General features: G+C 31.7%; 2 protein-coding genes across 2 annotated transcripts; one reads left to right on the forward strand and one right to left on the reverse strand.

The window, feature by feature from the left end:
- Positions 1–17882: 17882 nt before the first annotated feature.
- LOC134714800 (uncharacterized) lies at positions 17883–21821 on the forward strand. Its single transcript, XM_063576379.1, has 4 exons — positions 17883–17903; positions 18562–18588; positions 19295–19392; positions 21151–21821. The coding sequence occupies exons 2-4, from the start codon at positions 18580–18582 to the stop codon at positions 21476–21478; spliced, it is 435 nt and encodes a 144-aa protein (XP_063432449.1). The 5' UTR covers positions 17883–17903; positions 18562–18579; the 3' UTR covers positions 21479–21821.
- A 13280-nt stretch (positions 21822–35101) lies between these two features.
- On the reverse strand, positions 35102–54022 carry LOC134713775 (G-protein coupled receptor daf-37-like). The gene is made up of 2 exons (XM_063575062.1): positions 53839–54022; positions 35102–36375 (listed from the first exon to the last, which is right to left on the reverse strand). Exon 2 carries the CDS (start codon positions 36373–36375, stop codon positions 35332–35334), a length of 1044 nt encoding a protein of 347 aa, XP_063431132.1. The 5' UTR covers positions 53839–54022; the 3' UTR covers positions 35102–35331.
- Positions 54023–72089: the final 18067 nt, after the last annotated feature.

The raw sequence follows: 72089 nt of genomic DNA on the forward strand, positions 1-72089 counted from the left end.
TCGGAAGACTTATGTCAGGTACTCAAGAAGTTGCCGCAAGGGTAGTAAGTAAACATGTTCATTCTTCCCTAGTCTCACCCATCATGTTGCTTATTGGTTGTAAAATGGTTGATCACTATGTAAAAGGGAGTTCGCTTCTCAGTTTCAAAATAATAAGCTGTTTAAAACACTAGTTTATATTGAAAGGGGATTGCTAAAGGAATCAAATGAGCAAAACAAATATATAAGTCAATATGCTTGATATTAGCCATTGAAATTTTGGCGGGAAAATGTTCTCTCTTGGCTTTTCATAGCTTTATCATCAGATTTTTCAACTCTCTCAGGTCCAATGTAGTCATTTTTTTTAACCCCGCCTAAAAAGTGGGGTTAACTGTTTTATCTCTGTCCGTCTATCCATCAGTCCGTCCGTCTTATACATATTTGTTTTGTCGCATTTTTCTCAGGAATTACATTACAAGAATTTCTGAGATTTGGTTTCAGGATTTATATAAATGAGCTGTAATGTGTAAAGCGTTTTCAGATTCATCACTTAACAACTTCCTGCTTACGGAACATTTAAATCGTTGTACAAATCACATCACAGTTGAAATATTTTCGTCAAATTGATCTCAGTAAAGACATAACACTGATTTCTGTAATTTTGTCAGCTATGTGATGCGTTTTCAGATTCATTGCTCAACAAATTCCTGTTGACCGTCAAGTATTTGGGCGGGGATATCATCAGTGGACAGTAGCTCAAGTTTCACTTTTTCTGTAACTGTTCTTCCTGGTTCCTAAACATCATTGACCTTTATATTATCGGCTGTAAACGTTTCGGATGTAGGTAAATACAGAAAAGCGCTTAGGACGAATGGAAATTACAATGCGTTCTTTTCACGGTTTTTCACTTTCTCAACGGATTCATAAGTGTATGCTAAAGAATCATTAATCTGCAGATGTTATTATTGCTTCAATCATTTCACACTGTTCTTTAACGTATTACAGACATTTGTTTTTGTTGTTCTGTTGTATACTGCAATCGGTAAACGTTGTGTTTCTTGTATTTGTATTCAATTTTAGATTGTTACGAATAAAGCCTACAGTTTTCCTGTTTCCATCGTATGCAAACGGTAATGTTAATACTGTGTACGTAACAGTTATTTTAAGTATCTTCGTCGCGGACTGTGCGCGTTTAAGCCATGACGATCTCCATAAAAATAAAGAGAGCAATTAAAAAAAGTAAATAAAAAAGGGAAGAAAACTAAAGACTAAGCAACACGAACCCCACCAAAAACTGGGGTTATCTCAAGTGCTCTGGAAGGGTAAGCAGATCATGCTCCACATGTGGCACCCGTCGTGTTGCCTATGTTATTACAAATCCGGTAAATAGTCTTATTCGGTTGGTCACATTCGTGAAAAGGGAAAGGTATTTTAGGTCCGACATAAGGAACGTATCCCATAAACATTCAAGTGGCAGAGTTGGATTGCACGTTAACAATAATAGATGTACGTTGTTGAAAGATATATAACTTATTTGTACTCGCCACAACACTAGAGGTTAACTCAGAGAAAATTGTATATTGTTTCTAAAGCTCGTATACATTATACAACGTTAAGTAAAAACTATTAATAGTTTTAGGGCTTATTATGTTTTTTTTAAATTTAAATGCATTCAGATCAATGATGTTGGAGATAAATTCGACAGAATATTCTAATGTTTAATCATTTTACGCCAAGACAACAAAAAAGATAATTGCTAGAATGTTTCGATGCAGAAATTCATCTTTAAAATGTGATTCACGCGTAGCACTGTACTAACAACCACGATAGAAGTATGTCTATGTTTTAGTTGGTGATTGATTTTAAGGAATCCGGAGATAATCTTGATTTTACTTCCTGCTCGGTTTTATACGTTTCTGATCTGAATAAAAATGTTTCCGTAATCTTGTGTCTGCTTCAATTTTTTTTTTATTTTTTGGGTCTGTTATTCTATTCTCTTTCCGGTGTGCTATTAGCTAAAAGTCATCTTGTAAAATTTTATTTCTAGAATAAAATAGTTCTACAACTTATTTTTAATTTTTGATATCATTCATGATAGAACGTGCTTCTATTTAAAACATCCCAATAATGCAAAGTAAAACAAATTAAGAATTTGCTATAACTCGTAATTTCATGCATAGCAAAAAAAAATTAGAATTGAATGCTTCTTTTTTGTAAATTTATAGGATCATAAAAGCGTCAATTGTATGTAGCGTCAAAATGGTTTCGGTCAATACTTTTACATCATAGAAAATTACAAAAGAACATACAGTTGTTTACTGAATAAAGGCAAAACTAATTTACCAATGTGCATAAGTCATAAATCGATTCAGAAAAAAACCTAATCCGGGTTACAAACCGAAACAGAGGGAAGCACATCAACTTTAAGATATGCACAATGTGTAGCTAGTCTCACCGAATTCGAATCTTTACCACGGGAATTTCGGTGAACGATTTAAATGTAATTCTAAATTCTTATTGTAAACAAAGTTGAAAGACGTCCTAGTACAAATGTCAACTACTACGATCTTAATTGTTATTTTTATTAAAAAACCACCACCATATTACTTCTTTACAGACTCTTTTTAATTTAAATTGATTAATAATCAGCATCCAAACATATTTGACTAAATGCGACGAAGATGTTTTAGCTTTTATTGAATTGACATGCAATGTGTGCCAATTTATAGAAGGACCTATTCATACTGAACATAGCTATATTACTCATTTTAAAATTTAATTACAGACATCTAAATGACAGCATTGTTTTTATTAATATACGTTGTCTGAACAATATGTGATTCCTGTTATAAGTCGTCCCTAGTCTATAAATGAAGTAAATAATTTGAGCAGAAACAAACAAAGACATCAAATTATCAAAATAACGAAACACAATAAGATATCATGAAATATTTCAACAAATAATGATGATTAATAATAAATGTAGTCACAGGTCCAGACCATTTAAACTCAAAAGAGAAAAAGCCTAGACAAATCAAAATCACACCGAAAAAAAGACAATTAGATGATAGAACCGAAACGTATTCTATTATCATAATCGACTTCAAAGCTATGGCGTGACATGCCGGTTGTAACAATTTGTTTACGGGTAAAGCCAAACTTCGAAAACTAATTCTTGTATCTTTGTATCTATGAAAGAATGAGGAAACTTTAACATTTAACTTTAACGGTTATTCTGACAATTGTTGGTTGTTTAACAACAAATGGCTACATTCAAACGTGTGATTTATTTTACTAAATATTATTGAAGACAGGACTTTACTGAGTTTGGCCATTAATAAATACAACAGTAATATACCACTGTTTAAAAAAGAGAAATTATTTGAGGGAAAACAACTCAGGGTCACAAACTAAAATAGAGGGATGCACATCACCTTTAAGAGGAAAACAACAGGAACACTGAAGGGCAACAAAATCAAACATCAATATACATAGAAACGAACTATAAGGTAACAACTGCCACATTCCATTTTGATTTATTTAGTTTTTCATGACATATTTTTTTTTATAAAAGCCAAATAATACAACATCATTATTGTAATTACCTATAATAGATACGTGAATAACTTTAAGCATTCCCTTAGTTAAACATCTACTTGTAAAGATATGCAAATGCTTTTACACATATTTGTTTTCCCTTGCCATGGTGCCCTCATGTGAGAAATTCGTATGGTACTGTATGATCTTTTTTAAGTACAGATACAGCAAGGCTTCTCTATAAATAACTTAATATTAAGCTAATATCCTCGCAGTTATTTATTATTCATATTAAAGGAAGAGTATTTCTATCTACTTTGATTATGATTAAACATCGTTAACCTGGATTTCGTTTACGTTCAGTTGTACAAGCCTGTCATTAATTAAATCTTGAATGGAAAGAAATAAGTACATATAATATGAAGTCTTACTTAATGCAACATAACACCTGCGGCATTATTCTAAAATAAAACCCAAATGAATGCTTTTCTTTTATCTATTATTAAGCTTTCTCCAGAAGGTAGCAATATGGTCTTATTTTGTTTGTACTTAATGCCGTTGGAATCGGGAAAAAAATCTCTATGAAATTTATTGATCATAATTTTTTGTTTCCATTTATAAAGAATCAAGTTCACTTGCACATCAATTGTGTTTTACTATAATATAAAGAGATATCTTAACGAATATTTTGATGAAAGCAATTGTAGTCGTCTGAACTATCGAAGACGTCAGACCAGTCCTTACAGTCATACCAATTTGGAAGACAATTATCATACTGAGACTGAGGAATCAATCAATCAAAGTACTGGATTTTGTGTTTTAAGCGCACATTTTATATTCCCGAGTACTAAATAAAGTTTCATGAACTTAAGCACAGATGCAGCCGACAGAGTATACTTCTACAGGCTGTTGTAAATATGGTTCTCCGAAATCATATTTTAAAAAAGGTAATGCCATAGTTAGGAACAAATCAAATCCGACTACAATCGCAGATGAATGGAGAGACTATGTTGATCAGATATGACTGTAAAAGATGTAGACATGTATCGATAAGACAATGCTAATGTCAATCAATTTGTAATAACAGTTTTGTTAGTATGCTCAAATTTAAAGATTATTGACTGAAAAAATGTCATAAAATATCTGAGAGTGAAGTTTACGAATTTCGCAAGCTGTTTTGCTTTTGGATTGATACTGGTTCCAAGCTCACATTAATAAAGGAACAAGTCAGACACAAGGGCATATAATTTGACTTGTTATTGAAATATCGACTAATGGAGTGTCAATCCACCAGACCCAATTTTTTCTTATTAATGAATCATTTTTGAATTAAAGACGTACTGAGTACAAAGATAAATGCAAGTATTAGTTTGTAAAAGTCAAAACTTTGATATTGATGCAAAAAAATCTTGAAAAAAATCAATATTTTTGAACGCCTTCTAAATAATACGAAATAGATGGTAATGTATTGTCCGTTTTCTTATATCATCTCTTAAATTTTGTGGTTACTTTTATTGACATACGTATTTCTGGAACTACACATAATTGTTTTATCAGTCTATGTATCGCTAATGATACACAAATTTGAGTGAACCTTGGAAGTCGGTATATTTGTTGCTTCTTTTTCAAAAGTACTATTTCAAATAGTACTTTTGAGAAAGAAGCATAAAAAATAAACGAACTGCAATGTAAATAAAATGGGAGAAGTTCATTAAAACTGACACATCCGAAGGCCCACCTTTATCAACCAAAGGACGATAGGAAAAAAACTGTTATATTTCTTACTCGGTACAACCATTTTCCGAGGAAAATGGTATGTTACACCTAATTTTGTAGCTATCACTTGCATATCAGCTGTTTATTGTTCCGTTAATTGTATGAAAAACTAAAAGACAAACATAATAAGATGACATGAATATAGTTGGAATCCAGCAGGCATAGATATGAGCAAGTACACTTTTGAGTTAAATTCAGACTTAGATATGTAACTGCAACAGTTCATCGTTTGGGAAATTGCAATGTTTGATTACAGAATCGCTGTTTGAGATGATAATTGTTTTCCGTTGTTAAAGAACAAAATGCTTCATATCAGTTGTATCTAAGAAGATTGTACTTTTAAAAGTATATTATGTTAACAAGACCTTCGATGGTACATAGAACAATACATGAGATGCTTCAGAATAATTAGATTAATGTCATGATTAAAGTCTTACGGAAATAGATCAGTTTTAATAGATGAAAAAAAAACAACAACAACAAATAAACAGAACAGACCGACATAGAAAAGTAGTCGTACAACTCTGATTATTACAAAAACAAAAAAAAATATATTAATTTACTTTTCAGAGACCGTCGTCTAATCTGTACAATTACCAATGGTGATGACTGTTGCTGTTTACAGAAATTTCAGCACTTTTTATCATGGCGGCCATTTTTATTTGTTGTGAAAGCCTGAGTAATCAAAAACAAAACCAACGAACTTCTACCGGAATGCTGGCAATATTAGAGTCAACCGTAATTTGCCACGAACTATATTTCATATCACAATATAAAGGTCGACGACTGGATATATTAAGTATCTTTCTTGTCTTTTGATTGAGAATATCTACCGATTGTTTTCTGACTTCCTATAGTGTGATTTTTTTTTCTGACTCCTTTTTTTCTACTACAAACAGTTATTTTTATTTGAATGCGTTAGGTGCTGGTTAGTTGATGATTGGTTGAGATTGTTTAGTGTTATCAGAACTTGAATTTCACATAGCTCTCGTATTCAAATAAACAAAATAGGCTTATTTTGCAGTTATAAGAATAAATCGGTTGCCGAGTGACCTTAATAGTTCTAATTCTGCATAACTATCCTGTCAACACAATAGTTGTGAGAATTAAATCCGCATGTAGGGAGAAAGTTCGTCTTTAATCTAAATATACTTGTATTGTCAGTCTTCATATCGAAGGTTCGTAGTTTTCGCCGGACACTTGGGCTCCCTTAACAAAGCTGACTGCATTGCTATAGCCATTGTTTCTGAAAGTGGCATTAGTCAACAACAATCAAATAATCAATCTGTAGTGAGGATTGATAGCTAGATTAAACTTTAGTAAATTACAGATAGGAATATATAATTGTAAACCTTTATATTAAAAATATTGGATATAAATATTTCTATACCTGATTGTTATTCATCTACATTAATGTTCCTGTAAGAAAACCCATTTGAATCAAAACCTTGTTTTAAAATAAACCGAACTCAAATGAAAACTTAAAAAAAAGTGAAGTATACAATGACTGACAAAACCGGATAATCGACTTCATAAATAAACAAAACGAAGGAAGAACAACTGTCATATTTTTAATTTGGTACATAAATTGTCCGAGGAAAATGGTGGGTTGAAGCTGATTTTACAGCAAGCGTCCTCTCCTACTTGTATGATAGCTGTTTATATTTCTGTGACATAAACAAAAATATGTGTGCAACTCGAACAAAATTGATTGGCTTACGTAACAAAAATTGAGAACCAGCAGCCAAAAATGTGTAGATATGCAAAATAGAGTTAAGCAATTGTACTTTTATGTTAAATACAGATGCAGTCTCCAACAGCTCAACGTCATCCTTTCGGAAATTGCAAGGTTGAGCACAGAATAGCTGTTGGAGTTAATAATTGTTTTCTGTTATTAATAATGGAAATGTTTCAAATATGTGTTTATATTCTCCATAAAGGCCATTGCACTTTTTGAAATATTTTGTGTTGTTACGCCAGTATATCATTTTTAATATATACCAAATAACAAATACACAGAGAAGATCAACTAGGACATGAAGTCGTATAACTCTGATTGATATATATATATATATAAAATGTTAATTTTAAGACAATGTCAGACACAGAGGAAAGACGGTGCTTCCGAAATTATTTTTACATTTTTTTTCTGACATTGTCAATGGCAAGAAGAGAAGACCTCGTTTTGTGTGTTGCGTTTTTTCCTTCCACAATAATCTGATCAGTATGACTCTGTGTCCTATAGGTACCATGCATAGTCGCATTTGTCATCCTTGCTTATAATTATTCACATGAATATCTCTGGAGTTCATGTAATTTTTTAATTCTTTTAATCTTGAATGATATTTTTTTAATGTGATCGAGATATGACCAAATTGACAAGTTTATTTTATCATTCAACGTCATGAAGGTAAATAGAAACCTTAATGCGATCCTTACAGGTAACGTGCAACTGCCTCAAGAAAAAAAATGTAAAAATATTAAGTTTGTTTTATCTAAAAGTAAGAAATTGAATTATATTAAATCTGAAGTGATCTTCAAGATTAAAATTAAATCAGTGTTTGATCCAGAGAGGGGGCGTGTATAATGTATCTTTTTTTCCGTTTCATTACATCTTCAGATATTTCAGACTATAGCAGTTGTTTTCATAGATGTATTTGCTCTTGTGACTGTTAACTAAACAATGTTGTAAAAAAACCTTATCAACGTTACCAGACCTACAAGTCTGTACGCCAATATGTCTACATAAGATTCATCAGTGGCGATCAAAATGTTTAATTTATAGGTTAGGTTAGAACTTTCTCAAACAAGCAAAATCCTTTTAACTGTTTTCACTATCCTTTGAATCCGTCACCCGCTCACAAATAAACTTCTACAGGAGTAATCTAAAAGCCATCATTGGTCCGAAATTTCTGTATCATATCGTCAAAAAGCTAGCAGAGTCGTCTTTGAAAATGATAAGTGATCATAAGAAACGTCCTTAAATGACAAGAAAGGAGTTTCAAACTGGTACGAGTATTAAAACTGTATGAATTGTCTTGATCCGATTTGATATCTAATGACTTTGGTCTGAGTTGGACTATATTCATCATCTCACATATTCCCGGTCTACATAGTTTGTTACCTTCTAATTTATTTATTGCAATATGAGTATTTTGTTGCAGAATAAATATGAAATTTCAGTCCTGATATCTACGATTAGTTTATTTGTACTGATTGATGAGAACATAATTGAGGATTTCCGATACTACGTTGGGAAACCTCCGTACATACGTGTAAGTTTTCGGTCAAATATATAACAAAATTATTGAAATGTCATTGCATAGTGACCATAGAATTTATCTCAGGGAAACCTTTTGTAAAATATAAATCCTGACAATACATTTTCCTACTTATACAAATAGAAATCTCTGACGACTATGTCTACAAGGTTACTGTCCGTTAATGTGTAAGAACACTATATTATAGCGACAATGTTATGTGTAAACATGAACACCGTCTGCGACCTCCAGATGTATTGGTCAGATATCAGACATTAAATCCCATCTGAGAAAATGATGACCAAATCAAATTATGGTTGATAATTGACTGTTATTTTTCATAACAGTTATCTTAGATAAATATCACACCAATGTCCAGTAATGTTTTTGACAAATTGTTGTAGAACTTTATAAATCAAGTTACTTTCGCAGTAAAAAAGAGACGTCTGGAAATCTTCCTTACTTTCTCGTAAATCTGAAAAGAGGAAGGATCACCATACAATTAGGAAATAAAAATGACTTAACTGTCAATGCGTCAGAAAAAAACTTCGTAAATGCCAAAACAAAGCAATAGCTTCTGAAATTATGCGGTCATTTTTAGACGTTCTAGACGACGAGTAGCAAAACCATTTCACATAAATCTCACATGGGTAAATTGTCAAACATTATAATGATGTATTGTCTTGTCATTTAAAGTCAGTACAATTATTTATAATCCCAGTTAGAAATAAATGTTCCTAATCCCAACCATTGGAATCAGTTGTTCTTAATAACACAATCACAATTCATTTGAACTTTTTAAGCTTTTAAAGAAATAAATGTATCTTCCTTGTGCATATCTCTTATTCATTACCCGTATAAGCCTAAACTTACGGCTTCTTTTGGTTTTATATTTCAATGCTGGCATTAGTTTTGAACTTTTAGAAACGTTGGTTTCAATTATTCCCGAGGAGACATTAATTGTCGAAATGCGCATCTGGTGCAATAAAACTGAGACCTTTAATTTTATTGACAACTAATTGATGTCTGTTTTTATTTACGTCATACTAGTCAAAGAGATAATAAGAGACAAAAAGTTTTGACTTCATACTTTATCCTTGCATATGCAGTACTGTGTAGAACCGAACCATGATATATAAATAATCTATAAAACAAAATTAAAAAAAATTAATACGATTTGTTTTCTTCTAAATGACTGCATTTGATAAATAAAGCAAAACATTTTACCCGTTTACGTAAATATTTTTCTTATCTGTCACGTGGACACACCACCATCTAGATAAAACTATGTTACAAGAGTAACTTTCTTGGGACAATGCCATTAAGGTAATTTACCAAACAATCATCACATTTCTACTTATGATGCATATTGAACTGTGTGCATGTTGTTTTTCTTAGATATAAATAATGTCTCCAGGGAAATCTAGTTGTCAATTTCAGGAGAGTTCTTCTGTGGTCATTGTCATGGCCTGCCAATCAAATTAAATAAGTCGTTGTTCAAATACACTTTACACTGTATACTAGCTGACAATAACATGCATGAACGTATATAGAGATTAGCATAATACTTCGTAAATGTGCTTCTGAGCATCCAGTAAGTAAAGAGGAAACGGTTAACTTCGTTTTCATAACACGGGTATACATACGTATGTGTGTGAGACAGAAATAGCTGAAACTACGACTTATACGAAGGTGGGAGGATAAACTAGCCATAAAACCAAGTTTGGTTCACCATTTTCTACATCGGGAAATTGTCGTTCTAACGCAATCCTTTAGCTCAACGTCGCAATGTCAAAATGGGGCTTTCAGTAATAGGAAATAAACTCATCATAGATACCAGGACTAAATTTAGTATGCAGGAGGCTTATACCTCATGTTTTTGTACACAGTCAGGAATATGACATCTTTTCTCATTCGTTTGATGTTTTTAAAATTCTTATTTTGCCATTTGATAAGGAACTTTACGATTTGAATTTTCCTTGTAGTTCTATATTATTATTATTTTACCTTTTAAGGAACAGAGAAAAAAAGATATCTTCTTACTCTACTATATCAATCTGGTGTGTGTGTAACTAAGTATACATACAGGGCACTAGGTTACCCGTTCAAAATGTCAATTGTAAAGTTTATGTCAAGAAGATGTATGGTAAAGAGTAGATTGGGAATACAATTCTCCAGTTCTAACAGTCTCAAATAATAAACTGTCATTTAAGAGTCTACATCTAACCATTCATTTTCTTACCTAATGTATAAAGGGGAAAATTCTCTGTCGTTTATTTTATCGTTATTTTATATTTCCCATTTATATCTAAGAATTGAATGCTTCTTTTTGTATTAACTTCATTGGGGTGTAGAATTACGTATTGTGATGAAACATACATCTAATGTAATTATTTAGATATAATAACATTAGATGTATGTTTCACTATGGCCGTGTTCACACCAAACGCCGTGTACAGTAAACATGTTTACAATTGGTTTTGTGTAATGTAAACTAGTTTCACATTAAATTTGTTCACATCGATACACCTTGTTTAGCTACCTGTACTTAAGATTTGTTCACACTTGTAAACTATATGTCATTTAAATGTTCATTACGTAGAACCGAATACAAATGTTCGAACAACTTTTCTAGCAGTTAGGGAACGACCATTTGACTCTAAAAAAGAAGTGGGGTCGATGTTTCCATAATTTGAATCCTAAGTTTCCCCATACATTATAGTGTTAAATATTGAATTGGAACCATCGAAAAAAAATCTAACTAAAACTTTCGCGCAAAAAAACATCTGAACCCCTCCTTAGGAATAAATATTACAGTAGATGATCCTAACGGAATAAATAGTATAGAATATTGTATGATCTAGAATATGTTAAATCAGTTAAAGAAAAATAAAACAAGTACTAAATAAAGATCAATATGCAACTTTAGTATACAATAGAGAGGGTGATACAAACAATTTTTTTCTCAGGGTCAAAAACAAATTATTTTTTCTCTCCAAAAACTGGAAACAAATTTTTTTTCTCCAAAAGAAACAATTATTATCCCCCACCCCTCCCCCGAAAATCAAATGGTTGCTACCTAATGCATAAATGAGTGAATCCTTGTTTGAGTATAAAAAACAGTGGCAAATATTTCTGTCAGTGTGTATGTCCAATCGATTCGGGAAGACTTTTATAAATGAATTATGAGTTCAGCAATGATGATGGGGGTTAATAAGGCTACGTAGTGTTTTTATAACAAATAAATATATGAAGTTTTGACAAATATTTCTGTAAAGAACTGTTTTAATAAGTGTGATAAGTATCAATTCTATTAAAAAAATGTTTCTTTTTTAAATATACATTGGGAAATTAAAGTTCTGAATGCCTAGTTTTGTGTACACTTAACCTACACAAGGCCTACGTCGACTATTGACTGCATGTAGACAAAACCTGATTTAAACTACATGTAAACATTGAGTTTTATCAATTGGAACGTTATTATGTTTAGTTTATGTGTGAGTTAGGCCGTGTTCACACCAAACTCCGTGTAGAGTAAACATGTTTACAATTAGTTTAGTGTAGTGTACACTGGTTTCACATAACATTTGTTCACATCTATACACCTTGTTCAGCTACCTGTACATAAGATTTGTTCCCACTTGTTAACTATATGTCATTTAAATGTTCATTACGTAGAACTGAATTCAAAGTTTTTGGACAATTTTTCTAGCGGTAAGGGAACAACCATTTGTCTTCAAAAGGGGATGGGGTGGAAATGGAAATATTTCGTTCCCCAATTTGATAAAAAAAAGGGGGTTCATACAAATGATATTTTTTTTTATTCTGAATCAAGAGTTTCCCCATACATTATAGTGTTAAATATTGAAAAAAAAAGTATTTGATCACCAGCATCGAAAAAAAAGGAATAAAAACGTACGCGCGAAAAAAAATCTGACTCAGATAAAAAAAAAAAAAAAACCCTCCCACTTTTTTAAGTTAAGTGGTTGCTACTTAATGAAAGCCATTTTTATTATTTTTAGTAGTTTGAATATACTAGAGATGTCTCGATTACGCATTAGAAAACGTTAGCTGCAGCAGCGTGCTTACAGCCGAAAAAAAAGGATTGAGATATTAGGGATCACTACATTTTTATCTTTTCTGTTTGTTTCAAATGATATTTCTTCTCCAAGTAGTATTTGGTAAAGGAATAGGGTAACGTTTTTAAAAAAAATTATTTTAAGTGTTATTTAACGGATCTGAGATACTAGACAAACATATCATTTACCTCACACTTTTTGAAGTCATGCATTTATGCGTGAATCGTTGTTTGAGTAAAGACCAGTGGCGAATATTTCTGTGTACGTCAAGTCGATTCGGGAAGACCTTTTCAAATGAATTAGGCAGCAACTATTTACTTCACTTTTTGGGGAGGGGAAAGGGGAGCGAGGGGGGGGTGGGGGGGTAGGGTGGATTTTTTTCAGGACAAATTTTGGTGAAAAGTCGAAATAAATTTTAGCATATATAGTGGCAGCTGAGGGTGAAACAAACCAAAAAAAAAAATTTCAGGGCCAAAAACTGGAAACAAAATCCGTAGCTCACCACCCCACCCCTTGCCTTTATGTTTTATACTCAACTATAATAGCCCCCCCCCCCCCCCCCCCCCCGAAAATCAATTGGTTGCTGCCTTATGGGTTTGGCAATGATGCTGCTTTGAGTCTTGATAAAGAACGTTATTTATTTTGTAAAAATGTAAAATTTAGACAATAATTTCTGTAAAGAACTAAATACTAATAATTATAAAAAATATCAATTTTACTCAAAAATAGTTTCCTCTTATAATATATACACGGTAAAACTAATGTCCTAAATGCCTAGTTTTGTGTACACTTAACCTACACAAGGCCTACATTACCTATCGACTGTGTGTAGATAAAACATGATTTAAACTACATTTAAACATTGAGTTTTATCAATGGGAACGCAATTGTGTTTAGTTTACGTATGAGTTACACTAACACAACACCGAATTTAGGTCAATGTGAACACGGCCTTACACTAACACAACACCGAGTTTAGGTCAATGTGAACACGGCCATATATAATACGTTATTTTTATTGACTAACTGTACATCATGTGTTATTCCTTAAACACTTGCATTACTAAATAAAACTGTTCATTCATGATAACACGAGGTCCCATATAAGTGTACAGGTGAATTAAATTAAAAAAATGATAAAATTCGTGTTTTCATGATCCTAGTTAAAAAATGTAATTGTAAGTATTGTATGTTTCTTTTTGTAAATTCATATGGTTGTAAAAAGAGTAGTGAATGTGCGCATATATTTAGAACGAAGCGCTTCTGCGCTTCATACAAAATGAACTTCGGCCAACGCTTTTACACCCCAATGAAGTTACAAACAGAAGCATTTCATTCTTAAGAGCAACAAGACAGTTAATCACATCTGAAAATTGAAAAAAATATGAAAAACATAATCTTAAATCAAAGTTCAATATTTACATACATGTGGTTAAATTTCTGCAAATGATACGACTCGACGCTAGTTGAAGCTGTAAAGCCCTATTGCATCATAAAATATGACGACATTTCAATGGCATTTTTGAATCGCAACTCGAAGTTTTCAATACACTTCACGTCATTTTTAACTCACACTCGATAGCCCTCAATCAAGATAATGTCGTCATCGAATTCATACAAAATTTCGTACTACTATTAAACATTGTATACATATCGTGCATATTGTTTATACTAAGGGGTTTCTTACAACAAATAATAGAAAAAAGATATATATTCGTACTAACAATATTTCTCGAGATTTGTACAGGTCTTCGGTAAAAATGTGATTTAAAATAACAATGATGATGTCAGAACCAAAGAAAAAAGAATTCGAATAATTGAAAATAGCTGAAATAAATGCCAAATACAAATTCAATGATACAATAATGGTCTCTTGTATTTATGACAACTGCCCACGACTATGAAATTATACGGAAATGAAGAAAACTATTTATGATTTGCGTTGTCAGAAACATCTGCAATCGTGACGTCGTGTCTTCATACGACATTTTCAAGGTTGAATGGTCAATGGTCTTAATTTAACAATAGAGTCGTTTTGTTAGTTTAAAACAATTACCATCAATTTGACTATTGACTCTAGACTTTAGTTGCGACAATAAATTATACTTCCTTGGCTTATCCTAGTTAGAAACCTCTACAGTAGTTGAATTTAGTCGTACTATTCTTTATTTAGGAAACTCAAGGTTGCTGGCAGACTTTTAAATGTCTTTCTAAATTCCGCACTTACTTTGAAAGTTTGGAGGATTTTTTATTGACAAAATGAATAGAACTTTTTTTCGAAGCAGAAATATTTTTTACTCATGTTTTTTTAAAGCATTAGCAAGGAAAAAGCAGTACTGTATTTAAGTTGACGATGAAACCGGCTTTATGACCTGTAAATTCTTCTTTCTTCAAACACTGTACTGAGTTAACTGTTTCTTGCACCCTTCAAGGTGTCATGCATTGAAAAAGTGAAATGTTACTTATGTTATCATTTGATCACCAAGAGTTAAAATTATGATAGTAAATGATTCGTGAATGGTCATTTTTGATTTCTCGGCACGAATCACAATAGATCAACACCATATTGTTATGTTGAAAAAAGATCTAAATGAATCGTTTAAATAAAAATTAACTGTTCTACTAATACATTTACAGTTGTCATTGAACAAACCTGTTTTTCAAATTAATTTTTATTTTATAATTTAATTTTCGAAAAATTTCGTAAACATTATTTCAATTATTCAATTAGTGTTATATGCTTCTATTTCAATCAAAATGTTTTACAGTGACAGCTGATTGAACGTGCTACTTCTCTATTCTAATGTTAAAAATATATTGGATAAATGAAGACAATTACATGGGTAAAGTGCAAAACAAAAGAAAGTAAAATTGTTAGAGTGCAAATCAGAAGAAATACAATAACAAATAACCTAAAAACGCCAGGAAAAGAAACACATGCCCTAAATACCTGTTAAAGGAGGAAATAAACCTTAAAATGAATCTAGCAAAAGCAAGACAATATATTTTGTGTATAATATGCTCCTCCTGTTAAGCAGTCTTCTGTGGCTGAGTATTCTTTAATAAACCATGAACTATGAACTATGAGAAAAAATCTTACCGTATAGCCAGCTTGAAAAGGCCCCTACATGAGAAATATGAAACATTTCAATTGAGAAAACCAATACTCAAATTTATGACAAATCAATTTATAAAAGATATCAAAATATGACAGATATGAACCAATGATATAACAACGACAACCACCGAATATAATAAAAAAAACGTATTTCATACAGGTTTAAGATATATATCAAATAATAGTTTGAACATGTTCTAATTTAATCTTTGCATGTTTTTTTTAAACATAGCATACAACAATTGTCTCTTCATGTGGTTCAATTAGAACTCTAAAATTTTAGACAATCGGGAATAAACCTTTTAAGTACATCTGTTTACACATTTTTTAATTTATTAATATCAATCATTTTCACTAACTTTTGATTATATAATATTAAGTTTATTTATTCCTTCGTATAAACACATGAATGAACATAAAATGAATGAATTTGTTTATTTGTTAAATTATGTTGTTTAAGGTGAAGGTTGAGGAAACCAGTACTATTTCTGCATCCTGTTTTTTTAGAAGAAGGGGAACTTAGTCTCCGCCGAGATCGTGTAGCTGGTTGCGTTTTTTAAAATAAATCATACGAATCAAACCGTGTTGAAGGCCGTACTTTGACCGATAATTGTTTACTGTTTTACACATAGTTTCTTGTATGATGAGTTGTCTGATTGGCACTCATACCAAATCTTTTTATATCTATTTTACGTAATAGTTGTACTTTATAAACAAGTTGAAAATTTTCCATTTAAACAGCTCGGACATTTTCATTTATTTATGCCCTTTTCAAATCATGAAAAAGTAAAGTTTCTGCTTTATAAAAAGATACCGTCAATGTATAAACTATTAACGACACAAAGGATACAAAGAAAGAAACTACAAACACAGCATAATCTTCATACTTATACAGGTGTGTATACTCGAAAGCGACTTCTAACTTGTTGAAAGTATGTCAGATGCGTGTCTTTAACTTATGGCATCATTTGATAAATACAATTCAAAACATACCTACAAACAAAATACCATATATATATTGTAAGAACACTTATTAATGTATAATAACAGATGAAGTACAGTCAATATCTTAAGCATTTAACATGATTACTATTTAAATATTGAAAACAAACATAAATAGTTTGTGCAATTATTTTGTTTGTTGTAAAAATATATTCAATCCCCAATTTTTTTTTGATAAACAATCTACTATAAAATATAAAGAACTCTTGATACTGGCATACTTGATACTAAATACAAAATAAGTAGAAATATGACAATTGTTTTTTTTCTATTCGTCAGATGTGTTTATGTTTTTGATTTTACCATTTAATAAAGGCTGTAGAATAATTGACGGATACCTGGCCGTTTCAGATAACTTACTAAACATATACAGACAATAAAGGAGCATAAAGGAGACACTCGGGTATATCATAAGACACTCCATCAAGGACATACAACACAATACTCCATCATATAAAGAATTATCAGAACCAAACCATTGACTGACAAAAACGAACATACATTTTTGTATTTAGACAACATCATACTCAAATACTAGTATTTACGTACAGAAACATTCTCAAACACATACAGAAATACGAGAAAACTCCATTGAAGATAGACAAGACAAACTCAAACATATCTAGACAATATTATATTCCTGGACAATGACAGACAACACCTTACTAAAACCTATGAAACAACATTAGAAATCCGAATAGGACCGAAGCATCCACTGATGAGCTTTTTTTTTTTTTTTTTATCTGAAACGGATATTTTTATGTAAACGGTTCTAGTTATTATGAAAAATAAATTTAGAAACAATATTCAGTGTTAAATCAATTTTCAGAATTATTCCCTGTAAATTCACAAAATTCGTTTGCAGAGGTAAAAACCTAAGATACATTCAGACTTCTCAGTAGTAGGTATTCACGTGAAAAGCTTCTAAAAAGAGCTTTACTGACTGCAAACATGTTGTCTATGTATATAGTTCTGAAAACGAAATATTTGACGAAGATTGTTGTTGTTGTTTTTGTCACGTACAAGTTATCTCAAATTGCGTTGTTAAAGCGGGAAAACATACAATCGTAAAAAATATTGCTTCCGATTGTTATATAACAAATAGTAGCCCTTTTGGGTATAATCAGTAGAATAAATCGATGTTTAGAAGAGGTAAGAACTTATCCTTACAAATAGTTATTATGTATAGTACGCTTTAAACTTCTTTACTTTTTTAGTTTTTCTATTTTGTACATGAAAAGACTTGAATGTGTGATTGTATGGGGTTACAAACAATCTCAATATACGCACTACTAACTGTTTCCTGGTTTGATTTAAGTTTTATAATAAAATAAATGAAAAAAATATACACTGACTTTTGCTTACTTTTCAATGATACAATAGGCAAGTTACTGTATCATAAATTCATTTGAATTTACAAAATAAAATCAATCCAGGATATATATGGAAAGTAGTATAAATTTTAACTTATCGTCTATGTTATTAATATGTTCCTAATTATAGATACGTACATTATAAATTTCACATGTATCTCTGTAAGATAAATCAAGTTTTAAGATTTGTGTAGTTTAAAACGAAAACTCTTGATTACATATTTTGTCAAAGAATCTTAGAACTGATGTAATCAATTTATATGATTGCTGAAGGACTTGATTAGTTTTAATTTCAAACTAATTTTGTGGATTCCTAGAACGTTTTCCATTTCTTTAAATTTTGATACACAAGGGACAAATTAGAAATCTGGATACAGGAAAGCTTTTCAGCCCCAAAATGTCTATGATATCAATGCACAATATGTTGTTTTTTTCAGGGGAAAGACACAATAATTATGACTTACGTAAGTATTTCGGTCTGATTGTTATTACCAAATAGTCCTGCAGACTTTTGAAGTAACAAATTATATTACCACGAGGAGAATGTCTGTATAACCCAGATTAAAGTGTTCTAAAAATCGTGTTCATTCGTTCATATTAAAATTTGGCTGACACGAACACTCAAAACAATCAAAATATTGCTTAACGATTTATGTGAATTGCACTTATTATATGGAAGTGGACTATCATAGCCTTTGAAATCTTGATTTGCTGTACACATTCCTCTTCCGTTAAAAAAAAAACGGTGAAAAGATGATTTCTCCGAATGTAAGTCGTTCCCAAAACGTGAAATAGGGACCTGCATTTTAATAATGCACTTTATTTCAAGCAATAATCAGGTCAAACAAATTTATAATCTGATAAAATAATCATATTGATTGTTATCTACATTTGGACAACTGTTTATTTCTTCTGTATTTAATGGTAACTTTTTTCCAAATTGAACAAGAATATAAGATTATGAACATGTTTATAAAATGTGTTTCTGTATGAATTATATATTTGGAATTTTCGAGTGCTGAAACACTTCATCTTTTATCAAATAAAGTCGAAAAATTAGATGATGGAAATTCAGTAGACGATGACCACCGTCAAAGAGCTGTGCTTTGGTAATCTTGTCTTCTGTAGTAATAAAATAGACTACATCAAATATTACGATTATTTACACAGGTTACGCTGAAAGCATGGGGTAAAAGCCTAGATATAGGCGGGGAATTAACCATTGAGGTCCAGTGCAATGTAAGACAAGCTCTAGCGGACAGTGCCGGGTATGTTTATTATTAATTTATAAACAGTGACTAAAACACCAAATCGCTCTATACCAAAGAAGAGGCGGATTATACTAAAGGGGCACTCAAACTAAAAACATTAAGTCTGTCTGGAATAAAAATACAATATCATAATATTTATCAATTATTGACATTTTACGAGGTCAATACGTTTTATATGGATGAAGCGGTATAGATAATCGTAACGTCAACATTATTTGACAGTGTTTTATATAGCATATTGCTTAATTGAGTGTATGTCCTTAATTTTTATAAGACACACCATTATATATGTGATACGTGAAGTATGGAAATGGACAATGTTTTTTCTGTGTATTTTACATAAACGTATATTTTATGGGTCGATGCCTCTGCTGGTGGACTATTAGTCCCCGAGGGTATCACCAGCTCAGTAGCCAGAACTTCGGTACTGGCATGAAAATACGGATTCTATGTGTTATTAAAATTTGGTGTTACAAAAGTATTATAAATTATTATAAATTAAGGAATGTATCTCCCTCATGCAAAGCTCTGATTCCTTTCACGAATTTGGCTATACTTTTTGGACCTTTTGGATTAATAGCTCTTCATCTTTTATATAAGCTTTGTATTTCAAACATTTTGGCCACGAGCATCACTTTAGAGAAATGTATTGTCGAAATGTGCATCTGGTGCAAGAAAATTGGTACCGTTGATTTTATTACAACCACTGGGTCGATGCCTCTGCTGGTGGACTATTAGTCCCCGAGGGTATCACCAGCCCAGTAACCAGTACTTCGGTACTGGCATGAAAATACGGATTTTTTGTGTTATTAAAATTTGCTGTTAAAAAAGTATTATAAATTATTATAAATTAAGGAATGTATCTCCCTCATGTAAAGCTCTGATTCCTTTCACGGATTTGGCTATACTTTTTGGACCTTTTGGATTAATAGCTCTTCATCTTTTATATAAGCTTTGGATTTCAAATATTTTGGCCACGCGTATCACTTAAGAGAAATGTATTGTCGAAATGCGCATCTGGTGCAAGAAAATTGGTACCGTTAATTTTATTACAACCACTGGGTCGATGCCTCTGCTGGTGGACTATTAGTCCCCGAGGGTACCACCAGCCCAGTAACCAGTACTTCGGTACTGGCATGAAAATACGGATTTTTTGTGTTATTAAAATTTGCTGTTACAAAGGTATTATAAATTATTATAAATTAAGGAATGTATCCCCCTCATGCAAATCTCTGATTCCTTTCACGGATTTTGCTATACTTTTTGGACCTTTTGGATTAATAGCTCTTCATCTTTTATATAAGCTTTGGATTTCAAATATTTTGACCACGAACATCACTGAAGAGACATGTATTGTCGAAATGCGCATCTGGTGCAAGAAAATTGGTACCGTTAATTTTATTTAACGCATGATCAAAGTGTCCAATGAAAAAGAAGAATGTTACACCATATACAATGCATTCAGTTATCCAGTAAAGATTTGACTATGACATATATAAAGTTTACACCGATTTGTATTAGAATTTTTAAAAAATTAAAGAAACCTTTACTTGGAACATTTTCCATTTTAACGTTGAACAATCATGGCAAAATTCTAATTTTTATTTTGAATTTCCATTGCTTGCTTTTCAATATATAAACATAGAGATATCAACTTTTTTAACAATATATAATTCTACTTTCTATGTAACAAAAGTATCAAACATTTTTTATTTTCATTTGTACCAGTTTACAATCTTCTTATTTTCTTTTTAGTGGTTATGCGATAAATTTTCAACAGGACAGATCATCAGATATCAACGGAATGAATCTCCATTTCAAACCAATAGGACCAAGCAGTACGGTTGTTCTAAATACACTATCAAAAGGCCAATGGGGAAAAGAAGTCCAGATGCAAGATGAAAACGTAAAACAGATTTATTTTGAGAACCCATTCAAGTTAAAACTGAAAGCAATATCGAAAGATACAATTCACGTGTACGTGAATGATAAGTTCAAAGCCGAATACGTATGCACCAATCAAGACATAACTGAAACCCGATACATAGTTTTTCCGCCTTTTGTTTCAATACATCCATTATGAATAAGGAACAGGCTTCAGTTTAACTTTCAGAAAATTAGTTTAAAAAAGTATTGATGCACGAATAGTCTGCAAACAATTCAGTTCCTGGCTCCTAGCTTACGTTTTAACATGTCTGACATGAAAAATTTCACTGTATAATTCGAAGACTATTGATAGTTCAATGGAATCCGAGATTTTAAAGTAACGTGAATTAGATTTCAGTGTAACTAGAAATTTTAAAAGAAAATTTGTTTTGTCTGTTCTATCAATCTTTTGGAAAACCATAATTCTCATGTTTTTGTGCTGTGTAATATATTGCTTGTAATATGGTTCTAACACAATAAAGCAAAAGATACGTGTATTACTTTCTGTGTGCCACTTCCCTTATCCTTTTAGTATACCACATCTTCTTATTTTCATAGCAACGATATCGGTATCGACCAAGTACTGATTCAAAACTTATGATACGATCACCACTGTTGATTGTTATTTGTTTAACATACAGTGGTAAATATTTCATGCAAGTTCAGGACAAGAACAAATCATTCATAAATAAATAAGAAATGCCATGTAATAGAAGCCGTCCGGTGGAAAAGAGTGGGCGATGGGGTAGTTGAGACTATCACATGAAAGAATGGGTGTTACCGCCTGTCCACAATAAACCATAATTTCTATTCCCTATTCACCTTTGGGTAATGATTACCATAGTGTATTATTCCAATAAACTCATGGTAATTAATATCATCATTTTATTTGAATACCATTCATGTTGAACGATAGCCTTGACTTCAAAGGCAAAATATTAAACGCTGGAGAGGTAACCAATAGTAGAAACAAAATTGCATTAATTTATGTTAACTTTGTATGAGGAAAATGCCAAATTAAGTCGTTGATACAATAAAAATGTAAAACTAATTGGGTCTATAAACACTTGATATAAATCTTGTTTATGAAATGTTGCTAAGTGCATGTCATACGACGATATATATGGTGTTGTTTCCGCATTAAGACATGGATTGTTATTCCGTTGTTTTCCTTATACACTATAAGTTGGTTTGTTTCCCTCGGTTTTGGTTGGTGACCTGGATTTGTTTTTGCTTAATCGATATACGACTTATAGAAAAGCGGTATACTTAAGTTGCCTTTAGTGTGTTCAATTCACGTTAAATGAACTGCATGATATCAGAATTAGTTTTTGACAATTTGAATTTCTATAAAATTCAAATTAGACAAACACACATGAAAGTGAAATCGACAAAGTGCGGACATCGGGTACGAAAGTTGTTTCGGCAACACGAACTATCAAACTATAACCAAGGAAAACAACTCTGAAGGAACTAATCTTAGAAGACTTTTGAAGTAGATAGTTCTCATTTAATTTGCATATCTATCATGGTGCAAATCATAAAATAACTATTTTCTTCAAAAATCTTCTCTGACAAGATCCTTGACAAAAATGAGCAGTCGACCACTTACTATTCTTTGATTTGCACCCATAGCGTCTTATATTTAAATTGTATATCGAAGTTATTGATCATCTATTTGAATTAAATAAAGAAAACCTTCCATTAAGGATGTTTGTTCCTCCATTCTTTTAAAAAAATTTCCAGATTTTCTGAATCCTCTGGTTTTATCCATATATTGTCATTAAATATTTTGCCCACTAACCCCTACTGTTCTGTTCATAATTTCATTACATAAAGTTTAAAAAGTCATATTTCTAACTTTTTTAGTATTCTTGTAAATTATCATAGTTTTCGAAGCAAATGAGGTGCCAATGTTAAATGTATAAAAAAAAATCTAGAGATAATTTTTTCCCGCCAAATTTGCAATGGCTCATATCTCGAAAACGACCACACGGAGCCTCCATTTTTTCCAATTTGTTAGTTTCTTGACTATTGATATCTCCCGGATAAATGAGATGATAGACTATCTAAACTTAAACTAAAACGAGAAAATAAAAATCAGAAAGATACTTAATTTAACTAAACGTTATTAAAATTACAAAGCCTTAATCCTGGTATCTATGATGAGTTTATAAACAGTGTACAGCATAACAATATTTTGACTACTCACGTATAATTTTTATCACTAGAGCTGCAAACGAAATTGTTTCTGTAAATGAAATGATAAAGTTATAATAGTTTGAATGCATATGCCTTGATTGCTATTATTCTTAGTTTACTTTAAATATGAATCGATCTATTTACTCCAAATCACTGTAATTTATACGCCAATTATGTATTATTGTATTTTTATTGCTTTCTCCAGTCATCCGAATGTCACTTTGTTAAAATAATTCTCGTTTCAATTTCACTGTCTGCGGGCATAAAATTTATTATCTTAACTTGGTAGAGATAATAAACGACAGCTTTACATGAGGCACGATTGCTATATTAATCTTACTTACACTGACGACAAATGCATGTACGCTTTAGACAATGTCATCAGTACGATTAGAGTTTATTTTACCCTGATATCGTTTTAATATTGAAGCAAAGGAGTAGTAAAAAAACGCCATATTATTTTTTCTTATCTACCGGGGACCTACTATCACAGTTTAATGTTAAAGACTACCATTACAACTGTAGAATAAAAAGTCCAATAACAAAAAATCAGGGATATAATAAAGGACCTGTGTCACGCGAGGAAATGTATATGACTTTATATAAAAGGTAAAAAAGCGTCTGGTATGCTATGAATACCCTTCTTTGATATTTTGAAACTCTTCTTATGTAACAAACATAAGATAAAGTAACGATGATAAACTCAAAACCTTAAAAATCTGTTTGATATGTATTTTTGTCGCAGTTTAAAGTTTCTGTTATCCCGTAAACATCTCTAAGTGATGTTTTCCCCTCTATTTTGCTTTGTGACCTGTATTTGTTTTCGCTTAATCGATTTGTAACTGTTGAACAGTGATTTAGGTCTTATTTATAAATAGTATATTCCAAATCAAGAATTTGTGCTAGATCAGGAAGAGAAACGAATGTGATAAACAAAGCTTAAAATGACATTGTAAATGTAGAATTTCAGCTAACATTTAGAAATTTAAAGAATCTTAATTATATTGATCTTTTAGTTTTTAGTGTAAAACTAGAAAATCCTTAAGATAAAACCTTTCAAATGTTTAAAATAAATCTCTTAATCTGTTGAAATGTGCCGAAACGCAAAGTGCGAACTATAGTTTTCAATCTTTTAATCAATATAACTGTTAGGTATATGATTTAGCAGCTTTGCACATATCAGATTTAGTCGCTATATCCATTTATCAAACACCAATACATTAAACTATTCTTTCAAATGTCTGTATAATTGATATACGTTTTTGTTTATTTAGAGTCCTTTCTGTTCGAAAGGTAATTAAGTATCTAAGTGGCTTAGTATTCATACAACAATAGATTTTCAAATTTAAGAGTTTGACTTTTCCTTTTAAAGTTCAATCTAGACAAAAAGCTTTGGAAATAACTTCTAGAATAAATTCATTTTCAAGAACAATGTTGATGTCCCTGCTGTTAGACTGTCTTCGCAGGTAATAAAACCATCAGTAGTCGAGAGCTTTGATACTAACATACTTTTCTAAAATCTGACATTTGATAAACTTATCTTTAAAAAAATTATTCAAAATACAAATCCCTCATACAATATTTAAGGGGCACTAGCTACGACATATATTTATTTTGTTGCTCATTCATTAATGAAATGCTAATAGGGAAATAATAATTCGCTTTTTACAGCCAGTATGGTTCAATTTTGTCAAAATAAGCTACAAAAAAACATTGATAATGAATTATTCACTTGCAAGTGATTAATTCGACCTCATTGAATTTTGTTCACGTGAACTTCAATTTACCCCCTTCGTTGGATAACACGTGATTTGTATGCATATAGTTATTTAAAGGAAAAGAATATCAACCTTAAAAGTAAAACAAATATAAATCATTAGACATGTTACGAAAAGGTATATTCACGACGCTGAGGTTGACAAATTATAACTTTAAATGAGGGGACTGTTTTACAACACCAAATAGATTACCTGTGTATACATTGGATTTCATTTAAAAACTGCATTGATCTTTTCGCAGGCAATTCCGTATGGAACGACTACTCAATAACATGTATACGATAGATAAGAAATATAAGAAATAGATATTAATAATGTCCATTATATTTTTAAGAAACTATAATAATACTGCAAAAAATGGGGGCACGTTCATGTTAATGCAGTAGATGTGCGGGGGCAACGGAGACACAGGGTACATACGTGTGTGAATTCTTTGGCGAGCCCTCAATATATCTTGCAAATAATCTTAAGTATTATAATCTGTTGTATACCTACTCGTGAATATATATGTAACGATCATTTTTATATAGTTTAAAAAACCCAAACACTTATACTTGTATGTATTTTGATCCAGTTGTTTGCCACCTAAATTTTTATCTGAACGGGGTCTATTTTAAAACAATTAAAACACGATCTCAACTTCAGGCATTTCTCACTATATAGTTTTTGAAAATTTTCGCCCGGTTATATAGCTTCGAAGGCATGTTTTTTCTTTCTTTATTTCCTTTCAACTTTGTCTCAATTTCAAAAGTGACAGCTCATTTTGTATTTTCTGTATAATAGTTTGTGATTGATTGATTGTTGGTTCTCAACGTTCAGTGGCAAATATTTCATGTATGTTCAGAACGACAAGAGGTTTGTGTAACATATGACGCGCTACTCATCGGTTGAACAACCCGGCAGAGTTTCAAAAGCATTGCATTATGACTTTATAATAGATATAGGAAGATATGGTGTGAGTGCCAATGAGACAACTCTCCATCCAAATAACAATTTCAAAAGGTAAACCATTATAGGTCAATGTACGGCCTTCAACACGGAGCCTTGGCTCACACCGATCGAATAACAAGCTATAAAGGGCCCTAAAATTACTAGTGCACATGCTAAACCATTAAGTTTACATTTACATCTTAAAACCACCTTATGCACATATTTTGTTTTTCATAAAATTCTGAAACATTTGTGGAAATTCGCCAACCGTTTCAAAAGAAACTGAGAATATGAAAAAAGTGACACCGATGACCAATTGATCTTTCCTGCTAGGAGTATCTCTAAAGCAAATATGTTTTTTTTTAATTTAATCTGTTGGATGGGTACCTATAGCTACTCTACGGAGGTACCAGGTTTTTTTCAGGGAGATAGGGGGACTAGGATTAAATTTGAAAAAGGCAGGACGGGAGTTTTGAGTTGAAAAGGACAGAATGAGTAACTTGGCAAAAAAAACCTTAAATTTAACTTACTATGTATAATATATGATTATCAATCTAGAATTGAATGAACTTGTTTAACCCTCAGCCCCCTTTTTTCTAGACCACCACTCCTACGCGCGTACACCTTTTAAGTCTTATGCAAGGTTTTAGCCAGCAATGATATCATAAAAGCAATTGTCGTATAAGATGTAACATACACAATGATGTTCTAGATAACTGTTATTCATTAATGAATTAACCAAGACGCACAGGATTTAAATTTTACCTGTTTAAATCTATTATCAATGTTTTGACATCGTCCCCAAATTTAAAGTGTAGTTTGTCAACCTCAGCGTCGAGAATATACCTTTTCGTAACATGTGTATTTGATTGACTGATTCGATCTACAAAAATAATTCTTTTACAGGTAAAAACGTTGATAAACATTCATATTTCATCTATACTATGAAATTTAATAGACCCAGAATAATCAAACAGCACGAGTTCGCTTAATCTATTTATATCTATATTTATGTTTACATCACTTATATGGTCATCGGATGACTTTAGAGGTCAACTCGATAATTAATTAGATGGTGTTTAGACTAAAATACATACGAAACGAAGCATTTTTATGCACGTGCCCTGCTAATTGTTTATTTTAGACTTTAAATAGTTTGGATAAATGTTTTACATTGTTATAAATCAAACATGAAAAATTGATTAAAATCGGTGAACACAAATTTGACAGCTTGTGCCCCATGAACATTGTACATTTGGTTTCGATCCAGTTTGGTCATATAGTTTCTCGATTGACAACTTTTTTCAATTAACTCTGGTTTGAAAAGTTTGAGTTAGGTCGATTTGAAGGCTATTCAAAAATACTACTTTTACGTGATTTTTGAAAATGTAATTCATTTTAAAGACTTTGCTGACAATATAAGAAACTTAATTAAGTTCAATAAACTGTATTTTCAATCAGAGAATCGAAAAAAAGTATATCGATTATTTGGTAAGTCGTCATGTGTAGTGTACTTAAAAGTGAAATATTTCTGTCATGGAGATAGACATTCTCCTACTACAGACAATACTAAGTATATCACTGGTTTTTTTTCTGTTTATCTGTTGAGTGTTACTCAGTTTTTAGTTTTCGAATGTTGTACTGTTGTTTTTCTTTTGCTTATCTTTTTTTCTTTTTTGACGGACATGATGTTGTCAGTTTGATTTGAACTTATGCGTCTAAATGTCCTTTTGATGTCGTTCATCTCTCTTTAATAATGCTAAGAGGAACCAATAACTGCTGTGTCTGATTTACAATGTTTGTTAATAACTTGGCCACATTGCCAATAATGGTAAGACTTTAAAAAATCAAAATATAGAAACACATAGTTTAAATTCCTTGTCGATGACTGTCAAGAACACGTTTTGGTAAATCTGATTTCAGTTTGTGTAGCATTCAATCCTCAGATAATTTATAGAAAACCTGTGTTCCTGTATGTACTCGCATCTGTTTATATATAGATCAGCATCATTTCGAGATTGACAATAAGTTTTTTTACACGAGGAAATGTCTGTGTCAGTAATAAGACAGTTGTTTTCCATTCGTTTGATGGGTTTGGGCTTTTAATTTTTCTATTAGATCAAGGACTTTCCGTTTTGAATTGTCATCGGCATTAGGTATTTTTACAATTGAGCTTTTTCAATGTTTGTTTTACTTTTAAAATTTTCACTGGTACTAGAGGAAAAATATTGTAACGTCCATAGTCTGTGATCCAAAACTAATTACAAATCTCCGCCCGTGATTAAATGCACCAAATAGAGAAAACAACAAAAAGTTGAGTTACATGTTATTATTTTACCTCTTTTCCTTAGTTTTAAATGGTTAACAAAATCCCCATCAGTTAAAAAAAAAAAAAAAAAAAAGTTAAAAAAAAAAAAAACAAAATCCCCATCATCTGGTCGTTAAATCAAATATATTTGCCAATTAGTATCAACTTTACAACACTCACAATAAACAACACACCACTTATGTTTGTGGTATTTGGTGTCCATTCGATGAAACATTCTCTAAAAAAAGTTCTATTCATATGAATACTTTCTATTGGGATAATGTGAAACCATTTCATTTCTTAGCAACCTTTTTGGTAGGGTAGTCAACTTCGAAAGTAATATTCAACCAGAGTAGAGTGGATTGAAAACGACTTACCAAAATATTTTTTTCTGATGACCTCAGAAGAATGAGTAAATAGTTATAATTTAGTACGTCAGACACGCGTTTCGTCTACACAAGACTCATCTGTGACGCTGATATCAAAATATTTCTAGAGCGAAACAAGTACAAAATTGAAGAGCATTGAGGATCCAAAATTTCAAAAGGTAGTGTCAAATACGGCTAATGTTATATATGCCTGTGATAATAAAATCCTTAGTTTTTCAAAAAAATTAAAGTTTTGTAAACAGGAAATTTATAAAAATTACCACATTATTGATATTCATGTCAACACCGAAGTGTTGACTACTGGGCTGGTGAAATCCTCGGGGACGAAACGTCAACCCGCCAGACGCGCGTTTCGTCTACATAAGAGGAATCAGTGACGCTCATAACAAAATATGTATAAAGCCAAACAAATACAAAGTTGAAGAGCATTCAGTATCCAAAATTAAAAAAGGTTTGGCAAATACGGCCAAGATAATCTATGTCTGGGATAAAAAAAAATACCTAGTTTTTCGAAAAATTCAAATTTTTGTAAACAGGAAATTCATAAAAATGACCACATTATTGATATCAATTAAGCTAATTTAGCTTTTAATTCACTATTTGTAAAATATGATGCACAGTATTAAAAATTAATTTATGTTACAATTGACGGACAAGCAGGTAAGTTTGAGGCGACAATAGTTTACATGTTCAAATCTTTTGTAAAGCGATTAGGAAGAGGCACTCATTGAAACCAACACGAACTGAGGGAATCACATGACCCACATATCACAATCGGGAATTAAACCCTATAGCTACATGTAATTATTACATACATTACAAAATAAAACAAAGAAGAAGGTGGCCTTTGAATTTGTACTTTCCAATGTCATAATCAATAAATTGAATAGACAATTATGTTTAAGAAACTCTTGTCATAAACATTAGAAATATTTTAACGTAGTAAAATAAGAACCACTTAAACTAAGGCATTCCTCTTTATTTTGTTTGCAAATGTTGTTTATGGTATACTCTTACAATGTCGATAAGATTGATCGAATACTTTTATTAACAATGAGTACAAAGAGGACAAGTACGACTATTCATTATTCGAAAAATATGATTATTAAAAGTTTTAATTTCGAAATTTGATATCTAAATATAAATTGAAGTTTCCGTGTTACCTAAGTTGGAAACATGATATTTAAAAAAGCCTGAAAAACAAATATTCAACTTTTATTACCATTGAATAATTTTTTTTTTATCAATGCAAATGTCATACAAATAAAATCAAATCAAATCAAAAATGTTCTTTGGATTGTGTACATAAACGAATATGATACTAGAGTACTTAAAAATGAGGAGTTTGTACGTATGATCAAAATGGACAAATGATGTATAGCCAAATCCATCAAAGTTTAACCTAAGTTAACAGGAACCTTATTATTCAGTACTTTGGTACAATATTTTGGAAATTAGTTGAAATTTAGGAATCTCCCACAAACAGTGCTCTGACTCCGTGCCCGATTTTGGCCATACTGACTTTACATTTTTGGTTTTCAAGCTCTTCATTGTTTCGATAAGCATTGCAGTATCCAATAGTTCGACCTCGAGCATCACGAACGAGAGGTTATTGTCAAAATACGTATCTTGTGTAGAAAAATTGTTACAGCTAATTTTATAAGATTCAAAATTTATAAACAGCGAGTTTAAGAACGGGTATGTTATAAATGTTGTCAGTACCCATTTAATGATAACTGAGTTTAAGAACGGGTATCGTATAAATCATGTCAGTACCCATTTAATGATAACTGCGCTTCCTGAAACAACAGAAGACCAGAAGGCCAGACGATAATAACAAAAATGATGAACCAATTGACGTTTTTGTCATTTATTTTCTTGTAGATCATTTTCTGATGTCCTCAATTTCTCGCTCAAAATGATACAAAAAGAACAGCAAAAACGCTTGAATGGATTTAAATGTATAATTATGTTAGTAAATCCTGTAAGAAGCTGATCAACAAATTCCGCTACTAAATGTAAGTTCAGCTATTGTAAATTTTATCTTGCTTTTAATTACGCTCTTTACAGTTTCACCCTATCTGTAATAGATCTCGTGATATCGAAAAATGGGTACCAAAAATAATTACTGAATAATTATATCTGCAGTATGGAGTTGATTGACAATTTTCTTTTTGTTCAGATATTTGATCTTATGCTTGTTATTTTGGGGTTTTTGGGAAATACCTCTCTTTGTCAATGATAGTTTTAAAGAAAATAGCTAAAACATAATCGGGTAATTTTTTTTTTTAACATGTTTAACCACGCCGCATTTTGTCGCCTGTCCAAAATCATGAGCCTCTGGCCTTTGTGAGTCTTTCATGATTTTTAGTTTTAGTTTCTTGTGTATAATTCGGAGTTTAGTATGACGTCCATTATCACTGAACTAGTAAACATATTTGTTTAGGGGCCAGCTGAAGGACACCTCCAAGTGCGGAAGTTTCTCGCTGCATTGAATACCCATTTGGTGGCCGTCGACTGTTTTATGGTCTGGTTGTTGTCTCTTTGACACATTCCCCATTTCTATTCTCAATTGTATAAGTAGCATTTATAATCTTTTTTAAAATGATTGTATTTAGCAAAGTCTGTAAACATTCCAATTACAAGTTCATTCTTGTAAAATCAATGAATACCCACTGATTCTTATTTTTGTATATAATAAAAATAATAATAGTGTTTTCTAGGAAGTATCCATTTCTATTGTTTATCCGTTTCCGTTTAATGTCATTTTATGATCAAAACCAAACCATCCTTTATATTTTCAAAAGTGAAATTAATATTGTATTACTAAAAGCGACTACAATAGAATTTAGTAAATGCGAGGATATCCTTTAACGTTAGATTTCAATTAATAGATAATGTCCTAACACCCAATAATTAAAGGTTTGTTGACTAGTTTGATTGCACATAGTATATCCAATCGATCCTGAAGTAATGGACACGTACATAACAGTAACATATCATTCTGCCTCATATTTTGACACTAACATCTGCATTTAGCAAATTTTAACTTTTCAATAATTGGGACAGATGTAAACTGTCTATTTCTAATATGAAACCTTTCTGCAGCGCCTGCATACGAAGTTTTTTTTCTCCTGATTTATATTACATTCCCTTGTTGTTGTTGCTTATCATGATTTTGTTAATAGAGTGTTCTCTTACGTAGAAACAATTGAACAAAGGGTTCCAAGTGGTAAAGGTAAGTCGTCCCTTTGAACATTTTGGGACGTCATCACGAGCTGGTTGGCCATTATTTCTGTGTCACAAGTGATATCGGATATATATGACAACTGTCGTATCAACAATCCAATCCTCTTTTTTTATATCACAATATGAGACTTAATCCTGACGTTGTACTTCGAATCAGCAACATGCCAGGTGTCATTAATATTGCAGGATTAGCTTATCCTCCTTGAGTACCTGAGATATTACCAATTATTTGTAGGTTTTGCATTTAATTTTGTTCTTAATTTTTGTCCCGCCTTGACGAAGATTTACTGTTTATAACGGCGGCGGGAACATTTCGTTAAAGTTTATGATTAGTCGGTTTAAGCGGAACCAATTACGATAATTCAATGACAATTAGCAGTTGAACATATACGCATTGTTACGTCACAATTCCAATTCCATTGCGATTTTTTTGCCCAGTATCCTCAGTCATTATCTAGTGATTATAAATCTTTTGTATATATTACGTGTTAAAGTTTTTGTGAATAAGTCACTTTACTGATTTCACTTAGGACATGTTAGTTATATAATTTGTTATATTAGCATTGACATATATTATCTTATTGGTTAGAAGTTGACCCTGCACCTTGAGTCATGGTTCATTCACTGGTTTGTTAAGTGTATTGTCTTCCATATTTCCAAACTATTGTTCTCCAGCCCATTTTATTTTACAGGTTATTCCAGGAGGGGCACGTGGTGCGCTGAACATTTTAGCGAAAAAATAAAAACTACAAGGGGACATTTAAGTGCCGACATAAGAGCCCATTTTAGCGCCGGAATAATCCGTTCACCTATATTTTCGATAGCTCATTAAAGCGAAAAATTACCTGGATGAATAAATTCTACAAACAGCTTTCTAAATTTGTGCTCTGACAGAGGCCACAGGTTCCAGCCGAAAATAGAAGATATGGATTTTGAGGCCAAAAGTGATGAAAGTTATGAAGGACTTTTCCCAAATATGAGAGTCGTTACATGACCATCATAATGAGTAATAATTTAATAGTTGTCACCCTACTATTATCATATTGCAAACAACAACATATGTAAAAATACGAATTACAGACGAATGTGCTCCATAGCTTATATGCATGGGCATTGACAATTTTAATTTTTCGCTAAAATGAGTTAAAAAATCGGTACTCAAATGGGTTCTACTTTTGCGCTAAAACGTCCGATTTTTTTCGCTCAAGTGTCCTATCAATGCGCTTAAATGTCATCCGTCGTTCCAGGAGTGCATGTATAAATACGTGCACTCAAAATATAAATCGATTGTGTATTGTAAAAACTTTCTAAAACTTTTGTTCTCTCATTCCTATTTGATAAATACAAAAAAATAAGGTTCCAACTCCCTCGGTAGAAATTGATCTAAGCTGAGTTAGCTTTTCTCTTTTCAAAGTTTCCTTTTGGGTATAATTCTCTAAAAGTTTCTTCATATTTTTTTTAACATACACATATTTCGCTTTGAAATATTTATGCGTGAGCGTTCCTGCTGAAGGAACAGCTAGAATAGCACACACATTATAAAGGGTTATTTTTATTTTATAACATTAAATCAGATGCAGATTCGATCAAATAATTTAAATGAAGCTGATGAACATATTAGATATCACGGCCGATAAATGATACCAATACATGGATTTGCATTTAATATAGATATTATTCTCTTTTGAATAGGCTATTCATAAAAAAAAACTGCAATTAGACTGTTGAAAAAATGGAAGCAAAACATTAAATTTCATGCATTTGACGAGCTTTTCTGTATTTGCGTTCATCAGGTACGCTCACCACCAAATATTTGAACGCCTAGGATGTGTAAGAAACGAAACAACTGTAGAGCAATATAATCAAAATTACCTTGAATAAACTGTTATCACAGAGATATGTCTCGCTTTTATGTAATTTCGATAATGCAATTGTTGAAATTAAAATAGAAACACTTTAACATGTAAGCTCTGCAAATATTCAAAGTCAATAAACCATGACTACATGGTACATGGATAAACCGTCTCCTTGGAAATGAGATATACCGCCAATGCTAATACAACTGCATACCCAATACTATTGACTTATCATAAGTAGTTTCCTTTAAACAAACCTTATCACAAACTAATAAATGTAAATTAAGCAAAATTTCAAAGTCAACTAACCATAACTGAGGGGGCAGGGGAAAAAATCTCCATGTTAATGAGATGTGCCAATGGAAATACAACTGTAGACCAATTATCATGAACTATAACTAGTGGTTCTCCAAAAACTCATCTAATCAAAAACTAATACATGAAAACTAGCAAAAGTTTTAAAGTCAATAGATCATAAATGATGGGATGGGGCCAAATAATCTTAACGGTAATGTGATGTGCCAATACTAATACAACTGCACACCAAATATATTGTGTTTCACCATCAACTAGACCTAATCATAAAAGTAATACATTATTGACGCCAACGCCGTCGCCGTCACCAGAAACATCATACCCGTGTCTCATTTTTTGACTCCGTCAATCGAGACAAAAATAGCGGATTGCAAACAAGGTCAACTTTGCTTGAGGCCGTTGACCCTTCAGTTCTTTTTTTTTCTATCAGTTTCTTATTTTATTTAAGAAAGCTTTGTTATTAATCTAGTATTCTGATGTTTTGTACTAAACATCATGTGTATTTTCAAAAAAGGTTAAGCAGCACTTGACTTTTATATCAATATTGACAACAGTAGTATACCGCTGTTGAAAGTCATAAATCGATTGAGAGACAACGAATCCGGGTTAATATTAATACGTGGTGTGGTGACAACTTACTCATTTGAGTCTCTTTACAAATATGGGTTATTGTTTTCAATTCTTTAGTTAAGTATACATTAGTTAACGAAAAACACGTGTGTACTAAAAAAAAAGAAAAAAAAATCGTTTAAAACAACGATATGTTTATTGTTTGAATTGTATATTTCGCAAACATTTAAGCTTTGCCGCATCTGTTTATCACACAAGTGTACTGTTGAAACTGTTAACATCCGGAAATGCAATCTTAAGGTCATGTACAATATTACACAATTTGAACGTGTAAACTGTGAAAGTGCCTTTATATAACATCAAATTGACCAATGAATATACATATGATTCCAATGCAATAAGATTATGATATACTAACTCTCTCCTGATGAACAAGATTTTGTCAGTTTTCTAAATAGTTTTTTTAGTTCTCGTCTGAATTTTCTTCCCGTAGATAAATATAAAATAAAGTTAAAGGCATAATGAGATATTCCAAAGAGATATACTATTTCCCTGGCGACAGTAAAGTTTAAATGCCGCTGCCATACAATATTATTTTCAATAAACTCGTAACTTAACTGCTCTAGGCAGCACACTAGAAAATGATCGGATAAAATGTATGTTACGCTCACAGGCAGTGTCGTTATGATCAAATAGAAAGAAACAACCAACAATGTGTTTGTGTTTGCTGTTCGCTTTCGCGGTGGAATAGGTCCATATAACTTTTTAACTCTTTTCTTTGTTTGTCTCATAGTATAAATAACTATAATGTTGAAAATTAAAATGAGGAAAGGTACTATAATGAACATTGTGGTTTCCGTTACCCAGTTCCAGTTTGTTCTAAAATCATTCACCCCTTCACGGAGCTCGCACACATCGTGTATGTACTTCCAAAAAAATGATTGTATCAGTGAAACTAATACCACAAAAACTGCTAGGCAAAAAATTACCAACTTTGCTCTTTTCACTGTACAAAATTCTCTACGTTTTAATGGAAAGCGTATGGAAATATACCTTTCAACAGTAAATGCCAACGTAAGAAGCGGAGATAAATACTGAACGGCCAGATAGAATACTGGAAACATCTCACATACGATTGGAAGATTAAGGGTGTCTATTTTCCACGTGTTTTGAAGCTCTAGGACAACAGACAGAGCCAGGAAAATGTCGTCTGATACAGCGAGAGCGGCAAAATAACATCCAGATGAATGACGTAAAGGCGAACGTAACCAAAGTATACATGACAAAACATTTGCAGGAAATCCAAATATGTAGAGGAGAATCTTTGCTTTTGAGATAACATAAAGTACTGGGATATGGTGTTCATATATATCGATTATTGATGAATACGCTGGACTTGGTTGTACTGTCGATGACGTCGTCATAAAACTGACATTGAATTCCTCCGTCGCATTCATCTGCAAATAGAAAAAAATCTACAATTATTATTGAATGAAAACAATTAGTCAAGTCTTTCAGAAATAAACTAAAAATGTGTTTAAAATAGTTGTATTAAATGAACATCCATGACTTGAACACTTCACAGGGAAGTACTCTCATTCAATCGATATCATAATCATTCATTGCTATTTGCAAAGCATAGTTTTCAACAAATAAAGTCGCAGTAAGAGAAAATACTATAACAATAGGAAAATATCTAGGAAGCATGCCAGGAATAAAAGAACAAGCATGTCAAAAGTATCTAAAGTCCATAGTTTTAAGTTAAAACATTTTCCTTCTGTATAAATTTTTTTGTTAAATCTTTATCATACAGTCATGTAAAGCTTTACACTTAATTCAAAATGGATCGCCTTTTGATGAACTATTTGCAACTTATTTCCGTGATATAAATCAAGTTGTTTTTGTTGTAATCATTTCTATTTTATCAATAATGAAATAGAACCTTCTCAACCTTACAACTTGTAACAAATAATCTGTAGCAATGTTGATCTTGTATCGTGCATGTCATATGAGTTTTTGGTTAGCATAAAAAACACGTTTTTAACAATATGGTCTGCAGGTAAGTCAACAATGTAATGTTTAACTTTTAATTTAAGCATAAGCAGTTAATAAACCAAACTAAGGCTACGAATGATCTGTCATATTCTTCAGGAACAACATCAATCAGATTTAATACGAAAAAAACAGGAAAGAAAGAACAAGCAACAAATAATAGTTCACATGATACAACACAGAAAACTAAAAACACGAACCACACCAAAAACTGGCGGTGATCTCAGGTGCCCCGGAGTGGTACGTAAATCCTGCTCCGCACCCGTCGGGTTGCTCAGGTAGCAGTACACAGTTTCGCATTATGGCCATGTTGAATATCTTAAATATGAAAGTTTTTGGACAATAACATTGGTTTTTAGATAATTGAAGAATAATATAGACTACTTAGTGGGTTTATATTAACATTTAGATTGTTTTTAGCATGTTTAATAGGGCATTTATCTGTTTAACTGTCCGTATTTTCCTATCCGTATCACGCATAAGTCCATAAATTATTGTAGTGTTCACCAACAAAGATTTGACGCTCGATATTTTAAATTCAATTTTAAGGAAAAACTAGCAGAAATGCATATGATTTTTTTGGGCTCTCTTGATAGGTATATGCCAATGTTTCAGGCAAGGTATCACTGTAATTGATTGAAATTTTCCTTCGTACCAAATTTTTGAGACTTTTGTGACATGTTCACCCCCCTTATTTGCAATATTTTGTATCAAATAAACGCAGATTGTTGCCATGGTTACAACAAAAAGATATTTTACTTAATCGTTAATACCATAAAAATAAAATCTATGGAAGATTCTCTTTTTATAAATATACTTATACATATCACAAATATTAAGCCTCATTTGTCAAACGGAGCAAAAGAGGGTGTTTAAAAATTATGAGTGTCAAGTTTTTATCCTAACTGTGTATTGCTTCCTCATGTTATTACAAACCCGGTAAATAGTCTTATCCGGTAGGTCACATTAAATGTACTGATGATGTTAGATTTACTTCGATTTATAGCATTGCCAGGTATGCAGATACCATTCCTTAATCAGGAATGTTGATGCATAATTTTGTATTGAAGGTTTCATCACTAATTTATAACTTATTGTTTTACTAGTTTTCCTATGTACATATTTATAGGAAAAGAATCGAATTTATTCGTATAAAAGAAACAACACGAAAATTATTGTTGTATACTACAACGTGTGAGTATTCATATTGGACTTAGTATGTTTACGTATACAAAATACATTTCGAAACACTTATATGTTTTCTCTTATTTTGGAGATATCGAGATTAGACTTGGCACGGTTCTTGTCTATCCCAAATTCAAGTATTTGGTTTTGATGTTATATTTGTTATTCTCGTGGTGTTTTGTCTGTTGCTTGGTTCGTTTCTGTGTGTGTTGTGTTTCGGTGTTGTGTCGTTGTTCTCCTCTTATATTTAATGCGTTTCCCTCGGTTTTAGTTTGTTACCCCGATTTTGTTTTTTGTCCATGGATTTATGAGTTTTGAACAGCGGTATACTACTGTTGCCTTTATTTATATGAATACAAATAATAATGCTGAAAGTTGTAAGATAACGAAAATTCCGACATCCAAGGAAAGTTCATAACGGAATATCCGTTATCAAATGCAAAATAAAAGCTCAAAACACGACAAACGGTAGGATAAGACGTTATTTGAAAGAACAATGTGCTACAGAAATAAGTTCTACACATTAAAGAATCGTCCGAAGTGTTTTCAACGTAAATTCTTAGATCTTTAAAGCATGCAATTGTGTGTTTAGTCCTGTGTGTTTGTGTTCATATTTTTAGCACTAATTTTTTTGTAGACATATTTGTTACTATAATAATTAAGGATGATGCAACGGGTCTACAGAAAACATTTCACTGTTTGTACTCGATACAAGGAGATAAATATACACATGAACAAAAAGTATCCATAGAAGCACTAGTATATACACAGCTACAGGTCGCCGTGTGGCTTTCAAGAATGACAAAATCCACTCAGTACAGTACGCTATAACAAATCACGGATAACAAAACGTGAAACAACACAATAGCAGTTCAAAGTAACGACAGCTATAAACTGCAAAAATTTTGGCACAGTGCATATTTGTTTACTTGTGCTTAATTTCAGATTGCAAACTACAAACATTTTTTTTTTTAATTAATGAGTAAGTAGTCATGTTAATCTTGACTTGCTTTGTTTGTTTGATTGACCCCTTGCGTGTCGTTTTCATCTTCTAAAACTGTCACCACAACTCTCTAGTGATCGTTATTTACTTCATTTACACAATAAAAGGAATATGCAGTATATCGAACTGTCATTTCCCTCTCGTTGTCTCATTTCATAGTGATTATTTAAGATAACCTTTGATAGAAAAGAGATTACATTTTCAATTACAGTGATTTCTATTGTTATCAAAAGAGCACGAACTTTTAAGTAAGATATCAATGAGATGACTGTTTAAATATCGTGTATACATATATGTAAATGATGGTTTTATAGTTTGAAGTTAAATGTTAATGACGTGAAGGGTTCACCTTAATAACAGCTTCTGTATACGTTAGTTAGATCATAGACAGGTTATAATGAACTTTTTATAGTATGTATTCCTAAGGCATCGACCATTCAACTTGTGTGTGTTGGGAAGGCTTGGTGACATGCAACTGTTTTAAATGTCTATACCGTGTATTACTAAGGCATTGACCATTCAACCCGTGTGTGAAGGGAGGGCTATGGGAGCATGGGTGTATTTGCTTTCTTTTTCCGGTTTGCTATTGACCCAAGAAAAAAACGTAATATCCCCTTAAGAAATAAATATTCGTTGCCTCACAATTACATGCAGAGTATTGAAAACGAGTATTTTTTTAGTAGCCATGTTACTTAAGAATATTTAAGTTTACAAATAAACAAATATGTATTGCAATTGGAAGTGCGAACTGAAAAGGCTTCTAAATTTTGACATTCTGTAACTTATCAGTATAGCATACGATTAAACAGTGTTGTTCTCAGTTTAGTTTGACATATTCTTGCATCATAGACCTTCAATATAATAACTTGTATTAAATTTCACATTAATCAGGCAGTGTATTAAAGCTGAATTGCCATTTTATTAAGACTTGCAAAAGTAATTCTGAAAGGCTTGAATCACCTGCTCCACGCTCTTATATAAAAGAAATGAACAGTTATCACAAAACATAGACTGTAACAACCATTTTGTCATTGAATTACTGTCAATATTTTTACACGAAAAGACCTACTAGAGTTTGTTTTAATTAGATAAGTATATGATTTAAAAACCTAAGAAAGAGAAATTGTTATCCTCTTTCTCTTTGATAAGATTTGTCTTTTAGATTAAAACAATATTTTATCCTCTGTCTCTTTGATTAGATTTCTCTTTCAGCCTAGTATATATTTATATTTCTATTATTGACCAAGTTCTATTTGAAAGCAGAGATATAGTATTTCAGAACATCCTTATTAAGAATGATATTACATGAACATGAAATTAATTAAGAGACATATGATCTTTAATACAGTTTTCATGAGGTAGACAATCAATGAAGATAAATTTTGTATCACGAAGAAACAATAATTGCAGTTGAAATTTCAAAATACTTTCGATTTAAATTAGTACAGGAGGATACCAGCTACTGGGTAACTGAAAGTAATAAAAGTTGCAATTTTAGAATTCCTATAATTAATTCTGTACAGCATGGTACTAGTTAAGGGTTACTGAAAGTAGTTGTTGTAACCTAATAATTACATGAATGTTTCATAATGACTCGTCGTCCTGAATATGCATGAAATATACTGGACGTTAAGCAACCAACAATCGATCATAATAACTCGTGTTCCATGTTCGAAGCAAAAAATGTAATTATAAGTATTGAGTGCTTCTTTTAGTAATTTTATAAGGTTGTAAAAGCGTTAACCGTGTGCACATTTGTAGCTTCTGCGCTTCATACAAAATTTACTTCGGTCAACGCTTTAACACTCCAATAACGAAAACAAAGCAGTCAATTCTTATATAAAACTCTAGGAAGATACCATTCCTGATTGTTTTTAGTATAATGCGCGGCAATATTCTTCTGTAAAAATGTACACCCAAATTAAATTATAAAAAAGAAACATTTAATTCTTAGATTTAGACTGCTAATAGATTTTTGTTTTATGTATGCACAGTGCAAAAAGGTGCTAAGATATGGGAATGTAAAATTATTGAAAACATCTTAGACAAAATACTATTAAACCAAACGTATGAAACGCTTCTTCCTACTGTACTTTAGCTTATCTGCATTGCCATCAAGTATACAGTGTATGTTTTGGGGAAATGTATCTCATGTTTAAAAGTTTTCAATTTATGCTTTTATCAGTATGCGAAGTTCAATTATAAACAACGTTATCATCCAAGCATGAGGTGCAGATTTCCTTGTTATCTCTATAATTACTACGGAATTCTACAAAAATAATTAGACATACTCTTGAGTCTATCGAATGCATTACATAATCTTAGAAGATAATAATCAACATAGTAGATCATTATGAAACCTAATGGCATATTTTGCATTTGTATTTGAGAATTGAAATGAAGAGTGTGTCAAAGAGACAACAACCTGACCAAAGAGTAGAAATTAGCTGATTGCCTCCAATGGGTCTTCAACATAGCGAGAAAATCCCGAAATCCAAGCCTGGCTTCAGCTGGCCCCTTATAGTAATAAATTTGCTGATAATTTTTTTTTATGATACACTGTATAAGTTTACAATGATTCTACAAATCAAGACTTAAAAAGATACATGTAGATGAATGGAAAATAAATTCCTCATAGATACCAGGACTAAATTTTGTATATACGCTAGACGCGCGTTCTATCTACAAAATACTCACCAGTGAACTCAAATCCCAAAAAGTTAAAAAGGTCAAATAAAGTATGAAGTTGAAGAGCATTGAGGACCAAAATTCCAAAAAGTTTTGCCAAATACAGCTATTAAAAGGTATCTTTGTCTAAGGTAGAAAAGTCTTAGTATTTCACCAACATCAAAATTTTGTAAACAGTTAATTTATAAATATAACCATATCAATGATAATTCATGTCCACAAAAAAAGTGCTGACTACTGGGCTGGTGATACGAGAGAAGGATTTTAAAAAATCAATGAACATCCTTCCCATAATTATGAATAATGTGTTTGTCTTATATAGGTTTAAATGTAAAAACATCTTGATTTTGAATACCTTTTCGTAGCAAGACTTTGAATTAAACCTGTTGCATTTTACAAACAACTACAAACAATATAAACAAATTAACAAAGGATATTTTGAAATTTTATCATAAAGACCTTTTGCAATAGAATGTCTTACAAACATTTGTGTATGTTGATTGAAACATATTACGTTATTAGATAAGGTCGTTCTTATTTGTTTCAAAAACTATGTATACACTGGCTGTTTTAAGTCAAATATATCAATATAAAGATTCACTACATCAAAAAGTTAAACAACAAAAATCTCCGAGGAAAATTCAAAACGGAAAGTTCCTTAAAAAATGGCAAAATCAAATGATAAAGCACATCAAACGAATGGACAACAACTGTCATATTCCTGACTAAGAGCAGGTATTTTCTTGTGCAGAAGATGGTCATGGAACCTGGTTTTATAACTAGCTAAACCTTTCACTTATATAATAGTCGCATCAAATTCGTTTATATTGAATAAGTGACTGTAATGCACTAGATGATCGCATTTATCTTTCAACAAAACAAGCACAATATTGCAATGCTTGAAGAATTTTACAACATCTGTAACTTCAATGGTCTAAAAGTTGCCTTTATCATACAAAGTACTTCTCTCTCTCTCCTTTAATTTGCTTCGATTGCGGAGAAAATAAAAACAAAATTTTTAATTTTAGCTCCTTTGTGTTTATAAATATTTCTTTAGTAAAAAGATACTAGTATATATGATCAAACATATAAACAAACAATGAAACACAACATTCTATTTCTTCAGGGTGACTTGTCAGAAAAGGGTGCAACTACAGCAGTATGTTTCTTTTTATAAGCATAAAACAAAACTGTCAACATCATTTGGAAGACATTTCCGTTTTAAACCAAAACTTGACGACCTTCTCCCGGTATTCTAACAGTTATCTATTAACAGTGCATATAAAGTGAATATATAACCTACGTAATAATAAAAGACGAATCATTATATTGAAATTTATTTGCAACGAATTGCCAACTTAGCTGGACCTGTCGTTCTTAAGTTATTTATTAGATCCGTGGTCATTAAATGACAGTTAATGTGTCGAAATGAATGTCTTCTGAATCACTTTATTCATTTAGATATATAATTAATGGAAAGAAGTAGACGTCAAAACAAAAACCGAGTGATTTCTTTATAATGCTATTTAATAGACTGATGGCCAAAGAATTGGTTCTTAAATACTATTAAATACTGTTTATATAAAAAGAGCGATAACAAACAATTAAATCCAAAGGTCTCGTGCCCTTAAAAGCTGAAATATCGAAGTCCCTGTGGTTATGACTGAAAGGGAATTTTTCGTTTATGGTCAAATGATTGACATTTGTTGAATATTCTTAAGATTCAGGTTTGGCTTGAATGTCTGCGTTTTCACCTTATAGTTTACTCTGAGTACAGACAATCCTGTGTATCTGAAAAAAATTTAAGGCATGTACCTTAGGTGAATATTTAATAACAATGGTAATTCATATCCTAAATGTTACGGTGATAGTGTATTAACAGTGTAAAACTTATTTCTAAAGGTTGTATTATCAACTTTGTATTAAGATCTTTGTATATTGTTTACATTGTCACTAACATCGATTTGGCCATCAGCATTTTAAAACTTGTTTTTTTCTCAAATGGTGTTTGGGATGTCTTAATACCCAAAACGTTAGTTTTCTGATAAGGAATTGCTTTATTTAAATGCATTCTGCTCTTTGGTCGGGTTGTGTCTCTTTGATACATTCCCCATTTCCTTTCTCAATTTTGTAACATGATAAATATTTATTATAAGGTTAAATCCTAAAGATCCTACAGCATGTCAATACTTTCATTTTGATATTGTCTAATTTATGTCTTCTTTAACTGTTCATGGTGTTTTAACTCTAAATCACTGGGATTTTTTAATTTATTTTAATGTTCGATGCATGATTTTTTATTGTTAATTGTTTTTGACTTTTATAAACTAGCTTTCAGTTACTTCGAGTACTCTCAAATCGTATTTTCGTGTTGATCTGTTGGCACAGTTTGGATTTCATTTCTGTAATTCAATGTTTACATGTTTTGTGTTATATCTCATTTCACTTTTTTAATATGTAACAATTTTGGTATTTAGTACATGTATGACGATTATTTTTTTTCAAATGTGTTCCCTTGTCATCATCTTACGGTGTTTACATATCTCAACTTGTACGATTCGCTCGTGTATGTAACAATGTTTTAGATTTTACCGTGAGAAAGTTGTGTATTACTGAAACATTATTACACCAGGGTTTCCGATATTACAAACTAGTCAAAACATTTACTAAATTTTATCATCGGTATAAGGACATTATGCGTAAATATAGCTCAACATACAGACTTCTTATACGTTCAGGTATTCACATTCAATTTTGTTATGGAAATATTCTTTATAAAGCACAAAAATGTTAGTATTCACCTCAAAAGCTAACAAAACCTTTAAAAAGACTTATTTAATAGGAATATAGTTACGATACTGTTGTCAGGTCATTGAAGATTGCCTATTTTGGCGTTAATATTGATTCACTTATAGGGTCTTTGCATCGGAACAAAACACATTTATTTAAAAAAAAACAGTTGTTGGCATGACACGGGTTATGTTCTTCTCATATATTATGATGGTATGATACCAAACCCCTAACGGGAAGGATTGTGCTTGATATTCATATGATTAAAACTTATATATATGATGAAGTTAACTGCTAGCAGATTGTTGTTATTCATGCATTATTCTCATTTTGCTTATTTTCTTTAGTTATATCTTCTGACATCAGATTCGGACTTCTCTTGAACTGAATTTCAATTTGCGTATTGTTATGCGTTTACTATTCTGCATTGACTAGAGGTATAGGGGGAGGGTTGAGATCTCACAAACATGTTTTACCCTGCCATATTTTTGCGCCTGTCCCAAATCAGGAGCCTCTGGCATTTGTTAGTCTTGTACTATTTCTAATTTTAGTTTCATGTGTACAATTTGGAGTTTAGTATGACGTTTATTTTCACTGAACTAGTATATTTAATGGGGCCAGCTTAAGGACGCCTCCGGGTGCGGGAATTTCTCTCTGCATTTAAAACCTGTTGGTGACCTTCTGCTCATGTTTGTTCGATGATCGTGTTGACACGTTGCCCTTTTCCATTCTTAATTTTATTGAACATTAAACACCAATCTTTTAAATAAAACAAATGTCTTCTTCTGTACTTATAACAAAAAAACTATTATATTCAAATCTACCTGTGCACGTTGTTTTATTTGTAACGCCATTTTGTCCATTGTAAGAGTTGTCTTTTTGACACTCTCCATACATTTTATTTCATTACATTCTGTAACGTCTATGTTATATAGGCTCCTACGTTTTGATATTGTATTCATATTGTGTCATAGATCAAACTTAGTCGTTCAGCGAATGACTGTATAATTATTTGATTTGTTCAGATGTCTTTTTGGTCGAGTTATGTTATTTCAAATGATATTTTAAATCACTACCCTTCACGTTAAAGTGCCATATATTGATTGGCGTATATGAGGGAGACAATTTACTCTATCCCATTACTGAGCGGGGGACAATTGTTTTGAATGTCAACCTCTGGTTTAGACCAACAAAAAATCTGTAGTTTAAGAGACAGTTAATTGAATTTACATCAAATAATTAATGAAAAGTTTTACGTTTTGACTCTGAGTGTTTTCAGAGACTTTCAAAATAATGAAAATAAACCCTCTTGCTTCACTTCTGTTTATGTGTATGACGTTGTAATGTAAAGGTAAATACCTAAAAAAAATATTATTCAACCGTTAAAGACAATAATGATAGGAAATTTAGTATAATAAATTAAAGAACACATAACTGAGGGGTGATACAGAAGATTGGACTTCAAAAAAGCGGAGTAATAATCTGCTTTCTCACCTTCTCAGCTATATGTTTTTATATGTAGTGTGTTTTTATGATGTAATGTTACGTTACTGATTTAGGTTAGGGTGAAGGTTGGCGCCTGTTAAAACATTTAAACCCGGTTCGTTTGTATGCACCAGTCGTAGTTATTAACTCAGGTCCTCTAATTCAGTTTGTTGTTAGTTGGTGTGGTTCAAAGATGTTTCACGTTTCTTATTTTTTATTTAGACTATATCGTTGGTTTTCCTGTTTGAATTGTTTAATACTAGTAATGTGGGATGCCTTTATAATTTGCTGTTCTGTGTGAGCCAAGGATCCCTGTTGAAGGCCGTATTTTGACCTATAATTGTGACTTGGATGGAGATTTGTCTTATTGACACTCATACCACAGCTTCTTATTTATATTATTATATATAGTTAAAAAAAATAAAACAACACATGGCTATAATTGCATCAACAGTTTTTTGCAATAGTGTATCAGATTCTGTTACACAGATGATACAGTTTCAAAGTAATTAAAGTTATCGAATTTTTACTAATATAGAGTATTCTAAGCAAGATTGAAATGGGTTCATGCTCAGGGAAATAAATCACTTTTTATGCTCTTCAACTTTGTATTTATTTGGCTCTTTAACTATTTTGATCTGAGCGTCACTGATGAGTCTTATGTAGACGAAACGCGCGTCTGGCGTATAAAATTATAATCCTGGTACTTTTGATAACTATTTACACCACTGGGTCGATGCCACTGCTGGTGGACGTTTCGTCCCCGAGGGTATCACCAGCCCAGTAGTCAGCACTTCAGTGTTGACATGAAAATCAATTATATGGTCATTTTTATAAATTTTCTGTTTACAAAACTTTGATTTTTTCGAAAAACTAAGGATTTTCTTACCCCAGGAGTAGATTACCTTAGCCGTATTTGGCACAACTTTTTTTGGAATTTTGGGTCCTCAATGCTCTTCAACTTTGTATTTATTGGGCTTTTTAACTATTTTGATCTGAGCGTCACTGATGAATCTTATGTAGACGAAACGCGCGTCTGGCGTATAAAATTATAATCCTGGTACTTTTGATAACTATTTATGCTAGAGCGTAAATATCAAGTTTGTATCTGCATAAACGTCTGTGTAAAAACAATTATGTGTCTCCTTTCTTTATACCAATCAACAACTGTCTTGCTTTTTTACCAAATATCATCCTATACATTGTAGCTACGTTTAGAGTACATTATTGATTATTTGATCACACATTGTATTTTATTAGTTCTACTTTCAGTGACAGTGTTTCAAGGCAAATACATACAATACCTCAAAGGTAACTTTGCTGGTGGCGTTTTAGTTCCCCGAGGGTATCAACAGCCCAGTAATCAGCACATCTGTGCTGACCTGAATTATCATTGATATAGTGGTATTTATAAATAAACCGTTTACAAAATTTTGAATGTTTTAAATACTAAGGCTTTTCTACCTCAAGAATAGATTACTTTAGCTGCATTTGGCAAACTTTTTAGGAACTTTGGTCCTCAATGCTCTTCAACTTCGTACTTTATTTGGCGTTTTTACTTTTTGGATTCCAGCGTCACTGATGAGTATTTTGTAAACGAAACACGCGTCGGCGTACATAACAAAATTTAATCCGGCATGGTATCTATGATGAGTTAATTTACCCGTACATTGTTGTAATAACCCCCGGTGGTTATTTATGGGCCAGAAAGCTTGATTTTGAAATTACTCCTAATGTGGAGTACAATTTTAGGTGTATCAGTTGCCTTTAGTAGTTTCATTACCACACTATGTCACATGTGCTAGTGGGGTTCCCCTATAACTTAGAAGGTACAGCGATATATAACTATTTTATTCTACGGTTTAAAAAACTACAAGAAGGCGCGAAATTGCGGGCAAGTGCTTGACTAACGTCGTACGGCGTGGAACTATGCGAAAAACCCATACTCCAAATGAGTAAATAAAGCCTATGTAGATCAATAAAAACAAGAAATAGCTATAGCTATAGCACTCGGGCTGTTGATAAAGTCAAATAATCTTAAGTTTTAAAATTTCATCATGCAAAACATTAACACAACACATTATCTATGTTTCGATGAAATATACGCATATATTCCATCATGATATTAAGCATAACGGCATTAGTTTGAAAAAATAATTCCAAAAACTGATAACACTTCATTGATTAATGTACGTCATTGATAACAATACGTCATTTATAACAGTACGTCATTGGTAACACGTTTTTGATAATAAGGTTATTGATAACTACCCTTTGCAATCAGACTGACATCAATGAATGATTATTATGATAGAATGATAGCTATTGAAAAAATAATATTAGTTAATTACCACATTGACTTTCAATACTGAGAAATCAGTATTAGGTATGCTTTATCGAATTTCCACATCTTTTACCAATTTGATAGATATTTTTATATGCTTTCTTATAAGCTAGACAACAATTTCCTGACAAAGTTGCAAACATAAAAAAAACTAAAAGGATTTATGATCTGAACGGATCTTACAGTAAATTTAATAACAAAAATCATATGGATATCAATTATAAACCAATCTTTACAGTACAATTTTTAGCAAAACCTCGTAATTTGATTGGTCTTGCTTACATATGCATTTACACCAATATCTATAGCGCGGAATCAGGTCAAAAATACTTAATTACGTATTATACATAATTCGATTTACGTATATACAAAAATAATTACGTATACACAAAAATCGAATTACGTATGTATAGAAATAATTCTGGATACACAGAAAACGAATTACGTATACTATTATACAAAAATAATTCCGCATACACAGAAAACGAATTACGTATACTATTATACAGAAATAATTCCGCATATACATATATCGAATTACGTTTATACAGAAATAGTTCCGTATATACATATATCGAATTAGGTACATGTATATACAGAAATAATTCCGTATACACAGAAATATTTAGGTGTACACAGAAAGATGTTTTTCTGTATATACGAAATTCGATTAACAAATGAAATGAAATCAAATATTTTATTGTCATATAAACTTTACAGTTTGTGACCAACATATATTAACACAATAAACACAATAAACATGTTTACATGCATATTAAACATACACAATCACAACAGCATCAAATTTCTTTTAACAACAAACAAGTTGTTAAGAGTCCCCTGCCCTCAGTTCTAATGACTTTTTCAAGAAGGGTCCTAACTTATTTGTTTGTAAAGGCGATGATGGATTTAGAAAATAATGAATTCTTTCTTCTTCATTTGAATTATTAAAGTTATTATTTTAAGTACATATGTGATGAAAAAAATCGTTTCTTAGAGTTTTATTATACTCACAATAGATATAAAATGTTACGTATATACGGCATTCGATTAACGTGTATACATAAATCGAATTCCGTATATACAGAAATAGTTATGTTAATACGTAAATAAGTATTTTTGACACTGATTCTGCGCCATAAATATGATCTAATGAAGAAAGAAAGAAATAAAGAACGAAAGAACGAAAGAAAGAAAGAAAGAAAGAAAGAAAAGAAAAGAAAAGGAAAAAAAAAAAAGGAAGACCAAGGCAAGTAATTGTATATTATTCCATATTTATAAACTATTAGTATGTTTTTCTATATGAATTGGATTTTGAATAAATAAGCATATTCACCTGCGGAAAAAGGATACTCACCGTGCAAAACGTCGCATGCTTTTTCGTGTACAATTTTGGTCAAAAAACGTTTGATTTACAATTGCTTTTGGTAAATATTTTCTATTACATTCATTTCTTTCGGAATATGGAATAAAACATTTACTGTCTTTTGTTTCGATAAATATGTGGTTTTATTGGCTTTTGAAAAACTGATATTTACTTCGGCCGTTGGCCTCAGTGAATATCAGTTTTTCAAAAGTCAATAAAACCACACATTTACCTCATCAAAAGACAGTAATTGTATATTATTCCATATTGATTAAATTTTATTAGGTTTTACTATATGAATTGGATTTTGAATAAAAAAGCATATTCACCTGAGAAAGTGTTATTCACCGCGCTAAACGTCACGCACTTTTACATGCAACGTTATGGTAAAATGTTTCATGTACAATTTGTTTTGGTATATGTTTGACATTAAATATATTTTCTTCTCTCGGAATATGGAAAAAAACAATTACTGTCTTTTTTTCGGTAAAAATGGGGTGTAATTGTCTTTTGAAAAAACTGATATTAACTTCGGCCGTCGGCCTCAGTGAATATCATTTTTCAAAAGTCAATAAAACCGCATATTTACCTCATCAAAAGACAGTTATTGTATATTATTTCATATTGATTAAATTTTATTAGGTTTTACTATATGAATGGGATTTTTAATAAATAAGCATATTTACCTGCGGAAAAGGATATTCACAGCGCAAAACGTCACGTGCCTTTACGTGTATAATTTTGGTAAAAAACGTTTGATGTACAATTTATTTTGTTAAATATTTTCTATTACATAGATTTCTCTCGAAATATGGAATAAAACAATTACTGTCTTTTGTTTCGGTAAATATGTGGTTAAATTGACTTTTGAAAAACTGATATTCACTTCAAAAGTCAATAAAACCACTTATCATATACTTAGACTACATAACATATGATTTTTACTGACAATAGCATTAAATTAACGTAAATTCCATATTTTTCGAATTGGTGCTTAGCGGGCTGATATGATAAGTGTATCACATGGTTCGTGTTATCACATGCCTTTCCGTAACGTTATCGCATGGCATTCCGGTGAAACTCGGCAAACTCCGGAAAATCACATTAATGCTACGTTTTCACTGAAAAACATTACAAAGTAGTGTACAAAACAATTATTTGGATACTAGAAAGTATATTTTGTAAAATAATTATAAAAAAACCAAAACAAAACAACAATCAAATTATTAATTAAATGCCTTTTTTAAGTTTCAAACATAATTCGTTAGAAAGTTACTTTAAAAAAAAAGTTGACTTTTACAAACATTGTTCATTATGTATATTTTTGAATTATTTTTTTGTTGTTTCGTCAAAATCTAAATGTTTTTCTTCTCTGCTGAGGCATATGATAGAAAGATTTCATATCGAATGTACTAAGTTTGGGATCCGACGTCCGTAAACTTTTCACTCTTTGAACTTCTATTTGGGAACCACGTAAAAGGATCAATATATGAATCTGTGATTTTTCTCCATCGTTGAAGCATATGATAAAAAGATCATAACATGTCATTTTTCATATCGCATGTATTATCAGCCCTCGGTCAATATCAGCCCTCGAGCCATGCGGCTCTTGGGCAGATATTGAACCTAGGGCTGATAATACATGCAATATGAAAAATGCCATGTAATAATCGGATAATATTTACCGAAACAAAAGACAGTTATTGTATAATATTTCAGGATAGTATATATACAGATTATGTTAATTTTTCAAAATTAAATGTAGGACTATCTGACCAGTTGCCTTGCTTTCTCTCTGTATATTACATCTATACAGTTATCTTTGCGTGGATTTATTTTAAAGAAAAAAAGCAAGCAATTCAACACAAGACGTCGAAGAAAATATACCAGTTATTTTAATCTTTAAAATCTGTAAAAACATATACACATGGGAACAGATAGTTCTGGAAGGTTTAATTAACATGCCTAAAGCTTCCGTACAGACATTCTGACTATAATAACCTAAGCTAAAATAATATGACAGTTATTAATAATTTAGAAAACATTTATTAATAAATAAACATTGATTTGATAATGAGATACAGATTCTTGTGTTAAATATCTGTCTTAAGCACAGGGCATGATGAAAAACAACGTTTAAAATGAGGTCAAATAGAGAAAAAAAAACATAAAAATATGAAATACAACTTCATATTAATAAAACAAAACAGAGCAAGTTACAGACGCTAGTTATTCACATTTTGACAATTTCTTTTCCTGTTTTGCACATATTTGGTATTATAGCAAATATTTCAAACTGCGCTTTTTTTATAATTTAAAAATTTTCAAAATTGAAAATAAAACTGTATGAATTTGTAGTCCGATGAGCTTTTCTTGATTAAACCTTATCAGGAAAGCTCAAACCAAATATTAAAAAGCCTTGGGTGTATTAATACTTAAATACGAAAGGAGAGATATAATCCCTTGAATCATCAAATATACCAGGATTACCATCTTCTAAGCTTGACGCGCGTTACGTCAACAATTGACTCATCAGTGACGCTCAAATGAAACAAAAGTTTAAATCGTTAAAGTTATCTTTGCCTGAGGTAGTTGATACCTACTTTTTTTTATATTTTTAAAGTTTATCAACGGAGATTAAGAAACAAAATACATTTTACAGGATATAAATCATGTAAGTACCGAAGCACGGACTATCTATTTAGAAAATGAAAGCAGTTCATCCGAAGCGGTTTTCTATACAGTAACTTATGTAAACATAAATTTTGTGTTATTTTGTATCGTTAATGCACAACGGTAACAACGATGTAATGATTGCTATACCCCTATTTTTGACATTTAACATACTTTGTCTGTTTTGTTCACAAATCGTTGTCAATATAAGAACAATTGATTTCGACTGTTATACAAGTGAGAGATTTAGCTAGTAATTAAACCAGGTTTGTTCAATCATTTTCTAAATAAGAGAATGCCTGTACCACGTCAGGAATATGACTGTTGTTATTCATTTGTTTGATGTGTTTATACTTTTGATTTTGCCATTTGAATACGGAATTTCTGTTTTGTATTTTCCTCGGAGTGCAGTATTTTTGTGATTCTACTTTTTACATTTATGTACAATTCTGTTGAACGTACAAAATAAAGTCACAATGACCAAAACTGTAAGATGGTGTTACAAGGACTCAAGCTATATGACGAAGTATCAATGAACTAAATACGCAAATTGTAAGGTAAACCAGGTGCTTCTGATAAGTAATCAAACAGTTCTTTTACAAAGGCCTTTGAAACAAGACAAATGTAGAACTGAAGGTAACTCAGTGCTATGGATCAGAAAACAGTTCATATAATACAATACTCTTCTGTTGAATAAATGATTCAGTGAAATTCTATACACAAAGATAAATAATTACGTAAGTGAAATAGTGATGCAGTATTGTAATTTTTTTTCAATTGAAAAAGCGTTTCACATATGGAAAGGGACTTTCCTACGACAAATATGCGACTGTCGATAAATTTAAAATAAGTATAATTTATTTGACCTTGAAAGTAAAAATTTAAAAAAAACCTTTAGTAAAACTAAAAATCTAAAAAATAATAATTTGAAAACATTGTAGACAAGGATAAATAAATATAAAGCTAACAAATGATGTAAAATGTAATATAGTTTGCTTCAGATAAAATATTATTTCTCTATGCTAGATATTCGACTACCAATTTCAGACACTTGACTTTTTAACCTGTTTGAATAATCCGCCTGTAGGACTATTTCACCTGTTTGACATTTACTTTGAACATCAATAATTTGAGAATCCATCTTCAAGTTTATTCATTTGTACATCCGAATTTTTTAAATCATAATTGAAAATAATATATTTTTATTTAATAAAATCAATGAATAAATATAATATGCATGCCGACTTTAAAAAAATAAATTGAATAAAAAAGAAAAATTGTCCATTAGAAATTCATAAAATGAAAGTAAACAGAAAGTATGTAAAAGAACTTACCTTTTTATTAGATTTTTATCCAAAGCAAACGTTTTTATATATTAATATCACATTGTGAATTTGCTGCACTTTTCCAGCGTTTCATAGGAGTCAACTACTTTTCAAAGTTAATCAATTCCTAAATTTAAAATGTAAAACCAACCAGGAAACGTTTATCTATACTTTAACTACAGGAATAATGAACTTGAAGACAGAAACAAGTTATAGTCTATTACAATAAGTCATTAGCGTAGTCTTTATATCATAAGCAAAGTAACTATCGGAAAAACCACGTGATTAACTGAGTCAGTATTGGAAATATTCGTTATAGCTGATTTTCTGTAGATTATATTGCATGTGATATCATGGTTTGTTTAGAATAAAGATATATATTGTTCAATACAGACGATTTTTATCAATATCCAGCAAGATTAAAATAATTCCATACGTATAATCATGAAAAATTTAATATAAAAGATCATTCAAATTAAAATGGTTGTATTACAATAGCAGTTTCTAGTTCTTGAAGAACATTATGACGCAAAGCTCGCATAAAAACATGGTCTGTTAAAGACGTTTCCAAACTTATGATTTTAACTTATAACTTTAGGAACATGTATAACGATGAATTAAGCGTGATTTCATTCATACATTGAAATTAACTGTTCTCTCACAACGAAAGTAAGAAATTATGTCAGTCACTATAAACATCTGGAGTATGTTGACGTCACATGGTATCTGCAAACCTGTATTTGTATAATAGAAAGGTCAGTTTCAGGAGTAAAAGCAAGGTCCTGAAGTTAAATAAAAACAATGCTATTTACATAACAAGCTATACGCCAATGACACAGTAACCTGATGAACGACAAAAAAGCCCTCAAAATATCTAGTCTTCAGCAATAGAAAGGTGTTTTATAAAATGTGTTAATTTTTAATCAAACCGAGTCTATAAAACTTATTGTAGCGGGCAGGGGCTTGAAATGCTTCGACCCAAGAGTTTTTACTCAAATATTATGAGTAGTTTGTATATAACAAAGTCAGTATGACAAGATATGAGCTGGTCAGTATAGGCATTTGCTAAAAGTCACATCTACAAGTTTTCTATATTTTATTCATTTCAAGAATCATATGTTTTCAGTTATATTCAAGATATGACAAGATTCTATTCAGTATGATACATCTAGTAATTTATCTCTTAACTCAAGAGATATTTTCTTATTTATCTCTTCACTCAAGAGATATCTATTAATTTACCTCTACACTCAAGAGATTATATGTCAGAAAAATACATAAAAAGGCTGAGTTCTGCTATCTTATTAAGAAAATAAATTACCCTAGGAGAAAATACTAACTTCTAGTGAATTTAGTCAGAAGACCTCTTTCTAACTATTTTTGTAAAAGTTGTAACTGAAACCTCACCAGTTACATAAAAAAATGTTTATAATTATTAGTTATAGTCCAGAGCCTTTCCTGAATAACTAACAATGAAATACAGTTTATACCATTCATAAACTGTTTTGTTTATTATAATTTCCAGACCTTTAGGAAATTACCCCTTAACTGCTTACTTTCCTATTTAATCCTATTTGTTATAAAAAGACAAACGTTAACAATAAACATGAACTTCAATGAACAATTTCAATAATCCTAACTTTTAAAAGATAAACTAGAAATAAAGCTTTAAAGAGTCCGCTAAAATGAAATATTCCTTTTTAACTGTGAAAACGCTTACTTTACTATTTTCCTTTACAAATTTACCTTAAAAATAAAGTTTCTAAGAAAAATTAACTATTTTGACTAAAATAAATAACGAGAAAATAAAAAAACCAACTGTAAGAACCAAAAGTTTTAGCAGAACTGACGACCAAGCGTCGAAATTACGTCAATGTTGGATTGTTGGAAAGTTGGAAAATTGTTGGATCGCGCGCTTGCCGTCCAACTAAATATTGAAATTCTATAATAAATTACAAAAATCACAATAATATACAATTTAAGTAACCTTTATATAATAAACATTTTATGCATGGTACTAAACAAATTTCTATGGTAACTAATATACAACAATATATGCAGCGCCACCGGAAGTCACAATACGTAAAAAACACTGCGAAAAGTTTGAGTGTCACCGGCGGATCAAAATGTTAAATATCAAGGATAATGAACATTAACATCAACAAAACATTGAAGACGTTGACTACAAATACTAAAAGGAATTACAAGAAGTATGTGAAAACAGTTGTCAACACGTAAAAATAGTGTTTTTATTGAACAATCGTCCCAAGTGACACATGGGTTCTACTGCGCATGTCAATACATTTCATTCATAAAATTCTAGCACAGGTGCGTGGAATTTACTACGATTTACTTCAGTTTCTACAATTGGATCTTCACAAAATTACCAGACATACAGTTGGATTATTCAGTGGATTATTACTATGAACTGGTAAATTATAACTTGGACTTCAACTTGTTTATCATATATAGAAAAATACAATCCATATAATTGGAGGAGATTTTAATGCTCCAGATATTTCATGGGAAAGCAACTCAATTACAGGATCAAAACATTTTCCACTAAGAGTCAGCCAAACATATCTCGACATCTCACAGGATATGGCATTAGAACAAATGGTAAAATTCTCAACAAGACTCCAAAACACACTAGATCTGATACTTACAAGTCATCCTTCTTTTATGATACGCTGTAAGCCACTTCCACCTATTGGTCTAAAAAGCGATCATGATATAGTACTGTACGACACAAATATACAACCAGAGGCCATGTGGAAGGCAATTAAAACAATCCTGGAACAACTTATTGATAAGCATGTACCAACAAAACAAACAATGAACAGGCACACACTTCCATGGATAAACACCCAGACAAGAAGAGCAATGAGAAGAAAACAGAGAGCTCACTCCAAGGCTAAACGTTCAAATAACCCAAGCGACTGGGAAAAGTACAAGAAACTGAAAGCAAACACCCAAAAGGAGACAAGAAAAGCTCATAGAAAGTACATCCAAGATGTTGTCAGCAATGACTTCAAAGAAAATCCTAAGCGCTTCTACACATATGTAAAAAGTAAGAAACAAGAGTCATCAGGTGTTTCTGCTCTTACCAACAAAGACGGATTTTTACATAGTGAAAGCGCTCAAAAGACTGAAATTCTAAACGACCAATTTCAATCGGTCTATACTAAGGAAGACATGACGAGTATACCAAACAAAGGCCCAAGCCCATATCCCACCATGGGTAAAATCAACATAAACAGAAATGGAATATACAAGCTATTAAAGAACCTTAAACAACACAAAGCTACAGGACCCGACAACATTCCAGCACTTATACTTAAAGAAGCAGCAAATGAGATGGCTCCTATCCTTTCCCATCTTTACCAAACCACCATTGACAACGGGCAAATACCAAACGACTGGAAAGAAGCAACAATAGTCCCACTATTAAAAAAAGGGGAAAAACATATAGCAGCAAATTATCGACCAGTTTCTTTAACTTCTATTTCTTGCAAAGTTCTGGAACATATCATCCACAGTTCAGTCATCACTTTTTTGGAAAAACATCACATCTTGACAGACAGCCAGCATGGTTTCAGAGCTCGGAGATCATGTGAGACACAACTTATTTCAACAATAGAAGGAATTGCCAAACAACTAAAATCAGGGAAAGATCAAGTGGATGCAATCTTACTCGATTTTGCTAAGGCTTTTGACAAAGTCCCACACTGCAGATTACTCAACAAACTGAACCACTATGGCATTAGAGACGAAAACCTGAAATGGATACAAGCTTTTTTAGAAAACAGGAAACAACAAGTTGTAGTCGAGGGCTGTAAGTCAACACAGGGAGATGTACTTTCAGGGGTCCCACAAGGGACTGTGCTAGGACCCTTACTCTTCCTAGAATTCATCAACGACTTACCAGAAACAGTTCAACATTCAACTGTCAAACTATTGGCTGACGACTGCCTACTATTCCACCATATCAAGAATTCCCAGGATGAAGCCAAACTACAACAGGATCTTTCAGCACTAGAAGACTGGGAAACCAAATGGCAGATGAAATTCCACCCAGAAAAATGCACTGTCATCCGCATTAGCACCAACAGTAAATCCAAAAAAGAGACATTCTACAAATTACATGGCCACACTCTCGAAACTGTACCAACCAGCAAATATTTAGGAGTAAATTCCTGTTAGGACCTACAATGGAAACATCATCTTGACGTTACTGCCAAAAAAGCATCCAAATCCATCGGATTCCTTAGGCGTAACCTTCGAGAATGCAGCAAGAATGTAAGAAATGCAGCCTATATCTCTCTGGTCAGACCAACACTAGAATATGCTAGTGCGGCATGGGACCCTCATACCACTGAGGACATTAACCGTTTAGAACAAGTGCAAAGGAGGGCCGCCAGGTTTGTAAACAACAACTACACTGATAAAACACCTGGGTGTGTGACAACTATGGTCAAGACACTAGGATGGGAACCACTAGCTAACAGACGAAGCAACCATCGACTCGTCATGCTTTACAAGATCCAGCATGAACTAGTGGACATTGATGCAAGTTCCATCTTGCGTCCAAACGATCGGCGTACTAGAGGCAAACAACGCCTATATCAACCACCAGCAAACCAGAGAGTATATAAGTACTCATACTTTCCACGGACTATACAAGAGTGGAACCACCTTCCAACAGCTACAACTGAAGCTCTGACAATAGAGGGGTTCCAGAGTGCACTAGCCAACAATAGTGCTACCAAGAGACTAACACCATAGACAGCAGCCAAGTGTACATAGTTTTAAATTGTATATATTCGGAACGTTTTATTTGTAAATAGTTACAGGAGAATTGCTGTCTCATTCTCTGCCTAGTGGACATTCTTTTAAGAATCCAGTCCTAAGCAAGGAAGAGGAAGAAGAAGACAGTAATTCAATATTTCTAGAAAACTCATAACATTGTAATTGTTCTTACTATACTTATTAAATGTTTATTAAAACTTATTTGCTTCAATTATCATATGTTCCAGACTACAAGCATTACAATTAGTATAATACTAGTTATTTCACACAGTTACTGTTTCCTACATAATAACTTTCATGAAAAATACATAATATTAAACAATATTCTTTAATAATACCAATTTAAAACATATATTCTCTAATAATACCAATTTAAAACATACATCAAAAATATCTTACATGTCTATAACACGTCACAATAAAATACATGTACCCTAGGTTCGTACTCAACATTTTACCCCCTTTCCATTATTTGCGTCCCCGCAAATACTTTTAACATATGCAAAACTTTACAATCAAAGTTTGAAATATTTTCTTCTGCTTTAAATGCGTTTACTCCAGAATAATAGACTTAATACTTTAAGAATTATGTAAAACTGCATGAAATTAGTTTTCTCATGAACACAAATACATCATAATATAATTCCAGACATGTAAAAATCATACATAATTATATTCTTTATATATATTTTACAGATACACCACAGTGTATATAAAGTGCGAATCCAGCTAGTTCTTTTTTACTGTTATATGCGGGTATGTCTATTGTAGAATAAAGGATCATGGAAAAACTGTATTTGTTTACGTTTTGAAAATATCAAGTTAAAGGATTTTAAGTTAAGTTTTGACATATTTTCATTGTGATATGTCTTTATAATATACAAACATAGCATTACAGTTCAAATAAGTGTTATAAAAGCATCATAATATAGCATATCGATTATTGAAAGCGATCCATTTTAACTATAGATGCGATGAATTATCACTGTTAGTGCAGTCATTATTAATGTAGAATTTTCAAAGATGCGAGGCATTTTTGTTGTAGAATTATGTGATAAATGCACTTGCAACAAATAAAAAAAAACTTAGTTGATGACTTTAGGATTTATGATACATGTATTTTCAAATTGAAATACAAACTCCTCATTCATTCCTCATCAAATATATAGCTTTTCAAACTTGTAACAAAAGCGATTCTCAAAATGTCATATTGTATTCTTCAGATTACGTTTCTCCTTGATTTTAACTTATAAAGGGAATCACTGGAGCGTGACAGCAGCGGGCCCGCTTAGGCAGTCAGTGGGCCCCTACTTATGAAAAATTCTAGATCCGCGAATGGATACTACCGCAGAGGTAAAACCATGCACATTTGGGTTATTGTACACGAAATGCATGCTACAATTCATTTTTGTTGATTTTAGACCCTTTGGAACTCTATGTGGGCTATTTCAGCAACTAGGCAAAAAATCCCCAAACTAGATACACGGTTAGATTCAGCATGTCAACGAATTCCAATTATCTATATTAAAGGACTTTTGTCTATAAATTTGGCCCCCACAAAATTGAAAAAGGGACCAAAAATATAAAAAAAAATGCATGCATCGGATACATTTGTTATTGAAGGCATGACTGTAACAATAGGATGAATATACAAAAATATCTTATTCTGGGGTCTCATTGGGGGGTTCTGATCCCGGATCCCGCTTACAGTTTTGGCAGATTCCCGTATTCCGCTTATTGTTTTGTCAGATTCTCGTATCCCGCATATACTATGCAGTTCTAATCTTTTGTAATTATCCGTGACCCGCTAGACTTCATTTCCCGTTTTTCACTACACTTTCACCTGTCACGCTTGCAAAAAATCGGCAATCCGGCGTGACGCTTATACCCAAATGCGACCCACTATTTTACTCTATTTTGACTAATATTAAGCCCATTATAAATATATTAAAAAAGTAGCGTAGATTTTTTTATCCCTTTTTATCCCGTTTCGTTTCGTTTTTGAGCCATATATAGATGTCGTCCATCCGAGTCACAATTTATAAAAGTAGACCATTATACGTCAAAATACGGTCTTCAACATGGAGTCTTGGCTCACACCGAACAGCAAGTTATAAAGGGCTCCAGTGTAAAACCTTTTAAACGGGAAAACAAAGGTGCAATCTATATCTTAATTAGTGGTGAAGTGTCATGGAAATGGATAAAAAAAAAATAAGGATAAAGATCCCTATACGCTTTATAAGAAACTAAATGGAATACATTTGAAATAAATGTTATTTCTATTGAATTTATTAGATTGTTTTAAAACCAAACTTTCCTCCGTAAGTTTAATTTTATCAAATCTTTCTCTTACTTTATCTATTGTTTGAGCAAGTCGGCTAAATTAAGGCTGTACAGCTGATTTCCTAATGCATGTAAAGCAAAACTTTGGTTGGCTTGCTTGCTTTGTTTGTATAATTGTTTATACAAACTTTGTAAATAAGATTGACATTTTTAAACAATATGAATAGGCATAGTTTAACCTGTATTTTTAATATTTGAATTAAATTGGGTGTTATCATAATGATTATCCAATAGAAATAAAGCAAGCAAATCAACTAAAGTCTTACTCTACATTCTTAAAGTAATGAGCTGTAATAGATAAAAAAAAATTATACAGTGAAAATGCACCGCATATACAATACTAATGATTCGCTGCACAGTGAAAATGAAAGAATAGTATCATTATTCGACAGTAAACATGACTAGCATTACGAAATCATCATAGTGGAATTTAGTTAAATATGAAGAAACTGAATGACAAAACATATTCTACGTTATACAACTTTAATAATTGTATTAAAATGAATATTTTTTACTGCAACAACATCTCACCTGTTAGTTATAAAGCACCTGCACGATCTGTTCGTGAAATGTCCTAAATATTCACCTATTTTGTTATATATTTCACAGCTGGATGGATTTAGGCGCGATAAAACCCCGCTCGCATCTCTAACTTTGTTTTATTAGTATTATGTGTTTCTGAACATATACATTTTAACTCATTTTCTTCATTTTCTTCAAAAATTAAAAAAAGTTCGTCTGTTTATTTATCATTCTACATTAGACATTTATGGCATATACAGTAAAAATGATATTTTAGGATCCGCACTTTACATACACTGCACCAGAAGTTTCACCATTATGACCATCAGCACGAGGGCAGTAGATACCAGATAAACATACATATATATTCAAAATGTGGAAAATTACTGAACGTCATGAACAAACTGGAACATAGCTAAGAACCAGAGGTTTTCTGAAGGAAAATTTTAGTTACCATGCAAATAGTACCAAAATATTTAAATACAAGTTCAAAAATAAAGCCAAAATTTAACTTTTAACACTTAAAAGCTTTGACTATATTTAATATAACTAACTTCTTAACTTTTCAACTTTCCAAAAAAAATGTTCATTCTAAATGATTTTAAATAACTTTTGACTTAACCATAAATTACATGTACTCTTGATATTAACAATTGAAATAAACAATACCCTAACATTTCTATTAAAAAAATTAAAATTACATGTTCATCTTTATTCAATCTAAAATTAATTGTCTCTTCATGTAGCTACCAGGGACTTCTTCTGTTTCTTTTGTGCAACTGGAGCATTGTTGCTACATGTACAAAATTTATTGTAGGGGGTGGTTCTGGTGTCAGATCTTTTTCTTTACTAGTCAAATGTCTACATGTACCTATTTCTTCTTTGGATACCCCCTTTCCAAACTCTAAATTTGAGTCATGAAATTTTAGTTGTCTCATTGCATTTTGGCTGTTTACTTGATGTGTGGCTTCATATTTGAATAGCATCTTAGGTTCATGTTCAACTACTTCTGCTGAACCAATTACTGTTTCTTGATCATACATGTATGGGTTCATAATACTACAGGTAGTAGTATTACAAGTATCATCTTGACTTATGTTAGCTTGGCTACTATTACTATTAACTAAACATGGTGCCATTACTAATGGAAATCTTTCTGAAAATTTCTCAGTGGGTTGTAAAATGCAATCTTGAACTGTTTCAGGAGAATCAATTTCATCATCAAGTCGGTCAATGAAAACATCAACAAAAGTTTCAGACCTTGGGGGAATTTCATAGTAAGCTTCCCCATAAATTTTTCGTATAAATTCATTTCTTTGACCAATTTGTGTACAATGGACAGCATGACCACCAATCAGTATAATTCTATCTGTTAACTTTATGTCAGCAGGACCCCACTGAGATTTCATCAACACATCTAGTCCTAACAAAGCTTCGTCTTCTATATTTGCAACTATCATTTCTGTATTGAAACATAAATTTCCTAATTTAATTTCAAAATCAGCTTTCCCTAGCTCCTTTATGGGTTTACCATCAGCACAAGCTAAAGTATTAGACTTTTCCAAGATTGGTCTATTAACATGAGGAATTTTATTAAAGGCATACACGGATAATACTGTCCGGACTGCCCCTGTATCTACAGTAAAATTTACCTCAGACCCTTGGATATGTCCTTCGACATAGACTCCATCACTTCGGAGTACTTATCTTGCAATAACATTATTTGCAACTGATTGTTCACTTCCTAAAACTGGATTAGAACAAACTAAATTTGTATCTTCTAAAGTGTCAGAAGATATATTACTATTACTACTAGTTTCCTCTTTACTATTACTATTGCTACTAGTTTCCTCTTTACTATTACTATTACTACAAGTTTCCTCTTTACTATTACTATTGCAACTAGTTTCCTCTTTACTATTACTATTGCTAATATTCTCTTTACTATTACTATTGCTAATGTTTTCCTTTTTATTATCACTATTAGTTATTCTGCTTGTTGGCTCTTGTACACCTATATTGTCCAATTTATGACTGTTTTCATTTAACTTAAGGGCTAACTTCTGGTCAACTGGGTTAACCCTTTCTAGTTTAATGTATAAACGTCTGATCTAAATTCACCTTGTGACATACTACTGTTGGGGGGAGTGTAAGACATACTCATTTGTCTTGGAGGAATTGTCTTATTATTCCTATAATCAGTTACTCTATTAGGATTATTATAACATTTTCTGGCATAATGACCAGGTTTACCACAATAGTAACATTTTGGGATGTTTTCTGGGTTATTGTTTCTTTCCATATTGTTATTCCTATAATTCCCATTAGGAACATAGGGTTGGGCATTTACATTGTAGGGCTGTCTGTCCAACTGTCCTGCTACTGATGTCTGTATCACATCTTTTTCTTTTCTCGTCTAGGTACATTTGATTAAACATTTTCTGTAATTCATCTTTGGTTAATGAAATTACATCTTTTACTGAACTTGTGGATTCTTGCTTGTTGAAATTGGTATTCTCTTTCTTTAGTTGCCTTACTTTGGTATTTCTTACTGAATTGCCTTCACGTATTTCAGAAGTTGTCTCCTTGTATGTAATGACCTCTTGGACTGCTTCCTCTATAGTTTTGGGGTCTTTATGAAGTTCAAAGTAAATTCTCACTTCAGTATCCGACAGTCCCATTAAAAATCTTTGGAGCAAGTCTTCCTGTCTGATTTTTGCATGTCGGTTAGAATAGGCCTTGTCGTATAAGCGTTTTAATTCTGCAGCATAGTCTGCAGTGTCTTCATTAGATTTCTGGGTACGCCTATTAAATTGTATCTTGTATGCTCTTTTATTTTCAAAGACCCCAAATCTATTCTTAAGTTCTGTAGCTAATTTTGAGTAATTCTTTAGTGTTTTACTATTTAATTGGTCAAACACAAAATCCCCAGCTTCCCCTTGAAGTCTGGTTAATAATTCACCCAATTTATTTCTGTTATCCCAATTTTGTAGATTTGCTACTGCCTCAAACCTATTAATCCATACCTCCCATTTTTCTTTTCCTGTGAAAGTAGGGAGTTTGGCATTGGAAAACCCAATTTTTGACTTTGATTGTTTACTTTGTGTTATAATATCTGTGTCAATACTATTAGTATCAATATCAGAGCATGCGTCACTAAATATTTCATCATCAGATTCATCACACTCAGATGCTGATGTAAAATTTAAATTACTATAAGATGTAAAACTTGGTTTACTTTTTCTAACTCTAGAAAATGAATTACTATTACTAGCAATTGTTATACTTTTAGCATGTTTTGGTTGCTGACTTGAAGCATTATTATTCTTATATTGTTTTGTAATGCCAGTAAAAGCATTTTGAATGGCTGTTACTACTTGACCAGTCATATCTTTCATAGCTACTTTAATACTATCATATACCCCAGAATCACCTTGATTTTGAGGTTCTGACTTATTTTCTATATCATTTTGCTTTCTATTTCTGGAGGACCTTCTTGGAGAGCCAGTTTTTCTAGGACTTGGCCTCTTACTTAATTTGGATCTGGGTCTGAAAATTACTGTTTCTTCTTCTTCCTCAGTCTCTATGTTAGACAAGTCATGAGAAACTTCATAAACTTGGTCACTTCCAGCATAACATGGTTCGTCATCAGTGGTATAGACAGTATGGATTTCACTGTCTTCTGTTTCTGATTCACCTTGGCTACTATGTCCCCTATTATAGGTGTCGGTCTTTCTTGAACGAACAGACCTTGGTTTACCCATTGCACTGTTACTCTATTACACTTCAAAAGGTTCGTATCACAGGATCCAATAGAGTTTAATGGATTCCACCGAGGATGCCAAAATTATGTAGCGGGCAGGGGCTTGAAATGCTTCGACCCAAGAGTTTTTACTCAAATATTATGAGTAGTTTGTATATAACAAAGTCAGTATGACAAGATATGAGCTGGTCAGTATAGGCATTTGCTAAAAGTCACATGCAAGTTTTCTATATTTTATTCATTTCAAGAATCATATGTTTTCAGTTATATTCAAGATATGACAAGATTCTATTCAGTATAATACATCTAGTAATTCATCTCTAAACTCAAGAGATATTTTCTTATTTATCTCTTCACTCAAGAGATATCTATTAATTTACCTCTACACTCAAGAGATTATATGTCAGAAAAATACATAAAAAGGCTGAGTTCTGCTATCTTATTAAGAAAATAAATTACTCTAGGAGAAAATACCAACTTCTAGTGAATTTAGTCAGAAGACCTCTTTCTAACTATTTTTGTAAAAGTTGTAACTGAAACCTCACCAGTTACATAAAAAAATGTTTATAATTATTAGTTATATTCCAGAGCCTTTCCTGAATAACTAACAATGAAATACAGTTTATATATATATATACCATTCATAAACTGTTTTGTTTATTATAATTTCCAGACCTTTAGGAAATTACCCCTTAACTGCTTACTTTCATATTTAATCCTATTTATTACAAAAAGACAAACGTTAACAATAAACATGAATTTCAATGAACAATTTCAATAATCCTAACTTTTAAAAGATAAACTAGAAATAAAGCTTTAAAGAGTCCGCTAAAATGAAATATTCCTTTTTAACTGTGAAAACGCTTACTTTACTATTTTCCTTTACAAATTTACCTTAAAAATAAAGTTTCTAAGAAAAATTAACTATTTTGACTAAAATAAATAACGAGAAAATAAAAATACCAACTGTAAGAACCCAAAGTTTTAGCAGAACTGACGACCAAGCGTCGAAATTACGTCAATGTTGGATTGTTGGAAAGTTGGAAAATTGTTGGATCGCGCGCTTGCCGTCCAACTAAATATTGAAATTCTATAATAAATTACAAAAATCACAATAATATACAATTTAAGTAACCTTTATAATAAACATTTTATGCATAGTACTAAACAAATTTCTATGGTAACTAAACTACAACAATATATACAGCGCCACCGGAAGTCACAATACGTAAACAACACTGCGAAAAGTTTGAGTGTCACCGGCGGATCAAAATGTTAAATATCAAGGATAATGAACATTAACATCAACAAAACATTGAAAACGTTGACCACAAATACTTAAAGGAATTACAAGAAGTATGTGAAAACAGTTGCCAACACGTAAAAATAGTGTTTTTATTGAACAATCGTCCCAAGTGACACATGGGTTCTACTGCGCATGTCAATACATTTCATTCATAAAATTCTAGCACAGGTGCGTGGAATTTACTACGATTTACTACAGTTTCTACAATTGGATCTTCACAAAATTACCAGACATACAGTTGGATTATTCAGTGGATTATTACTATGAACTGGTAAATTATAACTTGGACTTCAACTTGTTTATCAAATATAGAAATGACAGTAATTCAATATTTCTAGAAAACTCATAACATTGTAATTGTTCTTACTATACTTATTAAATGTTTATTAAAACTTATTTGCTTCAATTATCATATGTTCCAGACTACAAGCATTACAATTAGTATAATACTAGTTATTTCACACAGTTACTGTTTCCTACATAATAACTTTCATGAAAAATACATAATATTAAACAATATTCTTTAATAATACCAATTTAAAACATATATTCTCTAATAATACCAATTTAAAACATACATCAAAAATATCTTACATGTCTATAACACGTCACAATAAAATACATGTACCCTAGGTTCGTACTCTACATTATGAAAGAATTTGACAGTTCATCAATATTTTTTTAATAATAATAATAGAAAATGTATCTGTTTGGAGAGAGTAACTCATGTGGATTACACGAATTACTAAGTATCAGTTCTTAGTTGTTGGAGGTGCACATATTTGTTTGAATATCCTACTGCTTCTTATTATGATCTAATATCTATTTTTCAGTTAAAAACAAATGGTTCATAATACTTACATTTTTGTTAGCAGAAGTTGTATTGTTTGGCTAGTACGATAGTTTATATGAAGCAACCCTTACGAGTAAACTAAAATCTTAGAATTCAAAATTTATTTATTTCCGAATTATATTGTATGTTCTAAAAACGTCCCGAAATAATCGAACTCTATGGTAAAAAATGTAATTATAATATAAATCAACATCTTTATGACTATTATCTAATACATGTATGTGTTATTACAGTATTGTAATGGATCCTTAGGTTTCTTGAAGCTTTTACATTTTTGTTTGATTAAATGGTTTTTACTTGATTAAATAGATACCCTTTTTGTACTTGTTAAAGTCGGTTGATATAATAACACATAAGACATAAAACTACAACAAAACACCGTGAAAACATTGATGAAGTTCGTATACACTGAGCCGAGATATAACAAAGCTTAAGATTTCTACGAAAACAAGTTCGATTGACGAACAACCAATAATACGACTAAATACCGATCAACTCGTGCGCGGAAGTTGTAATTTGTTTTTGCTTGGCACTTCAGGGCTTCCGTAGTATTTGTTTCGCATTTTGATTTTTTTATCTATCAAAAGATGTTTAAAACCAAATTTTTGAAAACTAAAAATAATTAATGTTGAAGTCTAATAAAGATATATTGAAAGAAAATAATCATGAAATTTCGGGTTCTTAATTGATAATAGTCATGTGCTGAGTCATTCAAATTTTAAACCCACACGAGTCAGAGTGTCGCTTGCATCGTCAAGGACTGAGCTTATTAGCATTATTCAAATACATAACGACGTAGATCACTCCAATTAGAAATTCCTTGAAATTTAAGAGACATCTTCTTACTTTATCAATAAGATAAAATTAGCATACTATAGATCAATACCAGGATTAAAAGATAAACATTTGCGCCAGACTCGCGTTAGTCTACAAAAGACTCACCAGTGACAGTTGAATAAAAAAAGTTAAAAAAGCTTCATAAGTGCTAAGTTGACGTTAATATTTTTACATGTATTACAAAGCAGTTCTTTAGCTTTATAAATGTATAAACTTATATAATAACTAAACTGTTTTGGAATATACATCAGACAAAAATGGCATCAAAATTCTGCTCTTTCAACGCAAACATTTTCCTTGAAACCGAACAAACTGGGGTTTCGATAAAGCGTCATTTCACCTTACAACTTCGTATTGAAATAAAGAACTCTATTGGGTAGAATAATAATTTCATAATGGAATAACTAATGGTTCAACAAACGCTATACTAAAAATCACACACAGAACATAATCGAAATCCTTTATTCTGTAGTTGATAAAATGTCAATGGGACTGTGTAACTTATGATATAAATTCAGCAAGACACATTTAATTGAAAAAGATATCACCATTACTGTTAAATTCCCTGATGTTTCTGAGAAAGATCTGCAATTTCCTCTAACAAATGCATTAACTTCAATAGCATAATAACGTTAATAAAATGACATCTTATCGCTTTTATACAGACTGCTATAAAACAATGCATTCAAAATGTATTAGACTGAATAGTATTACTCTAATATTGTGCTTTATTGGAAAATCCAAATTATTGTAAAGGTAAATTCCACAATAAACCTTTTTACTCCCAAAACTGTATAATGGACTCTGAAATACTCATTTTATGCCTTATGTTAAAATGTTTCTTGCTGCTACAGCAAGAAATTAAGAGGGTAGGTAATTATTGTTAAGGCCTGTCGAAAAATAAGGCAACCAGGATGCTTTAAAAATGTAAATTGAAAAATTGTCGAGTCAAACGTTTCTGGAGTTGACCAGTCTGTATCCAATCACTGTCTGTAGCCGCAATATACAATCTGCTTTATATAAGAATAAATAAGCTGTAAGGACTTTTACTAGATAAGGAAAGTTCTCCAACCAGGGAGTATATTTATACGAGAGACGAAAGACACCAAAGGTACACTCAAACTAATTAGTCGAAAAAACAAAACACAACGTCGAAAACTCAAATCTTGATAACACGAACTGAAGGTGCTCCGGAAGGTAAGCAGATCCTACTCCACATGTGGTACCCATCGTGTTACTCATGTTATTTCAAACCCAGTTATAAGTCTAATTTGATATGTCACTTACGGTGTCACGATGGGTATGGTTGTCCTGCGAGAGAACGTACTGTGCTGGTTATTTGGTCCTGATGGGTGCTGGTGGGTCCTGATTCTGTGCTGGTGGGTTTGTTTACATTGTATCAGAACGGCAATAAAACGACTGTTTTGTTGCTTAATTTTTCTCTGATGTGTCATAAGTACCATGCAAAGTATATTACAACAATATTATATTGCAAAAGTCGTGCAAGTTCGTTAAACGGAATTGTCCTGACGCTGTGCTGGTGATAAGAAAAACGGTCCTGGTTCTGTGCTTTTATATTTTAGTTAAAAGTGGCATATATTCAAGATCATTGATGCTGTACTGTTATTGACTTATTAGCTGTTGTCTGCTTTCTTGAAATTGACATTGTTGTGAATCTGTTTACTGTTATTATGAGAGAAAAAATACCCCTATTTTTAATTTTTTTTAAAACTAACTGTAATCTTATTTATTGGCCTGTTAATGGAACCCTTCTTGCCCCCTTTTAAGATAAGAAAATATGTTTACGATTTTCGGGATTACGATCATTTTGCAAGATCACCAAGATACGTTGTAATTTATACAATACTTATATAAAGTAGATGATGTGGTATGTTTGTTGCCAATGGACAAATTTCCATAAGAAACCAAAGGAAGTATGTGTTAACAACCATACGTCATCGTACAACCTTCAACAATAACCCATAAAATAAAAATGTAAAAGGTTTTGCATAAAAATGGAGAGCAAAAATATAGAACAAAGGACTGATGAGTGCTGACTATAAGAATGACAATAGTATTGCGGGTTTGTTTGTTTGGTGTGTGTGTTTGTTTTGGTTTTTTTTTTTGGGGGGGGGGGGGGGGTTGGTGGTGGGTGGGGGAGGGATGGGGATAAGTTAGAGCGAGGTTACAGTGAAAGCTTGGAATAGTTTTCCGTAAGATTTAAAAGAGAAATGTATCTTATGGCTATTAAGAATCACTTGCTGTAAGATTTTTCCTTCAATTTTTTTTTGTCTAAACGGTTATCAGGTATTTTTTTTTCGAAAGTTCGATAGAACACTAAAAAAAGTCACTATTTTATGAAAGGGCAGGCTAGAATATGTCAGAAAATGAAGACGAGATAACCTAGAGAACACTAATAAAATTAAGATTTCTTAGCTTTTTTTCATTTCAAAATAAATATTTTTGATAAAGAATTACGGGGGAGGAAGTGAACAATGTGTCCTTTTTTTCTATATATAAATATTTTTCATGAACAAAAATAAAATGTGCCTTGATTATAATTGAAAATGAGTAAATGGAAAAAATACCTAACTAAAATACACTTTTATTTTAATATTGGTAATATCACTAAGCTTTTAAGTTTTGTGTGTCAAACACACCATCTCCGTAGTAATGACTCCTTACTAAGATATTTCACTTCGTTCATTTATTTTCTGCATTTTTTATATTGTGAATTCATAGAATTATTATATTAAAATGTAGCCTTAATTTATATTTAAAAAAACTGAATCTAAAGCCAGATATATCAAACATTTTTGTTTCCATCTATCCGTTTTCAGGACTTTAACAATCAACAATAACACGCCTGGAAAGTAAAATGCGTACTCGGCTGTCTGTAATCGATCATTTTTAGACACCCCAGGCTCCTAAAAAAACAACCCGGGGTGAGGGTTCAAAGATGAAAATTAAGTACTTATATCAATATTTTATCTTTTCGTGTACGGTTTATGACCCCTCCTGTGGCCTGTCAATTCCGAAATGTGCAAACTGCAATAGTATCAAAACAGCACAGAAAATGAATAATTATTATATAGTATTGTGGAATTTTTAACTTATTTTAGATACTATATATTGTTATCTGATATTGGACGAAAGATGTTGCCCTTTTATGTTACTATGTAATACAAGTTCAGATCATTTGAAAACACATACATGTATTAAACAGCCAAATGGATGCACAAGAGCTAAAATAGGAGTCATAGATCCTGTTGGCAACAATTATCTGGCTAATTTTAATGATTTTGTAACATTTGTTTCAAATATGACCAACTTCTTATCCAAAATCACCAGCACCGTATCAGGACCCACCAGCACAATGACAGGACCCACCAGCACAGTATCAGGACATGAATAAATTGAGAAAATGCTAAATTTTAATAAATTGCAATGTTTTTTCACAAAATTGTTCTGTCGTGTGGATTGCGGTATAGAAAGCGGACTCTATGAGCATTTTTGTTTTATTTTTTTAGTTCGAGATTTTCTGAAAATGAGCATTTTTGTGTTACACTTACTGAAACAGTTTAGTGGGTCATTTTTTTAATGGTTTATATATGAATCCATAAGAAACGAAATTGGAAAAATCTCAACTGTTTTCTTCCATTTTTTATGAGTGAAAACGTCGAAAATCATCATTTTCGTCTTTGTTTACATTTTTTATTGATCACCAGCACCCGTCAGGACCGAATCACCAGCACAGTACGTTCTCTCGCAGGACAACCATACCCACCGTGGGTGTTGTAGTTACGATATAAGGAACATATCAGCTA

Source organism: Mytilus trossulus, chromosome 4 (genome assembly GCF_036588685.1).
Source record: "Mytilus trossulus isolate FHL-02 chromosome 4, PNRI_Mtr1.1.1.hap1, whole genome shotgun sequence".
Taxonomy (NCBI): Eukaryota; Metazoa; Mollusca; class Bivalvia; order Mytilida; family Mytilidae; genus Mytilus; species Mytilus trossulus.

Coding starts and splice junctions, on each gene's coding strand:
- LOC134713775 (XM_063575062.1), bottom strand. CDS start 36,375: ATGAATGCGACGGAGGAATTCAATGTCAGTTTTATGACGACGTCATCG.
- LOC134714800 (XM_063576379.1), top strand. Junction 19,393..21,150: donor GCTCTAGCGGACAGTGCCGG/GTATGTTTATTA, acceptor TTTTCTTTTTAG/TGGTTATGCGATAAATTTTC.